This window comes from Bradysia coprophila, chromosome II, assembly GCF_014529535.1.
Source record: "Bradysia coprophila strain Holo2 chromosome II, BU_Bcop_v1, whole genome shotgun sequence".
NCBI classification, from domain to species: Eukaryota; Metazoa; Arthropoda; class Insecta; order Diptera; family Sciaridae; genus Bradysia; species Bradysia coprophila.
The window spans coordinates 12,485,024-12,545,971 of NC_050735.1; the positions used below are offsets into that span (position 1 = coordinate 12,485,024).

The 60,948-nt window shown below is 37.7% G+C and overlaps 13 protein-coding genes across 15 annotated transcripts in view; 8 read left to right on the top strand and 5 right to left on the bottom strand.

Moving 5' to 3' along the window:
* The window catches only part of LOC119073620 (odorant receptor Or1-like), a 7,830-nt gene extending 3,990 nt beyond the window's left edge, over positions 1-3,840 (top strand). The window contains exons 4-9 of the mRNA XM_037179207.1: positions 1,140-1,280; positions 2,700-2,966; positions 3,019-3,118; positions 3,173-3,277; positions 3,448-3,609; positions 3,674-3,840. Of these exons, the coding sequence (XP_037035102.1) occupies positions 1,140-1,280; positions 2,700-2,966; positions 3,019-3,118; positions 3,173-3,277; positions 3,448-3,609; positions 3,674-3,727 (829 nt within the window). The 3' untranslated portion in view covers positions 3,728-3,840. The remainder of the gene's footprint in view (positions 1-1,139; positions 1,281-2,699; positions 2,967-3,018; positions 3,119-3,172; positions 3,278-3,447; positions 3,610-3,673) is intronic.
* Positions 3,841-12,819: 8,979 nt separating this feature from the next.
* Positions 12,820-14,226, top strand: LOC119073646. The gene is made up of 3 exons (XM_037179248.1): positions 12,820-13,146; positions 13,248-13,646; positions 13,722-14,226. The coding sequence occupies exons 1-3, from the start codon at positions 13,006-13,008 to the stop codon at positions 14,160-14,162; spliced, it is 981 nt and encodes a 326-aa protein (XP_037035143.1). The 5' UTR covers positions 12,820-13,005; the 3' UTR covers positions 14,163-14,226.
* Positions 14,227-14,496: 270 nt separating this feature from the next.
* Positions 14,497-15,102, bottom strand: LOC119073664. The gene is made up of 3 exons (XM_037179272.1): positions 14,841-15,102; positions 14,692-14,765; positions 14,497-14,632 (listed from the first exon to the last, which is right to left on the bottom strand). Exons 1-3 carry the CDS (start codon positions 15,002-15,004, stop codon positions 14,580-14,582), a joined length of 291 nt encoding a protein of 96 aa, XP_037035167.1. The 5' UTR covers positions 15,005-15,102; the 3' UTR covers positions 14,497-14,579.
* A 1,934-nt stretch (positions 15,103-17,036) lies between these two features.
* Positions 17,037-19,752, top strand: LOC119073636 (succinate--CoA ligase [ADP-forming] subunit beta, mitochondrial). 2 transcript variants are annotated; one of them, XR_005087055.1, is made up of 6 exons: positions 17,037-17,193; positions 17,569-17,660; positions 17,926-18,241; positions 18,328-18,598; positions 18,670-19,612; positions 19,649-19,752. XR_005087055.1 is itself a non-coding variant. In XM_037179232.1 (5 exons), exons 1-5 carry the CDS (start codon positions 17,131-17,133, stop codon positions 19,269-19,271), a joined length of 1,344 nt encoding a protein of 447 aa, XP_037035127.1. In that variant the 5' UTR covers positions 17,037-17,130; the 3' UTR covers positions 19,272-19,752. The 2 variants fall into 2 exon arrangements, 1 of the variants encoding a protein (XP_037035127.1); XM_037179232.1 differs by having other exon boundaries at positions 18,670-19,752.
* Positions 19,635-28,296, bottom strand: LOC119073627 (beta-catenin-like protein 1). The gene is made up of 4 exons (XM_037179220.1): positions 27,817-28,296; positions 27,065-27,748; positions 22,375-22,941; positions 19,635-19,866 (listed from the first exon to the last, which is right to left on the bottom strand). The coding sequence occupies exons 1-4, from the start codon at positions 28,178-28,180 to the stop codon at positions 19,778-19,780; spliced, it is 1,704 nt and encodes a 567-aa protein (XP_037035115.1). The 5' UTR covers positions 28,181-28,296; the 3' UTR covers positions 19,635-19,777.
* LOC119073656 (pectate lyase A-like) lies at positions 23,877-25,001 on the top strand. The gene is made up of 2 exons (XM_037179260.1): positions 23,877-24,361; positions 24,423-25,001. The coding sequence occupies exons 1-2, from the start codon at positions 23,920-23,922 to the stop codon at positions 24,935-24,937; spliced, it is 957 nt and encodes a 318-aa protein (XP_037035155.1). The 5' UTR covers positions 23,877-23,919; the 3' UTR covers positions 24,938-25,001.
* A 2,187-nt stretch (positions 28,297-30,483) lies between the features above and the next one.
* On the top strand, positions 30,484-33,933 carry LOC119073673 (serine protease snake-like). Its single transcript, XM_037179283.1, has 6 exons — positions 30,484-30,890; positions 32,578-32,784; positions 32,853-33,007; positions 33,064-33,173; positions 33,235-33,672; positions 33,731-33,933. The coding sequence occupies exons 1-6, from the start codon at positions 30,824-30,826 to the stop codon at positions 33,888-33,890; spliced, it is 1,137 nt and encodes a 378-aa protein (XP_037035178.1). The 5' UTR covers positions 30,484-30,823; the 3' UTR covers positions 33,891-33,933.
* A 2,826-nt stretch (positions 33,934-36,759) lies between these two features.
* On the top strand, positions 36,760-46,732 carry LOC119073683 (fatty acyl-CoA reductase wat-like). Of its 2 annotated transcripts, none has more exons than XM_037179294.1 (7): positions 36,760-36,921; positions 37,346-37,788; positions 38,344-38,502; positions 38,553-38,882; positions 45,912-46,089; positions 46,152-46,259; positions 46,434-46,732. In XM_037179294.1, the coding sequence occupies exons 1-7, from the start codon at positions 36,773-36,775 to the stop codon at positions 46,726-46,728; spliced, it is 1,662 nt and encodes a 553-aa protein (XP_037035189.1). In that variant the 5' UTR covers positions 36,760-36,772; the 3' UTR covers positions 46,729-46,732. The 2 variants fall into 2 exon arrangements, with proteins under 2 accessions (XP_037035189.1, XP_037035184.1); XM_037179289.1 differs by lacking the exons at positions 36,760-36,921; positions 37,346-37,788; positions 38,344-38,502; positions 38,553-38,882 and adding exons at positions 43,075-43,253; positions 43,567-44,009; positions 44,354-44,512; positions 44,567-44,899.
* Positions 46,733-47,290: 558 nt separating this feature from the next.
* Positions 47,291-49,588, bottom strand: LOC119073702 (elongation of very long chain fatty acids protein 4-like). Its single transcript, XM_037179307.1, has 5 exons — positions 49,523-49,588; positions 49,267-49,469; positions 48,571-48,793; positions 48,378-48,514; positions 47,291-47,461 (listed from the first exon to the last, which is right to left on the bottom strand). The coding sequence occupies exons 1-5, from the start codon at positions 49,545-49,547 to the stop codon at positions 47,294-47,296; spliced, it is 756 nt and encodes a 251-aa protein (XP_037035202.1). The 5' UTR covers positions 49,548-49,588; the 3' UTR covers positions 47,291-47,293.
* Positions 49,589-54,465: 4,877 nt separating this feature from the next.
* On the top strand, positions 54,466-55,284 carry LOC119073710 (TM2 domain-containing protein CG10795). The gene is made up of 2 exons (XM_037179335.1): positions 54,466-54,842; positions 54,911-55,284. Exons 1-2 carry the CDS (start codon positions 54,577-54,579, stop codon positions 55,185-55,187), a joined length of 543 nt encoding a protein of 180 aa, XP_037035230.1. The 5' UTR covers positions 54,466-54,576; the 3' UTR covers positions 55,188-55,284.
* LOC119073709 (selenocysteine-specific elongation factor) lies at positions 55,253-57,141 on the bottom strand. The gene is made up of 3 exons (XM_037179321.1): positions 56,836-57,141; positions 56,608-56,755; positions 55,253-56,542 (listed from the first exon to the last, which is right to left on the bottom strand). Exons 1-3 carry the CDS (start codon positions 56,978-56,980, stop codon positions 55,276-55,278), a joined length of 1,560 nt encoding a protein of 519 aa, XP_037035216.1. The 5' UTR covers positions 56,981-57,141; the 3' UTR covers positions 55,253-55,275.
* Positions 57,142-58,136: 995 nt separating this feature from the next.
* LOC119073720 (U3 small nucleolar RNA-associated protein 15 homolog) lies at positions 58,137-59,873 on the top strand. Its single transcript, XM_037179346.1, has 2 exons — positions 58,137-58,306; positions 58,379-59,873. The coding sequence occupies exons 1-2, from the start codon at positions 58,217-58,219 to the stop codon at positions 59,852-59,854; spliced, it is 1,566 nt and encodes a 521-aa protein (XP_037035241.1). The 5' UTR covers positions 58,137-58,216; the 3' UTR covers positions 59,855-59,873.
* Positions 59,868-60,617, bottom strand: LOC119073730 (mitochondrial import inner membrane translocase subunit Tim29). The gene has a single exon (XM_037179355.1). The coding sequence runs from the start codon at positions 60,500-60,502 to the stop codon at positions 59,903-59,905; it is 600 nt and encodes a 199-aa protein (XP_037035250.1). The 5' UTR covers positions 60,503-60,617; the 3' UTR covers positions 59,868-59,902.
* Between the last annotated feature and the right edge of the window lie 331 nt (positions 60,618-60,948).

Here is a 60,948-nt window from a genome sequence, read left to right on the forward strand (position 1 = left end):
TTATTTATAATGATGTAAACTGGTTAACACTTTCGAAACATTAGATTGCAGTACGATAAATCTAGAAGGTAAGTTTACATTGAACCAAAAAATGAACAAATCTGACACAATTACAAGTGTTTAAGTATAGCCCACAATTTGCAATCATCGATTAAAAACAAAACAAGATATTGCCAACACAATCTCATACTATGCAGTATATATGACCCTTTTGATTCGTGTTCAATTAGGTAACCGAAAAGCGAATAATCAAACCTAAAATATGGAGCATTTGACATGGCTAAATTTTTGCTCTGCGCAACGAGATAAATATGCAAATATTGAAGTAAAATCAAATTATTTCATCGTGATTTTTAAATAGTGAAATAGGAAACATTGGAGATATTGTTTTGAAATATTTTTTTTATATTTCCAAGGTGACGTGTTTTTTGCTTTTGATAGTTTTGTAATTAATCGTATGTTAAGATGGTTTTCCTAATTACGTAGACTAAAGGAAGTGTTTTGAGGTGAAAGATCTGAGTTTGCCCTCTACAAATTCGTTCCAATCATTAAAATCGGTTCAGTCGTTCAGAACATAATGATCGCTAAAAGTACATCCATTCATGAAATTTAACGAACTTTCGCCCCTCCCCTCTCACCCTTCGAATAAAAAAAATAATAAAAAAGGACAAAATTCCAATATTTGATGTCAGACCTTTAGTCTGGTTATAGTTTGGTAGCCATAAAAATTGTATGAATTTTTTTTTGATCGTTTTAAAAAATTCTTCACCGTACGTGGTCGTAAGGGGTGTCCATTCCATTTCCTTTCGGGCAAATACTATCTTATTGGGTTTTGTATTTATCTACACTGAGATATAGGTAGTTGAAACCGCGTATCTCGGCGAACCTCCAACAGTTCCTCCGCATCCGAAATACATTTAAACCTAAAAGACCCTACATATTTGTCCCGAAAGTAAATTCAATTACTTTTCTAAGGACACCTTACACGAACACATACAAAAGGACCTGACTGGCAGCACTGAGTTAAAGTTATCAAAATACTACACAGTGCTGTCAACCAGATTCGTTTCAAATTATTGATGAGCACCTTTCGTATTCCTAATTTCGGAGTGATATGGCATGTGACTGTTTTTTTACAGACTAATGCAAAAAGGCGCTATATATCCCACAGCACTCAGTTATATACTTCTTCAATCAGCAATTTTGTTTTCATGCGTGATCTACGCATTTTTTCCAATAGGAAAGAGCAATTACGGCAAACCCTTACCGGTCTATGCGTGGTAAGAATTTAGTTTTCATGTAATTTGTTTTCTTTGATAAAAATGTAGATTTTTAGTGCGTAATAGACCCTTACTCTAAGCAACTATGTCTTGAAAAGATGCCTTTACTGTTTTGCACATGTAAATACCGTCACTTTCGTATCTGAGCTGTTCTTGCTGTTATTCACCGTTTCATAGAATTCTCTCGTTTCGTGTGTTATTTCAAATGGCAAATAAGGAGAAATGGAGAATAACAATAATAACAGAAAATTGATGGAGATGGCTTCATGTGTGTTTCCAACGCACTGTCTAGCACCGAAGCTGACTTTGACGTCATTCAAATAGAGGACTGAACCGATCAAAGTTGGCTATTCTTTTTCATACAATGGCTATCAAAAAATTTAAAAAAATAACCAACTGGTGTGTTTTTGGCCTTCTAATTGAGTGATGTCAAAGTCAGCTGACAGTGCTTTGGTGTTTCCCGGCCGCGGCATCACTGGTGGTAAAATCGTATCAGCACGTGCAATGTGTTTGTATGAATGGATCAGCTTGCAAACATTAGAATAGAATAGTCTGTCTTGACAGTTGCATGCGTGAAATACGCTATTATTAACTACTACGACGGGTTTGAAGCTTGAGCTAGACCCCACCATCTACACCAGCTTTGTGCCATCTACGATGTACTAGAGAGAAACTAGTGGTCGAATACCAAGGTAAATTTAGTGTGGATGTAATGTCATTTATAACCGAATCAGGTGTGCGGTGTCACGAAAGTTCGATACAAACGCAATCTCCTCCCTTCGTTAAAAACAAAAAATTGAAAACACATAGTCAACCATTTAAAAAAAAAGATGTTATTGGTTTCGAACTTATATGTGCTACCGCGCGTCTGAATGGCATTACCTCTACACAGAGCCTATTTTTACCAAAATTTCCAAAAAAATTCTAAAAAATTTCCAAAAATTGCGAAAGTTCAAAAGTCGAATATTTTCATAATTTTAAACGGTTTTGGTATTTTCTGAGCTCAACCTTGCGTTTTAGCCGGTTTTCAATGTTTTTGTTTGGTTCTTGACACACTCTTCGAAATATAATGACATCGAGCATGACTAATTTGAGCAAGAATCAAATAAAAACTTTGAGAACCAGCTAACATGCAAGACTAAACTCAGCAAATGCCAAAACCGTTCAAAATTATAAAAATATTCGACTTTTGAACTTTTGGAAATTTTTTAGAAATTTTTTGGAAATTTTGGTAAAAATTTCCAAATAAATTTCCAAAAATAGGCCCTGCCTCCACACTACATTTAACTTATCGAACACCTGTTCTCCTTACAATGTTTTTTAATGTTTGGCCGTGCGAATTTCGTAGTAAATTTCGATGCAAATTTGGTTGACTTTCCTCGTAAGTTTTTCTTCTAATAGTTCCAAATTTTCTTTGAGGTATCCACGTTACTTCAGCGAAGGTAACCCGTACACAGCTGTGTACATCCTACAGGAAATGAGCATTATATGCGCTGGATCGCTTTGGGTTTGTGTCGATACAATCGATTTCGGATTGTTGGCACAACACAATGTAATGTTGAAAATTTTGAGTCGACGTATAGCAGACGTTGGATGGACTGGATCGCAAAACAGAGGACCCGACTACAATGAAAATAATCATCAGCTGCTTTGTGAATGCGTCAAGTATCACGTTGAAATTACGAAGTGAGTTACGATTGGCAGTTAGCATACACGATAATAAATGTTCCCAATTTAGCTACCAGAGTGAAACAAATGAAATCTACGGCTCCATTTTGTTTTCTAAAATTACATTCTCGGTGATAATTGTTTGTTCGTTTGTTTATTCACTTACTTTGGTGGGTATTTAACTCAGAACATTTAGACATTACGTGGACAACATTTCTTTGTAGGAAGGTCACGATTTTGGTAGCTTAGTTTGTCAACTAACTATTTTTGGTGTGATCATCAGCACTCTGTTTGTGTTGTCTTGGATGAGCGAGCAAATTTCTGCTACAGTATGCACACATTGTAGGGATCGTTCATATAAGGTATGTCACTCCGCGAATGAGATGGTTGATAGAAATAAATGCAAATAGTCGTCAATTGTGACCATTGTGACATACTGTATGGACGATGCCTTATACAAAATAACATCGAAACGAAATTAATCTGACATTATTTTCAGTCAGACAATTTGCTGAACAAGGCAGTAGAATGTAACTTTCAATGTATGGATCGTAGAACCACAAAGACCCTGTTTATATTGATGCAAGGATTATCTAGAACTGTTCATATTGAAGTGGGTTCGGTGTTCCAGATTGTGTTGAGTTTGAATATGTTTGTCAATGTATAGGAGAGTATAAGGAAACAATAGGTTTAAAGCGCAACGGACAATTTTCTTGTTCTTTCAGATCATGAATTTTTCCTACAAATGCCTTGCACTACTCAAAACTATAGAAGTTTAAAATTTGATGCAAAAAGGAAAACCAACTATAATTAAATTGAAAGTTCACTAATCTCCTTAAAACTACTCATGTTCGTTTGAAGAGTCTGGCTTTCATCTCATTTTACAATAAAATTTTTGGACTATGGAACTCCTGTTTTTCTACAGTAGCCAGACGTTAGCACTGCTTAATAAGCAGTAAGGCGATCATCTTCGAGGCCGTTTGAAATGCCATTCTCGTTAAAAAATCTGATACAAATGAATGAATGAACGAAACCTTCAACAAAACTTAAGTGACGTTTAGTCTGAAAGTACCGTATCTTCAAGATACGAAAAATTTTAGGAAGAAAATTATAACAAAAAAAAAAGAGGCAGATGATTCGGCATTCTTCCGTTTGAATTCCATTCTTTCAATATATTTCACAATTTTAAAAATTTTCGTATGACGCAATTTTTTTTGTTATAATTTTCTTTCCAAAATTTTTCGTGTAAATTTTTTTTGATTAAATTTTCGCGTGCTTTCCTCAACAGCTACCATTTGTGACGCATATCTTTTTGCGTGTCGAATCTGTAAGCGTGCGTCGCGTCACCTACACCGATATCAGTTCTTTTGTAAGTGGATAACAGGACTTGCGTCACACCTCCACTGTAAGTGGTTTTGGGTATCAGCTCTTTTGTAAGTTGTGATTTTTTAGAATTTGGTCACAGATAATAGACAATCATATTGTGCAGTTTGAACGAAAATTTTCTTCTTACAAAACCGTATAACTTTCTCTTTGATCTGACCTTCCAGCTTTCATTTGACGAAAATCGGAAATTTGACAAAAATAAAAAATTCGAACATTTAACGAAATTTGAAAATTTGTCGAAATTCGAAACTTTGACGAAAATCGAAAATTTTATGAAAATCGTAAATTTGACGAAAATCGTAAATTTGACGAAAATCGTAAATTTAACGAAAATCGAAAATCTGTCGAAATTAAAAAATTTAACGCACCTAAAAGCTCATAGCTCCAAATAAACGACTTTTTATGGAAACCATGAAACACGTGTCGACTAGAATGTGAAACTCTATAAAATTGTCTTTTAAACGAACTTTCTATCTGCCATATTTTCCGAGTAATGGTTGACATAGGTCGCACTTAAAACGCCCATAGCTCCCAAATTTTTGGTGAACACACTGAAACACGTGTAGGGAAAGAAATTATCGATAATTGATTAATCATATCGTTATCGATAATTTAATAATTATCGAAATTCGATAATTATCAAAATTTCGATATTTTGATATTTATCTGAAAATTAATGATATTATACCAATATATCGATAAATATCGGATTTTCGGACCAAAATATCGATGTATCGAATTATCGATATCTTGATAATTATCAAACTATATCAATAATTATAATGATATTTTTTTTGATAATTTTCGATAAAAAAAAGTCGATAATTATCGATAATCGATAATTATCGATAATCATTATCATTATCGCCCATGCCTAAACGCGTGTCGACTGAAATCTGAAACTCTACAAATTTGTCTTTTAAACGAACTTTCTATCTGCCATATTTTCTGAGTTATGGGTCCTATAGTTGAATAGTTTAAAACGCTCATAGCGCCGAAATTATAAGCTTTTATGAAAATTCCATCAAATTATTTTCTTAGAATTACGTCCTTGACATACCCTGAAAATTTCAGCCAAATCCACCGGTAAATTCAGAAGTTTCGTTGTAACAAAGTGACAAAGGGACAAAGGTTGGTAAAATTCATCTATTTCAAAATCAATTTCTTCATACAAATTTCCAAGTTTTGAAATTTAATATCTCGGCCAAATCTTAACCTTATGATGCGTTTGATAGCTCGTTGAACTCGTATGGACGCCCAGATTACGAATAAATTAAGTGGGGGGTAGTAAGAGCGGAGAAGGTAAAGTCAAAAAAGTTGTGTATATCACGGTGAGCTTTAAAAAAATTTTATTCGACCTCTCGTGCACATGGGACATTTCTATGGGAATGTGCTCAAGGGCCTTCCAGGATGACGAAATGACTATTCCCAAAATATTTCGATGGGAAAATTTTTAATTAGATCGATTTTTCGTTTTTTTGGGACCTGTGGGAAGCTTCGAAGACTGTTTGGACCTTACTGGTGACTCGTTTGAACACAAAAATATAGTTGCTGTTTAGCCTGAGATGTAAGCTTTACAGCGATACCAATCATGACATTCATTACTACCAACAAACATCTTGTATGAGGCATAGTCATTCAACTAGATGCCTGCGAATTTCAAAGGCTGTATCACACGTGGATGATTTCTATTTTCTCTCAAAAAGTATGTTTAGTTATTTTACATAATTTAAGGGGTTAATAAAGGTCACATAAAGGCACATCCTGAGCACATTCCCATAAAAATATCCCATGTGCACGAGAGGTCGAATAAAAAATGTTTAAAGCTCACCGCGATATGTTCCTCAGTCATACTGATTTTTTTTTGTCAAATTTAAACTATGCAGACTAGGGTGTAGCGTTTTGCAGTCTTTTTTTATTTTTTTAAGGCCTGCGGATAGGCTTGATGCAGAATGGTCCACTGATCACGAAAATACCAAAAAAATATTTTTAAGTTCGAAGCTCCCATGCGCACCTCTGAAAACAGACTTTTTGGTCACAGAGCCATAGTGAGAGCAGTTCTGCCGCCTGTGTTGAAGTAAATTTGTTAATAGTATATGATAACTACTCGTAGAGACTGTGGCTTCAATTTGGCATACTTTAAAATAAAAAAAAATCGACTCACCGATGAAACATTACAAAAAGGGTTCCCGACCATGACTTTTCCAGAAATTTTTTGGAGTTAAAGCTTTCTAAAATCTGTGACTGTGAAGCAAAATGGTCGTGTCGTAGCTCATTTTAAAGGAAATTTCAAGAGCTTTCAAACGAATATAGACTCGACGTAAAGTTTCACCGGGTTGCAGATTCATTGACCTTCCAATGTGTTGAAAATGGTACGAGAAAAATCTTTCTTTTTTTCACAGAATTTATGCAAAAGCGGTTCCAAATTGTTCTTAGCAATCCATAGATATCATAGAGTGTTTGGCAAATTATAGCAAAAACATATCATTCACTTGCTCAGTCCATTGACTATGTTTTAATTCCAATTCAAATTTTATCAATTTTATCATCAAGTACACATATCCTAATAAGGCTTACATCGCTATTCCTTTGTAGATTTATCATCAAGTACACATATCCTAATAAGGCTTACATCGCTATTCCTTTGTAGATGTAGGGCTACATAAGACTATAAAAGTCATCATCATATAAATGGCTAAAATCAACTTAGTTCCATCAATCATAAATTAACGTGATGGAAAACCGTAACATTTCATCAAAATTCAATCACATAAATCCCTTGCGAGTGACCTTTATTCATTTTTTTTTTAATTCGATTAGACGAAAGTAGCACTTAGAAGCGGTACGACAGTAATCATTCCGTGTATACATAATTATTCGAAGCCATATTTTGCGATGTTCTTCTCATCTTAAAATTCCACAAAATGATATTTTTGCTTTAAGGCTTCAGTTGCTCTTATTTTTCGTTCTTTTCTTTTCTTTTTTTAAAGAAAAACCATCCAAAGACGACGAAACATTGAAATGAATGTTGTGGCATATTTTGAATATAAAGTGGCGGCACTGACTTCCTTGTATGCCTTAGTTAAGTTGGTTGTAAAACACCACCTACTCCAAACAATAAAACCACCTTAATATTTCACAAGATTTACATCGTCTTTTTTAATGTTTTGGGCTTAGGTATATGTGATGGATGCGTTAAGAATAATTTGAAAAACCCTAAAATAAATATACCACCAAATTGAGAAGGTTTATGCGTTCTCTTTTTGCAATGCCTGGATGTGTACGTTCAGCCATTCATTTTATGTAACTTATATTTATTTTAAATGCGACAAAAAAGACTGCTCACAATTATGGCGCAGCCGGTAAAACATCGATCTTTTCTCAAAAATTAAAAACTACAGTAAATAAATATCATCGATCTTCTTCTTCCCTAATGTTCCCAAAATACAAGCAGCGTTACCACGTTGAATTGCGATGGAAATTCTTTGCAGAAGGTATTCTTTTGATTTTACCTCACCCGTTGCCTTTTTCATTAAAGAGCCCAATTTATCAATAAATTTCTTCGTTTCCGGGCCCATGCAACCTAAAGTCTCGAAAGCAAGTGGGGTTAGCAAATAGTTTTGTTTCAAAGAAACGTAATGGTTATGCTTATGTCTCTCTGCTTTTTCAGCAATGGACCGTGCTTTCTTTGATGAATCATTAATATATGATGCAGCCATGGTATCCCGGACGGTAACATCCCACAAGAGTGATCTTCCATGACTCCATGGTATCAAAGTCATACCGTCAGGTCTTTTACCATCATCTCTTGAAATACCTGGAGGCTGTACTATATTTGGAACACCTGCACTAGAGAAAGCATAAGCGAATATGTTATTCATAATATCATGTCTAACGTATTTTCCTTCTGCGCATTTCACACAAGATAAACCATGCAATCCATCTTTTTCGACTGTTTTACCGCAAAGACATTTATGTTCCTCACATATTTGAGTGCCTAATCGAAGACCAACAGCAATTCTAGCAGAATTGTTATCCAGTAGTAATCCTAATTGACTCGATGGGATCACTTGCAACCACTTTGAAGATTCTTTAGTCGATGATGCAAGTAGTCTGGCACGAGTTTTCAGGTCACCATTTTCAAACAATTCATTAAATTGATTTTTGATCTTCGGGATGTCCCAATTCTTTTGTTCCTTTTTAAGAGTATCGTTTTCTGGAACGAATTCTTGAGGAATTTCATTAATTAATTGTACAATCTGTTCATCAATTACTCGTAAATCAAATCTTTGAAGAATCACGCCACACAAATCTGATGAAGAAAAGACTGACGACAAGTAGGCCGGTATTGCTAAATCCTCAACTTTTCTAATACCCATACCTCCGAAAGACAATGGAAGCGACGCTTGATCCCAAGAAAGGCCTTCTACCCTATTATTAGTAATCGACTCCAAAGCTGACCTAAAAACTTCGTCAACAGACCTCAGCTTATCCGGAAGCAAGTAAGCTCTAGAAGCGCGCATCAAATAACTGAACCTACAACTGCTCAAAGATTTCCTAAAAACACACAAAGCAGGATGTACGTCCATCAACTTTAATCGATCACACATCAATTTGATTGATTCAACCTTAGACGAAAACATCCTCTCTAAACCTGTCTCAAACACCGGCGAGCCTAACAACTCAAGGGTAGACTCATCCACCTTCTTAATGCCCGGCAACAAAGCTGATATCTCAGCATACATACGAGCTTCTTCATCATCAGTCGCATTGATAAAGAAAACCTCGCACTTCTTAGCATTAAGCCGCAAACCTGACACCTCACAAAAAGACAAAACTCTCTGAATATCATCTAACACTACAGACAACTCATCACCTATAGTACCGTCATCCAAATACCAACCATTAAACCGAGACAAAAGAGTATGCGTCATCTTCATGATACCTATACAAAAACCTGGCGGACCTAACGGATCTCCCTGCTGAAATCCTCTCTGAGACAATAGAGGATCACCAACAAAGTACAGATTCGACACGAGCCTATACGCTTGTTGCAGCAAAGGAAACAGCTCAGGGCAAACATCCCGCACTTCACCTAACATAAACTTCCTAAACAGCATATTGAACGCATTCTCAAAATCAAGCTTAACAAGAGCCATCGGCCTATCATGATCAGCTTTACAAAACTTACGCACTGAATGAACTAAAGCCTCCGCTCCTCCCTGAATACCGTAACCAAACTGAATTGGTTTCAGCTTCTCAACCAAAGATTCCCTAACCTTAAAATTCGATATCTTTCCCGCCATACGCCTCCAAACAAGACCAACCGCTATTGGTCTTACATCTGCTTCTCCCTTATTGAGGGCAGTCAAAGAAGCACCAAAAAAAATTTTCGCAACATCTTTTTCTACCTTACCCGACCTAATCACATCCACCAAAGAAGAAACAGCTTTAAGCAGACGACTCGCCGAATCGCCACAAGTAAAAGATATAAGATCTTTTAAATGCCTCGGCCGCAACCCACCAACACCTCCTGACGAACTCAAAGGAAAGCTTCTAATAGCCTTAATAACCTCATCTACCGTCGTCAAACCTAAATCAATATCCACTTTCACTTCTTCAAAAATCCCACCCGTATCCTCAGGGTGCTTAGCCCGTAACTTCACTGCCGTCTCAATCGTCTGAGGAGCCACAGACTCGTTAGAGCATAAAACTCTAATCGCACCACTAATATCTCCCTCGCTAACTTTTCTAGTAGCCGCCTTAACAACAACACTCTCTTTATCCACAGATTCCTTGATCCTAAAGGAATTCCCTTTAGTTTCCAAAACATTATTCAACGTATCATTAACATTGACACAATCTTTGAAAACCTTCAGATTAGACCTAATCACATTAACCCCATCAGTTCCCTTAGACTTACTACCCAGAACAATAAACGGAAACGCAATCAACCTCATCCAAGAATCAACGTCATTCTTCATCACTAAATCCTGAATCACCCTAGTTAGTTCCTGACATACAACAGTTCTAACAGACTTTTGTATCACACGTGTCAAAGGAACCGATAACCTACACTGATTAAGCAGCAATCCAAACTCTTGCAAAACCGTCGAAATATCAGTTTTCACAGAAGAGTCAGCACAACCACTTTCACTATCTACAGGGACAGAGCAAACCACATCCTCAACACTAACACGCTTATGCACCCTCATGTGAATGCTCAGACCACGACTATTTTTAGCCAAAAATCCGCACACATCACATGATACTCTATCTACATCATCCTCTTCTAAGTATACCCCAGTACTATCTTTAGGCCTCTCTTTACACTTCCTACCAATACGTCGTCGGCCTAATTTACCATTCCCATCCTCAGTCAAACATAAACCAGACAACTCCTGACACTCGCAGTCTATGCAATACCAACTCTCCTTGTTATTTTTTTCTTCACGCATTAAAGTACATAATTGATGAAAATACTTGTTACATCCCTTGCATAATGTCCAATTTTTCGTGTCTATGTTTTGCGCATTCTTGTCATTTTCTTTAACTGGGCAGAAACAAACATGATCCGGATTGTCAGACATTCCACCAGACGCCTGTCCCATAATGTTGTTTTGTATTTGTAAATTCAAACAATTAAGGCTCAATTTCCATCAATAAATTCAATTTTTTTATAATATTTTGATGGAGCAAGAATTTTTCGTGTCGTTCACTTGCAGAGCCTACGTAATTCATTTTATTATTTTTATTGCTTTTAAGCCAATTTGTAAATAACAGACAAAAAACGGAGTAAAGGAAGTGAACAAATTCGAAGTTTACATTCAAGCGACCGAAGAGTATAAACACTGAAGGTGAAGCAAATTGGCCGTTTGACGTGGATCCCGACTTTGAGGTGAATTTAGTGTAAATCGCTACACATACCATGAATATGCATTGAAAGCATAATAAATTCACCTCCGTCGGGCGTCGGGATCCGTTTTTTCTCTGATCCGCTGAGGGTTTGCATCACCTTCAGTGTTTATATACTCTGCAAGCGACGTGACGGTTATTATTAAAATAATTTAATTTTAAAACCTGCGTGTTGGCTGTAGTACCGACCATAAGCTTTCCACCGAATCGGTACAAGGACAATTACAATTTACTTTGATGTTCCGATAGACTAGTATGATTCAAGTTTCAAGTTGCGACTCGACTTGAAATTGTAGATTTTAAATTATTGATGCATCTAACGGATCTTCCCATTACCTGTCTTTGACAGTATTGGGAAAACATTTTCTCATATTTCCTTCACTTTTCACAAATTTTCCTTAAAGCCGGAGCATTATAATTTGACCGATTCTACTCATTTAATTCATTTTTAAATAATTGTATGTTTTCGAAGAAATCATTTCGAAAACATTACAGTATAAAAGCTTAGCAGCGTGCATTTGAACGGATTACCCGCAGGTATACCGCGAGTAAACAGCTCTAATGCGCATATGTAAGCTTTTATACTGTAATGTTTTCGAAATGATTTCTTCGAAAACTACAATTATTTATAAATGAATAGAATCGATCAAATTATAATGTTTCGACTTTAATTTTCCCAAAAAAATATTTTTTCGAAAAAATCTGGAAAATTAAGAAAAGTCAAGAATAACTTGAAATTTGTTTCAGGACTTCTCCTGATTTTTTCGATTTCATAAGGTCGGGAAAATTCGAAAAAATCAATAAATCACGTCGATAATAACAATGCTGTATACTTTGGGGATGTCACGCAGATCGCCATTTTATTAGATACGCGGGAACACTTTCCATACAAACAAATTCACCAAAATTGAATTTATATGGCGTGATGAATTTTTTGTATGAAACGTGTGTCGTGTGTAACCCGCGTATCTACGTGACCTCCCCAAAGTATACAGCCTTGGATAATAACTGATAATATCGCTTCGAGTCAAGTGAAGTTGAGTGCAGAGCTTTCGCACGGCCTGCCGACAATAGTATTTTTGGGAGAACCGGTATTTGACTCGTACTAGTACATCACAGATGACACTAGGTGAGTCGTGAGTCACTCTTACCACTGAGACAGTAAAATAATACGTAATGAAAGAGACAAACCCTTCGTGGGTTGTTAGGTGGGCGCAATTTTTCGTTTTATGAGCGACGTCTCATATATTTGGACATAAAACTCGCATTTGTGAATCTAAGACGGGGTTGTCCATTAATCTTATCCAATAAAATTATGAATTTATGAGAACAAGGGTTGATCCGATCACTTGTTCGTATTAGGTCAACGGACCGTGAGGTTAATAATGTTGCGAATTTTCTCTCATCAGAGCAACGGTTCTGATTCTGAAGAATTTAAAATTTCGAAGCCTTACACTGTTCAGTTTAATAGCAACCAGACTGATGATTCCCGCATCTCCGTCGCTAAATTATACGAAACGAATAAACGAAAATTGGACTTACTTCTTCACTTATATTGATTGCCACTTGCTCGTTTCGTTGTATAAGCGTTGTGTGAGAAGGTTGTTACTGGATTCTCATCAAGCATAATTTTGTTAATCTTTAAGTAATTTAACCGACGGCTGATATGATTACAGCGAACAGTTTTGTGTTGCTAGTGGTGGCGTATAGTCACGTATAAGTAACCAGTTGGTGTGTTTTTGATGTAATAATTAAAATGATTTCGTATGAAGAGGCGACATCGTTTTTAGAAAATGTTTTAGAACTACCCAAAACATGGAAAAAGACATTCGACGACGACAAAATCGCATTTCTACGGATGTATGTGAAACATCACGTAACTAGAGTACCGTTTCAGGTAATTCTTATAGATTTTCACAGAATTACCTTGACTCACATATCAACAATCTTACCGCAAATCATAAGGTTCGGATAAATTCCTTTGTGATCTTTCCATAGAATATTACAATGGCGATAGTCAGCCCAGAGGAACGTCACCGACCAACAGTAGAAGAGTTAATTAGTCAAGGGCTGACGGGAATCGGTGGATGCTGTTTAAATCTCAATTTCTTCACCACCATTTTGATGCAGGCTCTAGGCCTAGATGCATTCGCTGTTCAAGGAACGCATTTCATGGCACCGGTTGATGGGACGCACTGTATGTGCATGGTTCGGCTGAATGAGAACGAATTGTTTATGGTGGAAGTGGGAGCTGGCTATCCATTTTTGGACGTAATACCAATGCAAAATCTTCCGTTTCGATTCACGGCTGGTGGATATGTGAACGAATTTCGGCAGATTTCGGATGGCAAAATTGGACGTTTTCAAATTGGTGGTGGATTGTTCGGAGGAGATTATGTAGGCTCGTCGTGCAGATATTTAATCCGAACGTTTATAGTCCTTCCGGTCTGATTAAACATTTTGGTCTTTCAGATCGGAAAAACCGAATCATTGCGAACATCTTGGGATTTGATTCCAAGGAATTATGAAGATTTTGACCATGCAATGGACATGACCTTTACGTCGGTCCCGCATTCGAGCCTGCTGAAAACTAACTACTTTTGCCGCTACTTCTTTCCCGGTGAATACGAAAAACTGTATCCTGATGTTGCTACCCCAGCAGATAGTGAAAGGCAACCGAACGAACCAAACTCTGCGGACACTCCAACCAATTACGTGTTCATCTTTAAGCGTCGCATCATTATCGGCGATGAGTACTCACGGAAATATGTTCGCCATTTCGAATCATACGATGAAATGGTACCGGAAATCGCAAAATGTTTTCCCAAATTGAAGCTGCACGACATTAAACAAGTGCTGGAAATGTTTGCAACAATCGAAATTGTTCCCTCTCCGTACGATCACATTTTGTAGTGAGGGTGCTACTGGTTAATTGCCATTGTAACCACAATACAATCGAAGAAATCAAGAAATCACAGCAAATAACGTGACGACTTTGATTTGCCTTTCTACTGTAAACTGTAACCCTCAAGAACTGATGGGATAACGTATACCGGATATGTACCTCCATGGACCTGTAACTATTCTACAACCAACTCTTGAGGGTTCGTCTGCTCATAATTCTAAATAAATCCCTTCGAAGAGACTTAGTCGGAAAAGCGAACGAGAGATTGACTATTTCCACAAAACTCTAAATTTGACTCAATCGACCAGCAAAACAGTCAAGACTTTAATGATAATGCAAGCGTTTACCTTCTGAATTTTCTAATTTTTCTTCAAAGTAAAATCAATTCAACAAAACTAGTAGCATGACAAAGGACCATCCGGTGCTCACTTCAGTGCCGATGGTTGTGGACATCTATATTTGGCCATTTCAATTTCGGCTTAGGAAAATTATTTTAATTTAGAATTTTGATTGGTGTAACAATGATTCGTCATTTACCTTCGGCGTAGCTTGTTTTGTCGTAGCAAAAGTATTCCGGAACTTTATAATCAGCTGTCGCCGAAGCGCCCGGCCTAAGGATTGTACAAATCACAATTTAGGATGTTATGTCTAGAGCGACCCCGAATTATTGATCAAGAGATTCATACCCGACTGGTTCCCTATTCGATTTAACACATCTTTCGCTCAGTCCAGCTACGTTCAACGACGGTTGACTGGGACCCTTGTTTGCTGTAGTTGGAGCTCCGGATTTTGCATTGCTGAACGCCCGAATGGCCAGTGAATTCAATCGAATTACGGGTCTTACATTCATTTTGCACGATCAGAATTTACAATCTTTTGATTCTGAAGACTAGAAATATTGTTACGCAAAGAGATAACTGTCGGTGTGTGTGTGTGCGATACACCAGCTGTTTTGACATTCCTTTCAGATTTTTCGTTTAAATTTTACGAATCGTATAATAATGTGAAGGTGAATAGGAGCGGGAACATTTTGAAAGCGAAAACAAAACGTCAAATTCAGGCCATGCAAAACCAAGGTTCTGAAAGAACAGGTTAAGACACTTTCGAGTAGATCACGAAGGCGATGTGATCAAAATTTTCCTGTAGCGCCAGCTAGGTTTGGAAAATTTTATATGACGATTTCAACTTAACAAAAAAAAATTGTTATCAAGTTGACTTTTCAAACAATATACATGTCTGAATTGTCAAGATTTGTGTTTCACCCGCCTTCGTAAGTGTCTTAACCTGTTCTTTCAGAACCTTGTGCAAAACTGCCTCCACCATCTTGTATAACAAACTCAGCAATAGAGCGGAGGTACAGAATGATTCACATCCACGCCGGGTTGTTCCAACACGTTACTGCACAACGGAATGCCACTGACACCGACTACAAACGACGCCACCTTTGTATACTATTACCCAAGGCTATAGACTGCTGGGCAGGTCACGCAGACCACCATAGGCTTAAAACTCTCCTTGTTATTTACTGGATTTTTTAGATTAAAAGTCGTTACTTAGGTACTTGTGTCCCGTTTGATAGACTTTCATTGAATGCGTTTTCCTTAGATCAAATGTCCATTTTTATAGGCCATAACTTAGCTTTCTTAAGATTATTTTCATTCATTTGGTCAACTTCATAGATTCGAGTGATTGAACATGGTGAATGACACTCAGAAACTCTCTAAAAGCAAAGAGTCAAATGCGATACAATGTTTCTCAAGGATCAGTTAGGCTTCAACTTTGGTTAACGGGAACTAATATGAAAGTTCCAATACAAACATTGGATGATTAATGGAAAGGGAATTGCATGTGTCATGTAATGAGACCTCCATCAATTATCAAGAATCCACGCCATTAGTCGTATAAATTTATACGTCAGAGAGAGCTTTTTTCTCCTTTGTCTATTTTGCGATTTAATATGGAAATGAAAACTAAAATTGAGATATCTTTGCAGTTTTAAGTGGTTTTTCATATTTTTTTGGACCAAAATGTTTTAAAATGTGTTTGGAATCGACTGGCATTAACAGATTGTGTGAAAATATTTTTTTCTATTTTATTATTTTGTCAATCGATTCCAAACACACTTTAAAACATTTCGGTCCAAAAAAATATGAAAAACCACTTAAAACCAGGGCCTACTTTTTGGAAACTAATTTCTTGAATTTCTCGAAATTTCTCAAATTTCTTGAATTTTCTCGAATTCGAGAAATTCGAGAAACTTCAAGAAACTTGAAAAATTAGTTTCTTGAAATTTCTTGAATTTCTCGAAGTTTCTCGAATTTCTTGAATTTTCTGGAATTTCTTGAAATTTCTTGAATTCGAGAAATTCAAGAAACTTTGAGAAATTCAAGAAATATTTTCTCTAAAAGTTTCTAAAAAGTAGGCCCTGCTTAAAACAGCAAAGATATCTCAAATTTAGTTTTCATTTCCATACTAAATCGCAAAATAGAAAAACTGACAGATCGTAACAAAGGAGAAAAAGGTTCTCTCCAAAGCACCTAGCAGGGTAATAGAGGATTTTACACGTCAAATAGAGTAGTTTTCGGAACGTCAAATAAGGGACCTAATACACTGTATAAAAATGAACTCAAATGAACACTGACATAAATTGAAAAAAAAAAAAAAATCGCAACAAATCAGCGCTACTGTCTGGTTAACTTTACTCTGTCGTGCTTCGCAGTAAATGTTTTTAAACAGGAAAACTTCCACATTTCCTGTGTTTAACCGAAATTTCAGCGGGAAATTTTTGAAATCATTAAAGTTCACACGTAGTGGATTGAGTATGTAACGATAGCGAATGGTATAATGGGTATAATCGAAATGACAATACAAACGTCAAAAAAGTGGGCAAAATAGAGAGTGTTGGCAACACTCCCGTCAAAATTCATTTTTCTGATCTAAACGTCATTCAACCATCAGTTGTAAAAAAAAGACGAAATGGCGTCAATGTTTCGTTCTGCTGTTCTGGCCGAGGGATTAATCAGAAAATCATCACCACGGGTGAGCTAATTGAAATCTTTTCGTGACCAGTGCTGCGAAATTGCATTGAAATGACCGAAAAACCTCCAACTTTTCCATGGGATCGTTGACGTAACAATTCACTTTTTTTTTCGCCGAATTCGCGAGACTCGATTTCTCAATGTCAGGTGTCAAGAAAAAAAAAATCTCTTTTTTCGACTCTGCTCCAAATTGACAATTACGCAACACAACACAGATTTGGGTTATTTTTAAATTGTTTTATTGACACGGTTACAATTTACACTACTTTCTGATGTTGGTGATCGTTGATTACCACTAAATTGATTTGTTATTTGTGTGACGCGATTTTTAGTTGTTGTATCGCGAAATGATTGAAATGAATATTTTCAATTGCAGATTTTGGCAGCAGCCGTTCCAAGCCGTAATCTCAATGTACAGGAGCACATTTCGTACACATTATTGAACAGTGCTGATATCCCGACACCAAAGTGAGTTCATCGTTCCAATATTATTTACAGTTTCTACGAGTAGAATGCTTTATCATCATGTAATCGATGAGTCATGTCATTGCGCAGGGATATTGAACTTGATTTTATTCAATCACAGACAGGGGAAACAAAGATTTGTAAATTGCTAGTTCATCAGTCGGCACGATATTACGCAATTCTTTGTGCGTTATATCCCTGGCGGTCGTTATAACCTTGACAGCTACGTTGTTAACAGCTCTGATGTCAATCTTTGTATGATCAACAGGTTTGGTGTGGCTACCAGCGGGGCTGAAGCTAAACGCATCGCTGATGATTTGAAGACGGACAATATTGTATTAAAGGCTCAAGTATTAGCTGGTGGACGAGGTAAAGGTGCCTTCAAAAATGGCCTCAAAGGCGGCGTTCGATTGGTGTACTCGTCAGAGGAGGCCGAAAACATTGCCGGCAAAATGATCAATCAAGTATTGGTGACCAAGCAAACGGGAGCTGCTGGTCGAATGTGCAATAAGGTTATGGTCGCTGAGCGAAAGTTTCCCCGGCGAGAATTCTATTTTGCTGTGATGATGGAGCGTGCGTTTAATGTAAGTTGGTGCATATAGTACCGACTGTCGAGTCACTTAACGACGGACTGAGCGGATAAAGTTAATCGGAACGAATTTATCCTCAGGGACCGGTATTGATTGCATCGTCACAAGGTGGTGTTAACATTGAAGAAGTGGCTGTAGAAAATCCAGATGCCATTTTATACGAACCGATTGACATTGCTGAAGGACTGAAACCGGAACAAGCGCGAAAAATCGCCGAAAAAGTCGGTCTCGGCAATGTTGCCGATCAAATCAGCAAAACCCTCATCAACATGTACGATCTGTTCATCAAGAAGGATGCCACTCTCATCGAAATCAATCCATATGCCGAAGACGCTTTCGATACATCCAAATGTGAGTCGTGTGACACAAATCAGAACGTCATTGACCGAATGTGACTGTTGAACTTGAACTTCTATTTTCAGATTTTGCTCTCGATGCCAAATTCCGTTTCGATGACACGGCCGAGTTCCGTCAAAAGGAATTGTTTGAAATGCGCGACTACAGCCAAGAGGATCCGAAAGAGGTGGCCGCTGCCAAATTCGATCTGAACTACATTGCACTGGACGGTCGCATCGGTTGTTTGGTCAATGGGGCTGGTTTGGCAATGGCAACGATGGACATCATCAAATTGCACGGTGGCGATCCAGCCAATTTCTTGGACGTCGGTGGCGGTGCCACAACCGAAGCGATCAAAGAGGCGTTCAAAATCATTACGGCCGATCCGAAAGTGCACTCAATTTTGGTGAACATTTTCGGTGGTATTATGCGATGCGATGTCATCGCTGAGGGTATCATTGCCGCCACGAAGGAACTCAATCTGAAAACGCCAATCGTCGTACGTTTATTGGGCACAAAGGTCGAAGAGGCCAAGCAAATCATCAAGGACTCCAAATTGCGTATTTTACCCAGAGACGATCTGGATGAGGCTGCCAATTTGGCAGTTTATCTGGCCGATATTGTTCATTTGGCACGTGAGGCGAAATTGGATGTCAATTTTGAAATTCCAGAATATCATCATGATTAAGATGGGCTGCCCCCGCTGTCCCGTTTACCTCATACTTTCTAATTTATTTTTCCTTCGCAATTTTTTTTTTTCGAAACTCAGTTGGAGCATTAATGTATCGTTCCTATAAATCTAATTTGTTTGATGTACCGATGCGCATGTAATTTATTCAAGAAAAGAATTCCCCTTACCTGCCCGTGTCCAAATGCCCAGTTTCATTCTCATCCTTAAACCACCCCCTAGAATGTAGATAGACCGTTTGACTCTTCCATATGATCGATTTACGACCGAGCCATCGATGAAGACACCATACGCTTTCTTAAATGCACCGTTGCTGATAAACAGCTACCATTGTCATCGATGTCTATTGTTGTCTTTTTTTTAAAAGAGCCGTGCAGTGCAGACATTCACAACATATTGTTAGAATAAAACGATTTTTTTTGAAATTATTGATGTTATTACAAAAAAACGAATCAAACGATGAAATACACGTTGAAACGAAGCGACGGTGAGTTTATAATTTTGCTTCAGAAACGGTCGACCAATTGTAGTATGTGCGCATTTTCCTGGTCTCTCCAATCATTGTCACCAGCTTCGCCAAGGTTACCAGCATACTCTGAGAAAATTAAAAATATTTTCAACGATTTGAAACAACATCGAAACTTAGACCAGTACCACAAATAAGTGACTTTGAGTCTGTCATAAAGCTACGGTTCTTTGGCAAATCTTTTTCCCAAATTCTTCAGAATTTTTCTGTATTTTTTCCAAAAATATTTCTTGCGAAAATAAGGAAGAAAATGTTTTCCTAAAAATCTGCCGTTATTTGCATTATGGACTTAGTGAAAATTTAAACAAAAGAATTATTCCGTTATGCAAATTACGGCAGAAATGGATAAACACCACTGACACAGCAAAAATAGTTCGGTAATCAAAGGATCTCAAAGCAGAATCATAATTGTAAAACTAGTTAAATAACAATGATCTTTCGACTGATACCAAAACAAAACACGGCGAGCTTGAATGAATTTAAATGAAGTTGTCGTGCGTATTGGGTTTCTCCCCTTCTCGAACGCACCAAGAGAAGTTTACGCACCTAAGGCTCATGTCATTGTCAAGATAAGTGCATTGGTTTCTCTTTAAATTCTGTTGAAGAACCATCTCAGGATGTAATGTCAACGATCAGAACGAAAAACGTCTAGCCATCTAGCGACAGCATCATGGCAACAAAAAGTACGTCAGGTACTAAAGAAAGTTATATTACCTTTTAAATGACTGACACTAAACTTATGGCAGAAATGGTCACTGCTACAGTTTGCCATATTGAGGGATACTTCTGAACCCAAAACTGCTTTCAAATAAATTCTTCGAAGCTTGTGTGGCTGGTGTGAGGTGAGGTGATCAAAAACCGAAAACTTGCACTTTTCTAACCAAAATCCAGTTACACGAGCCGTACAGAAGGTTCTCGTTAGAAAGGTAATTGCATGTACTTTCGGGGCAAATAGGGTCTTATTGGGTTTAAAATTCATCCACACTGAGATATGTACAGTTGAAGTTTTCAACCGAAAAAAGACTGAAAACCTACGCTTTTCTTACAGAAGTTTCTCGAAGTACACGAAACGTGCATGGTCGTATGGGGTGTCATTAGAAAGGTAATTGCATGTACTTTCACGGAAAGTAGAACTTACAGAAGTCTGGTTGCATGTGCGATTCAATATAAGAACATAAACATTTCCACTTCTCATAATTCGTCGTAGATGATTCCAGTCTTTTTTCGGTTGAAAACTTCAACTGCACATATCTCAGTGTGGATGAATTTTAAACCCAATAAGACCCTATTAGCCCCGAAAGTACATGCAATTACCTTTCCAATGACATCCCACACAAGTACGGCTTGTGTAACTGGAGAAATTTTTGTAAGAAAAGTGCAAGTTTTGCGTTTTTGACCTCTTACCAGCCACACAAGCTTCGAAGAATTTTTTTAAAGTGATTTTGGCTTCTGGGATTGAATACCTTATTAGGCACATATAAAAAATTTAAATAGAAAATGCGTCCGATTTCGGTATTCTGTTTTTCCCTCAGACGATAAACACCACTGACACAGCAAAAATAGTTCGGTAATCAAAGGATCTAAGACTCATGTCATTGTCAAGCTCAGTGCATTAGTTTCTCTTTAAATTCTGTTAAAGGACCATCTCAGGAAATTTCTTCAACACTAAAGGCGAGAACAAAACAGTTTCTGAAAAATCGTTGAAAAATGTGTGGAATTACAGTCCACAGTTACCAATTTACATTCTAATGATATACCATTACTGCGCTATTGGTAATTATATTTCACCAAAGTTACCAATAGTGCAGTATTTCTATACCATTAGAATGTAAGTTGGTAACTGTGGACTGTAATTCCACGCATTTTTCAACGATTTTTCTTGTATATGCTATTTTTCAGTCATTTTTAACAATTTTTCAGGAACTGTGTACTCAGCTGAGCTGAAAGACCATTTTTCAACCATTTTTCAGAAACAATCTACTCGCCTTAACATCTTTAGTTGTCTTTACTCTGGGCAGAGGTGCTTACAAGTACAAAATTGCGTCCAAAAATTTGGTTTTACGGAGATTTTTCAAAAATCGCTGGTTTTTTGTTCTGATTGTTGATATTATATCCTGCGATGGTTCTCAAACAGAATTTGTAGAGAAATACAACATACAAGACAACTTTACTTACTTACTTTAAATTCGTTCAAGCTGGCCGTGAAAGGTTATTGGAGCCGGATGAAAAATGAATTTGAGAAATACAATTTTTATGTAAAGGCCCTACAAAGTACAGATCAAATTTTCGGATTTTCAACTTATCTGGCACGACAGGCCTTTCAAAAAAAACGAAAATCCATTCGTCATTTGGTACCAATACCGTCATTTCCACTCCCAATTTTTTGTGTGTGTGTCGGGTAGTGTCATAATATATGGCAGATGTTTCTAACCGTGGTTTTTTATGGTAACAAACGGATTCGACCTTGCTTCGTCAGTCAAACTAGCAATCGTGGTAAGGATTTATCAATATTGTGTTGGATAAGCTCCGTAAAGGCAACCTAAAGTTTCATGCTAAAAGATCAAATTCACTACTAACCTCTCATCACATGTCGTATGGTTTTGATGGATCCGCCTCTCATGTTCAGTATTTGCAAAACTCTCTGTTTGATTGTCTCGGATGTCGAACAAATTTCCAAAATAATGTAGTCGATCAATTGTAGCGTAAACAATCCGGACGCCAATCGTTTCAAGTAATTGTCTTCGGTCTCCTCCTCTTCGGTCATCTCCGGATCCCGTTGCTGTGCCTCCAACTCATCGTCAACGGCGTCCACTTTCTCCAAATACTTTAAATGCAACTCAATCAACCGATCCACTTTCTCGTAATCGTTTTCCGCAAATTTGGCCAACATTCGTTGTCGCTGCGCACCTTTGCAATTACGTAACATGCTGGCCACGATCGATACGACATGCTCCTCATGTTCGTCGGAGCTGAGCAATCGTTTCTTGTTGCGTTTCGGCGTTTTCATGAACAGCGGGAATATCGTGCGCAGACCCAGTATGTCGACGAATTTGTTGCAATTGTCTCTTCCATCAATGCCGGACATTGCATGGTCGAGAACTTTTAGTGAACCGTTGCGGGACAGTTTCTTTTCGCGTAGCATTACTGAAATTATTGGGAGAAGAAAATTCAATTCAATTCATCGATTCGAAGTGACTGCCAAAATTCTACGATAAAATCTGATGAAACGAAAGACAATTAGTGAGTGAGCATTGTATGCTGTAGAAGATAAAAACGAATCAATCACGTTCTTGGTAAATGACGGAAGGCTGATACTAACAATAGGTATGGTTGTTTTGTGTGATGGTCTGTGGTTTTCCGTCCGTGTTAGAAATTACCACTTTTACGTTACTGAGTTGAATTCACAGGAACTCACTTCTATGACATAAAATTCATCTGCGTCATCCACAAAAGGTCACGCTTAACAGCTCAGTAGCGGTTGAGTTTCTAGTGTTCGAGTTAATTCAAAGCTCAACCACAGACAGATTGGAACCGATAGAACCGATTTGTAAACAAAGCAAATCTAACTGAATCGGTTCAAGTGAAGTGGATTGTTGAGCTTTAGTAACGGCTTACCGGCCAAACATGGTTAGGAGAATCAGTTTTTGACTGCTTCTAGTCTCACATCAAGTACATCATAGATGACACTAGCTTACCAAAGTTGCCGTAAAATACTTCGGAAACGGAAGTGTCCCACAGAGTCATACAATAAGCAGCGAAACTAGAGTAGTAATGATCTAGTACCAAACCCTTCGTGGCTTGTAAAGGCGTAGATTAATTATTATTAGTTTATAATTCACTCATAGATGGTCGATTAACCGATTTTTGTGCCATTTTCACATTTTTCTTTGGCTGTGCATTCACAATATCTTTCAAACGTTGCATTGTTTATCGTTTAGGGAATGCCCTCTTATAGATGTGATACATAATGTGAGCTGACAGCTCAAACTATATGGTGAATCGTATTGTCTGGCGTTTCATCTTATCAATCAACTTAAAACAGATAATGACAAGAAATCAATATAAAGGCAAGAGCAACAATAACATCGCCAGCATTCCTGCTGAAAACTCTTGCTTGATAAAATGGCATTAAAAGTGTTGTTGCTGTTGACCGTAACGATTTTGCTATTCCAATCGGTTCGCTCTCAAATTGGTTTTGCTACGTTAAATGGAGGTACGAATGGCGGAGCAGGTGGCCCTACAGTAACTGTGTCTACGGAAGCTGACTTACTAGCTGCTGTACAGGGAAATGACAGACGCATCATACGGATAACAGCTAATATTCGAGTCGCTGGCCGTGTTCGTGTTGGATCGAATAAGTCCATTTTGGGAGCTACTGCCAATGCAGGAATAACCAATGGCGGTTTATTTATAGTCGACGCAGAGAATGTTATTGTCAGAGGTCTCTTCTTATCGTTTCCCGTTGATCCATTCGATTGTATCGAAATACAGAGATCGTCTCGAGTTTGGGTCGATCACAACGAACTGTTTTCCAATAGGAATAATGGCAGAGACTTTTATGACGGTTCGACGGATTGTCTAATTGTTTCGCATTTCAGCGGAGTAAAATTTTCCTTGTGTTTCAGGTCTTTTCGACATCAATCACGGATCCGATCTGATCACAGCCTCATGGAATCATTTCCACACTCACTACAAAGTCAGTCTGATTGGTAATTCCGATGACAATGGATCGGTGGACAGTGGTCGATTACGTGTATCCTTCCATCATAATCGGTTCCGCAATCTTAACTCGCGCGTTCCATCACTTCGTTTCGGTACCGCTCACCTTTGGAACAATCTGTTCGAAGACATCGATTCGTCAACAATAAACAGCCGAATGGGAGCCCAAGTTCTCGTCGAAAATAATATTTTCATCAACGTACGTCGCACGATCATCACCAATTTGGACAGTCGAGAAGATGGATTTGCCAATGAACGGAATAACGATTGGGGAGTGGCGCATACGTTACGGGGTCCGTTTATCACACGAACCGGAACGTTCACAAGTGCACCGTACTCCTATCAACTTGATAATGGATTGGGTGCGAATGGAAACATTGCTACGATTGTACGTAATGGGGCAGGTAAACGAAATTTCTGAGTGATGAACGAGACTGTCAATGAGATTTTCGTGGAATGAAGTGGCGAGTATTGTGTAAACCTTTCCTGTTGTTTTGATGTGACCGTTAAGCATAAGAACTATGAACATTTATTCAATAAACAAGGATTTGAACGGGTATGGGAAGTGTTAAGCTATTTAACAATTCAGGGTTACGTGACGAGACCAAGTTATTTGAATTAAATTTCGCGTTGTTTTTCGTAAATTTTTCTAAGCTCTATATCTAGAAGCTATAGCAGATAGATCGTAATCACAGAAAGGCAATGCAAATATTCGGCGAATCATCATAACACACTTATCATCATGAGCTCTTTTAAACAGACAATTTCACAATACAATTTGTAAAGTAAGTAATCAGATTTTCGCCTAATCTATACACGCAATAGATATCGTGTATTCATTGACGCCGCGCTGTGATTGCGTGCTCATTTTCGTATACGCTTGTTTAAGTGAAAATCGAAATGTTCGTCATCGACTGTATATACAGTGCTTTGGACTCATCCCTTAATAACTGAGCCACTCTCAGACTTAGCCATCTATTGCAGACTAGTGCCTCCAATATCGTCTCTTTCTAGTGCCTTTTATTCAATAAGCCAATTGCGCCTTTTGGAAGCCAGGGCGGCACTTTGACCATTAGTCAGGTAGAAGAAATGAATGAGAAGAGAGTGGGCGTCCGATCACAGACTGTAGGTTTAACGATAAGATAATACAGCAGTTTTGGACTCTGTGTAACATGTCGTTGAATCAGTAACATTTACACTACTGACTTGTATTAGTACATGGATCTCGAGCAACTCGTGTCATGACGTAAGTCTAAAATTATTATGTCGAAAGTTTGAAGTGTCGTTCGATGCACTATCATGTATGAGTACGACAACGCAGAAAAATGACGTCAATCAATTTTCAAATCGTAATAAGTGTTTCCACTTAAGCAAAGACTCTCTACAAGTCATAAATACTACACAGATGACTCAGTTTCAGATTGCCATAGTAATCCAATGGTTTCGATATTGTGAAACAACATACGAGTATATATGAGTATCTTCTGGCATGTACGTGGTTCATGTTCTCGATTAAAAATTAACGAAAAATGCTATGAGCATGGTGAGACAATTTGATGATGTCCAATGTTCCCTCGCGGAGTAGGATCAGACGATGATAATGCTGAAGCCATTTTGTTCGTAAAAGGTTTCAGTTGAATAAAGTTAATCTCAACCAAATTCGCGTCACAGCTATACCAGTACCAGTACATGCAACTTCACTGTCGTCACTGTTACTGTCACAGCAGTGCTCATGTAAACGGATTATAACATAAGTACGAATTATTGCGGTGTCCGAGCTGCAGGCGACTAAGTTACTGTTAAGAGTCATACGCGCGATTTGTAGTGGTAAAACCGTATAAACACGTTTAAGACAGTGAGGTTGTATGAATGGACCAGCTGGTAGAACAGCTGAACAAATTCCATCACGAATTTGTTTGGGGTCTTCACCGTTAACTGTAGGAGAAGCAATGACTCAATTGACTGTTGTTGAGTTACCGTAAGAAACTCCAAAATACATAACATGAGTATCTCACGTGACGCAACCAATATGCTCAAACTGCGATCATATTTTGACTACATAATGTGGTTCATATCACACTGTCGGTGGTCAGTTGTAGTGACAAAGAACTGTGAGTGAGGTCGTGTAAGTTCTGATGTGAATTTCGAGCGCTCTATAGCTCAATTTTAGTGGCTCTCTTACCACATTTATTAAAATTCAAGAGAGGTTTACTACCGAAGAAAAGCGTTTGTGGCGAGCACACAAACACCAAGGAATAAAATACTGAAGAGAAGAGCTGAGAGTGTCGCAGTCTAAAACGTTACATCTAACCGTGCGTCGAAAACCGTACGTTTCCTAATTCAAGCACTTCTTTCGATCCTGCCATCAAATAAAATACCAAAATCCCTGTCATACAATTGTCCTACAATAGTTTTCCCCTCTCCACAAGAGAAACCACTTTAAATTACTCAGAACAGCACATACAGAACGAACGAGATTACAATTTTGAGACATTTACCGACGTAGAATTTTGGAAGTAAAGTTATAGTTCAAAGTCATACTACTTACGTTGCATCAATTGAAGTCCCTCTCCGCGCAAAAACCGTTCTCGATTCTCTTTGGACATCAAAGCCGAACACAAGCAATTGAACAAATTCTCCATAAATTCCTGCTCTTCCGACGTGGCCGGATCGTGTCGCTTGTAAATGGCCAATTGTTGCAACAGCACATCGATCCCATCCAAAGTGCCCAACAGTAGCCGATTCTCGTTGGTGCTTTGAATCAGAATCGACAGTATTTCACTGCAATACAATTTGTTGCCATCGAATGGCATCTTAACTTTCAGTCTCTTCAGAATCCACTGCAGCAATCCCTGTTCGGCAATCTCTTTACACATTTCGGGCCGAATTTCGGTCAAATTTTCGAATATCGACAATGTGTTGTGCACACCATCCGATTCTTCTTTGACGGTCTCGTCGAGTCGATCTAAATTTTGAATCAATAGCGCGCCGGCCTGTTGCTTGACAAGGGCGTCTATGAGCACATCGGCTCCCTCCAGACTTTCGTGTAGAATGTCGACGTCGGATAGTTCTTGCAGCAAGTCGATAATAGCAACGCTGATGTCGGTGTTTTGATGGGCCAGTAATTCCAACAGACTGGGAATAGCATGTAAATCGACGAGAACGGGATATAAATCTGGAACTGTTGCCACTACTTTCAGTTCCTGAATCATGCTGTGAAGATCAATTTCGCCTAAGTGAAAAACAAAAGATCAATATGCTGACTGTTCGGCTGCCTTTCAGCCAATTGTTGTCACTTACTTTCCATAAACTTCTCCGGATTGTCTGGAAATTTGATTCGCATCTCCTGGTTCCGTAAATTTCGCTTCTCGAACAGTAGCAGCATCTTCTTCAGTCCATTTTCGTCCATAATATTGTCCACGGCATCGTCACCGCCCTGATCGACATACTGTAATATCTTCAATCGTTCCTCTTCCGTTATTTGCGGCTCTTTTGTTGATTTGATGGCCCGTGTCATTGAATCGACTTTATCCTGTGCCAAGCGTCTCATTTTCTTCGCTCGCTCCAACGCTTCGTCCGGTCGATCTTCATCGTCCGAATCATTTTCGTTTGGGCGTTTTGGTGTTTGTTCTGGTTTATAGGAGAGTAGCTCTGCAACATCCATGTTAACTGTCTAATTGTTTATGGATGGTATGGTAAACGATTGTAATGCTCAAAAATCGCTTTCGCACGTTTTTTGTTGACAAAAAATTATTTGTTTTGACATTTCATTGATTGACGGACTGAGCTGAGCCGACGAATTTTCGAGCATGTAACAAAAAGTGTGTGAATTGAATGACATTTTAGGATCGACTGCGATGATGCAGCTGTAGAGTTATTTTATAGACCAGTTAACTCATATAAACAGACAAATGCTATACAGCGTTAAAAGAGCGTAAAAGAGAAAAAAATGACCAGTTACTTAACTGGTCTCGATTGGTGATACGTCAAAATGTGTATGGAAAAGTCCAGTTAACTTGGAAGAAACCATTAAATTTAACTGAGCTCGATGGGTGAACACTCTTTTTGATATTCTCTTTTAACGCTCTATAGAATGTTCTTGGAGAGCGAAAATCAGTTAAATTAAACTGATCTGTGGGTCAGCTGTCAAAACTCATGAATGATGAATAAAAAACATTGAGAAACCGTCCAGTTTCAATTTGTATGCAATTCCTTTCATTTTAATGCGTGATCCAGACACACAGATTGGTTAAAATTAAACTGTTAAATCCGTATAAACATTCATCACCAGTTTTATTTGTATCAGTGAACCAGCTGAATCAAACTAAGGCTGCAATTTGATCGCCCTTAACTGTAAAATAAAGATCTTTTTGAGAATTTTCAACGAATTTGAGGAATTTCCTATGAGTGCAAAGGGATTTTCTATATTTATCTGCTCCTAGCTAACTATAAAAAATCGGAAATTGTGTGTTAATCCGTTAACATGGGAAATGTCATGTCGATTAACCTATACAGACTTAAATATGCATCTTAAACTTTTCTATTTAACACGCTTTACATAATGTGGTAATTTGTCAACCATAATCAACGGTCAAGAATCAGTTTCCCCTGAAAGTTTAGGTCAGGTCCGCGTCCAGCAATTTTAGAAAGAAAGGCTGACCTGTTATAAACACTTTATTTAGAACTTTCAGGTTTCAGGTCAGGTTTTACGTGATTAATTCAGGTTTCAGGTCAGGTCAAAATTGATTGATTGAAAACAGGTTCAGATATTGTCAGGTCAAGTTTAGGTGAACCTAAAATGCTCGTATGGGATGCAACTGTCAGTGATACACTTGCTCCTACATATCTTCATTCATCTTCGTTAAAGACAGGCAGTATGGCAAATAGAGCAGCGACGGAAAAAAGAAATGATTATAAAAAGTTACCTGCGAGACATTGAGACCATGGTGTGAAGAAGCTGTTAAATTCATCGATAAATTTAGAAAACTGATTCACGCAGCTACAGGGGAAAAAAGGTCGAAGCAATACTTGAAACAGCTGATGAGGCCATTCAAAGAACCAACGCTGCAAGAGTAATGGGGACATTTGACAGAACAGCAAAGTTGGATGAAATTTTCTATATTATTTCTAATGATGTATAAAATGGTATTAATTGTTTGATTTAAAAAAAATCATTTAAATTTACGATCTCAAGTTTAGTTTTTTGAATTAATCAAAAATTATAAAATTTGCGCTGTGGATCTAGCTACTAGTGTGACTAGTGGGGGATTTAAAAAGATAAGGCTTAAAAATCGAAATATCAGCCAATATTAACCGATTATCAATCGATAAAAGATTGGATATTTAAATAATCGATATTTCATCGAACAGGCCTTCCCATCAGTGAAAAGCGAGTTTCTTCGAATACATATATTAATTTCTGCAACTGCGCTACGAAAACTGATCTTTTTTTGAAAAGGATTTTCATGTATGCTTTTCGTCACTAGTGGTGAAATGGATTTACTTTTCACCACTACTTTTGAACATCTGAACCATTAACCGTAATTAAAAATTCTGTCCTGACCAGATTTCGAACCACCGCCACCAAAACCCAATGCTTATCGAGCAACGCCTCTAACCATTCGGCTATTGAGATATATAATACATAAATGCATTCTACTTGATCGTTCATACAATATTTCGTTCATGCAGTAGAATGTATGTTGAAGGTAGAGTTATGTTTTGCATTTCTAAAGTTCATTTTTCGCAGCTTGTTGCAGAAAACGTTGTATGCAACAACGTTGCGAAAGTGGTAGTTTTTGTCACACGATGTGGTTATCAAACATCATATCTAGTGACAAAAACTATCACTTTTCGCAACTAGTTGCATAAATAACTAGTTCACTTCCTCACATCGACATAGAAAAGAGTGCGTATTATTGGCACGCACCAAGGTAAATAAAATTTGCAACTTTCCAAGAACATCAAATCTCATCACTCAATACATGCGACCAGACACACGACAAATCAAAACACGTAAATAAACAAGTTTTAATTATCGGCAACTAATTGTATACACCGACTGGGGGATACCGTCTTTTTGTTCGACGCTAGTCATAATTAAATGAATAAATTACTTATTGGAGAAGTGAATTTTTTTTCAAATTTTAGTTGAAAACGATCAACGTTTTAGTTACGTTTTCGGCTTTACGTTCGTCGCATGTGATCTAAACTATTGTGATGTATTCCGAACAATAGAATAGTAAAGATTTCAAAAATTTTAGTTTTGTTTTTGTGTAAACTCTTGACGACTTATAATTGGTAAATTATGAAAGGAATATTTATTTTGTTGTGTGTTTTGTGTGCGGTTTGGGTTGATGGTCAGTCAGCAGAAGGTAAATGCATCATCTTCTTTTATCGTTTATTAATAGATACAATAAATACATTTTGTGGTCGCATTAGAGGTAGACCATTGTTAAAATTCTTGTCTTACAACTGTCTGAAATCTCTGTATTAATGCTTAAAGTCTCTGTTAATGCTTCAGCATTGTGACGACTTGCATTTTTGTTGTGTACCGTTATGACAAATGTCAGGCTTCTAAAACAAGCTATCCAACATAGTACACCACACAATATTTTTTCCAACGCAGGCGTGAAAATAGTCTTTTTCTCCCCTCCGCTGAAACTTCGTGAGGCCTCTGTTGTGAAAAACGTTGTGTTTACATCGGAAAAAATGTTGGAAATTGCATTTTCTCGGGTGACTTGTGACCAGAGCGTAGCGAAATGCAGTTTCCAACTTTTCTTCCCTAGTCGAACAAATAACTATTACGGTTTTACTGCGACAATGTATTGCACTTTCCACTGGCATTTAAGCACTTGTAGTAAACTTCAATTCGTAGAGCAAGTAAAGTGCAACATTAACACGAATCGACTTCAGCGCAGACTAGCAGACAAAGCACCTAGCAGGGTAATAGAGGTTTTTACACGTCAAATCGAGTAGTATTTTGATACCAATCATACCATTAGCAGCCTTAATGGTAATTTTGCAATGACATTAAGAAAGAAAAGGAATGGAAATATTCGCATACTTCGATTAAAGTACTATTGTTTCTATTACCCTGCTAGGTGCTTTGGTAAGGCAAACATTGCCTTCACTTTATTTACATTCACATATTGAGATTGAGAGTCTAATAAATCTTTTGAAATGAGACTGGGGTTTACCACTACTAAACCGGTTGGACGACCTTCAGATTGCAGTATTTTAACATTGTCAGACGTGAGATGTAGGAAATTGTTTAAAACGTGAAATACTTTAGAATCTTTTAAAGCAAAATGTGCATGTGACGACGTTACCACTTCAGAAGTATATTTAGACATCCAGTTCATAACTTATCACAATTTCAACATTTTCAGGTTGATATAATTGTAGAACATTGGACCATGCAGGTAACAATTAGGAGTGATCTTCTAACCCAAATTCAATATGCAACAATTTTAAACTTTAGGAATTTTCATAGAATTAGATAGGGCTTGGTGTCCTGAGCCTTAGTACGAAACACTACCTCTATTGCAGGGCGTTTAGGCTTTGGTTCGATCTGCGACACAATTAAAAACGCCTCTCGATGTTTCACATTAACATGCAGCTCAAAGGTCGGGTCTCATCAGCCATCGTGCCGGGTACTGATAGAATTTCCACAAGAGCAAATCTAGTAAATCATAATTTAAATGAAATGTCCATTCGTCACTAACCTTGCCGACTCGTAGCGGGTCGGTGGTGACCACACAAGCTAAACAGACTTGCTTGTATTTTTAATCTTTTTTCGATGCATGATTTCTTTCGTCATTCAATGAACAATCTGTTAATGATTCATCTAGTCATCCCAAGTCCTAAGTGACGGTGGCACCATATTTCAAAAACAGCTCTGTGGTTTTTTCTAAATGAAGTCTTCGTGAAGAAGTACATACCGAATCATCTCAAAAAAACGAGAAGTTGTTGCTTCGAATTAGTTTTTTAGATCAAAACGTGTTACTAAGCATAGGTCAAGCGAAAGATTCATTTAGCGAACGGGTTTTAAATTCACAGGTGAAAGATGTACCACTCGATCTGGTCAGTCTGGTATTTGCTCAAAAATTTCTGCATGCATTCCTGTTCAGAATGACATACGCCGACGAGTTACAAACCATGTCGTATGCGGATATGACGGATTTGTGCAGATCGTTTGCTGTCCGAGCGCAGAGCCGGTGACTGTACCAACAAGGCAACCGATTTCGACACGCATCAGTGCCAGAAGTATATAGATTGAACTTTCAGCTAATTGTGCATCCGAATCGATTTTAACCAAATTTCTAATCGTGCAGAATGTGACGAGTACAACGAATTTTCATTCAATAAGATTTACGTATCAAATACATTCGGACCGCCAGTGGAAAAGAAAGTGTCGAACTGTGCATTCACAGCAGTGCCGTTAATTGTGGGCGGCACAGAAGCCAAAATTCGAGAATTCCCTCACATGGTAAGGTGGAAGGAAATAATTTATTTTGAAAATTTACTCACGAATTTCGATCTTAGGCCTTGATTGGATTTGAAGATGGGACCAGCATTCATTGGGACTGCGGTGGTACACTGATCAGCGAGCAGTACGTTCTGAGTGCGGCTCATTGCTTCGACACACGAGACTAGTGAGTTTAAAGTTAGAGTAGCTGGACATAACGACTCTTCAATTTTCACAAATAATTTCAGTGGCCCAGCCAAGTACGTTCGATTAGGCGAGTACGACCAAAATCGCGTTGACGATGGCACAGCGATCGATCTCCGTATAATTCAGAGTATTCCACATCCCGAATACCGATATCCAATACAGTACAATGACATCGGCTTATTCAAGCTGGAACGAAGAGTTGAACTAAGTGGCGCAATTCGACCGGCATGTTTACCGCAAGTTTCGGCTGTTCCCACTAAAACTGCTATTGCATCTGGATGGGGAACAGTCACCTGGAGAGGCAAGCAGAGTAATGTGCTGCTGAAGGTAGTTCTGGACATGTTTTCGCAGACGGAATGCAACAGCACTTATAGAACCGACATCAATCGAAAACTGAACAGAGGTATAATGGAAGAGAGTCAAGTCTGTGCTGGTTCTCATACCGAAGAAAAGGACAGTTGTCAGGGCGATTCTGGCGGGTAAGTTGACGGATATTTTGATGAAGATTGTGTTTACAATTTGTTGTGTCACATACAGACCACTTCAAATTTATCACTCGACTCACTCATGCAGCTACACTGTCGTTGGTGTCACGTCGTTCGGAAAGGCTTGCGGCACGATTGGAACTCCTGGTGTTTATACTAGAGTTTTTGCCTATTTGAATTGGATTGAAAAAATTGTTTGGCCAAATCAGTAAACGGAATAAACGACATGACTCTTCGGATGTGTGAACCCTAAAAAATTTCATTTTTTACAATAATTGGGCCAGTGAATAAGAGCAAAAAAATTTTGTTTTTTTTGTTTTCCACTCTATGAACTGAACGAAATCGTAATAAAACGAAAATGGTTTCGACACAGCACTGCTCCTAGCATGAACATTAGAAAATACTCGGTAAGATAGATGACTTGACACTTGTCAAGTCAGTGTTAATGCTAGGACGAGTGCTGTGGTTTCGAGCAAGTAAAGTAGTAATATTATAATGCTTCCACCAAACTACACAGCTCCTACTGATCATTATTTGTACACAGACGTGTGATATAGATATTTATGCAGCTCAGCATCATAACATGAAAAATTGTCTGGTGGCCAATACACCTGAATTATGAAGAAGTTATGTATTTTGATGCATGACATTACAACAGTATTTGGGTTGACGGTCATCCATCCATCTACTCACTAAATAAACAATGATGACTGAGTAATAGTTATTTGTGCAACACCGCATCATGTTCGAAACCTATGAACCTTATATAGATGGCTCTGTTGCATAAATCGTTGTTTGTTGCTCGTAAGATTTTTTTTGAACTAGTCTCATATCAGAAACAGGCAACAAAAATAGTTCATTTAATTGCGAAAAAATCAAATAGCTGTTTGACCTGACCCCATAAATAATTGGTAGTCCTACGCGCACGGAATTTCGAAAACCGAAGCTTTAATGAATTTTTCATGTATTTTTATATGGACAAATCAGAGCTGAAAATCTAGTTCTTCATTTTTGTTTAGAAAAATATTTAATCTACAAATAGTCACCAGAGTCGACAGAATGAGAAGCTAAACAAATAACTAAGCCACTTATTCGAGTATTTATTTAATCAATCAATATAAACCCATCGCGATGATTACCATCGCCGTAATGAAGTGATGTTTATATTAAAAATCATCAGAAGATTTGTTCATTTATCGTATGGATATAAACATCCAAAAAACAAAATTTAGACAGATAGTCTCGCATCAAATGTCGACATCAAGATTATGCGGCCAATCAATTGCGTTTGGTGTAACCTCAATGAAGTCTGTTAATGGCACTCGAAGATTTGTGTTTTCCCGTATCTGAATACAAGTTTACAGCGTTGACAGTATGCAGCCTTGACATTGACAGTTACAGCCTAGACATTGACAGTTACAGCCTAGACATTGACAGTTACAGCCTAGACATTGACAGTTACAGCCTAGACATTGACAGTTACAGCCTAGACATTGACAGTTACAGCCTAGACATTGACCAGAGTATACAACCTTGACTTGACAGTATGTCGGCAGGAAAAATTCTTCAGACTTCATGTTTTATTACACCAATCAATAGACAACGCCCCTTATTTTACCGTTTTTCGAAAAATTCGATTGTACAGGTTTTAAATCACTTTGTGCCACCGAGAATTGAAATACGACGGATTTCAATATCGATAACTAGATTGAAATGTCCAAAATTACAACACCCGTTTTCATGGCTTATTACAACACTCAAACCAGTGTTGAAATGAAATTCGTATGAGTTATTACAGCATTCGTTTAAAAAAAAATGCAAAGCAACGTGATCGATCAAATTCGAAGAGTGATTGTTTACAATGAAAATTCTGAATTTTTGTGCATTTGTCTATTTCAATTCTCGGTTGGCACAAAGCATGATGTGTTACACGTATTGTAATGTTGATTTTTTCAGCACACGACCCAATTGACAACTTGGGTCTAGTGCTGAAAAAATCAACATTACAATACGTGTAACACAACATACTATTACGTTTTCCATATAAATGCCAATTACAACAACAATTTGTATGAAAAAATTTAGATTCCACCTCAAGGTCACGAGTTTCAAACCTTACCTTGATAATTTCTAATTTTTCGTTTTTTGTAAAAATGGAAAAGATTTTTTGAGTACTTTTTGAAAATGCAATAAAAATTATACCCCGCGTTGTCTATTATATTCACAAACTTTTGGTTAACACAGAGACATTAATAACCTCTGACAAGTCATATAGCTCGACTTACTTTCTTACACCTACTTGTGTAAGTCTGTTAAATACCACTTAAAAAATAAAAAATCAATGTGACCTGACCCCTTTTAATAGTTTGTAATCATTGGTAACTTAGAACGAAACGTTAATTGATTTCGTTGGAGAGCCCAATCACAATAAATAAATATGGAGAAGCTTTCGGCTGGATAAACACTCAACCATTATAAATATAAATTATTTTATCACCATAAAGCGATACCATGTCATCAAAAGAACCACTTTTGCTTGAAGTGCGTTGGTTCTGTTTATTCGTATTTCATTATCAAGTGATAATGAAATACGAATAAACAGAATCAACGCACTTCAAGCAAAAGTGGTACTCTAAATAGGGTACTGAAACTTGACAGTACAAAATTACTAAATACAAAATTTTACACTGTAAAAAGAGTGGGGATAAAATTTCAAACAAAATAGTACTCTATTTGGCAGCTGTCATTAATAGCACTTTTGCTTGAAGTGCATTGACAGAACCCAAAACCGCAGTGTCGGAAAAGGGCAGACCACAGTGAGCTCATCTCACGGTTACAAATCCTAGTGTTATTTGTTGTAATGCCAGTAAATACAACTATGGAGTTTAATAAACTCATAAAAGTAGTTCTTCATTTTTGTTAAGCAAAATACTTAATCCAAAAAATGGAAATCACATGCAATGTCGATTAAATTCGCAATTTAACTCGGAATTAATTAAATTGAGTTGGTCATACATGTACTTCTGATACTGTATATAGTTTGGTGCGTGGCTTAGACTGTTTTCAGTAAGTGTACGAAAATTCGTTGGAAAGCATGTCGACACTATCGGCTGTAGATTTTACCGGTAAAACTATAGATGTAGGGGAACATTCACCGATGAATCGGTTCTATTGCGACAAAATGGTTTTTGTGACAGGCGGAACTGGCTTTTTGGGTATTTTGTTCATTGAGAAATTGTTACGGTAATAGATTTCGAGAGACTTATGGCAGAGTCTATTGTAAGGAAATTAAATTTCCAAAAATTCTCAAATTTTTCCATCACTTTTCGTCATTTCATCTAAAAACACAACAGATTACATCGTAAATGTTGTTTTTACTGCCTTTTTAGTTGTTTTTCATGTCTTTGAGCTTAACTGATTACTTCGGAATGAGATCTAACAGAAAACAAAATTTGGAAATTTTAAGAATTTTTGTGAAATTTTGGAAATTTTTGGAAATTTTTGGAAATTAAATTCCTTAAAATAGGCCCTGACTTATGGTAGACATGATTTTAGTGTAGGAGACGATTATGCGTCGCTAAAAAAAACGAATCTTCATCTTGTCTAGCATAAATATCTTTGACAATCGTAACACATTCTCACAAGGTTTTAAATTTATAAACTGCAGATGTAAAGCGAAGACGGTCTATGTGTTGGTGAGACCGAAAAAGAATAAATCGTCCGCCGAACGGATACATGAAACATTCACTGGCGCAATCTTCGGAATCTTGAAGCAAATAGATCCAAACTATTTGTCGAGAATTAAGCCGATCGAGGGTGACACGAGTAAAGCCGATCTAGGAATATCAGACGACGACCGCAAGGAGATCATTTCGAATGTTGAAATTGTTATACATGCGGCGGCTGACGTTCGATTCGACAAACCACTGCAAGAATTGTGTTTCACCAATGTGCGAGGAACGAGGGCTTTTACACAACTGGCCGAACAAATGAAGAATTTGATTGTGTTTGCTTACATATCGACGGCATTTTCTCAGTATTATCGGGAAAAAATTGAGGAGAAATTTTATCCTCCGCCCTGCGATCCGGATGAAATGATTCGTATCGCTGGTATGAAAAAAGTTTGAAATTTTTCGCAGTGAGGGAATTTTCGGTCTTGTATTTTTGCGGCCGTTCACAAATTACGTAACGCAAAGCGGTATGTAATATATGAACGGCTCATAAAACTACCTGAGCACTGGAATAGAATAGAAAAAATTAACGGTCAGAAAGTGAAAGTGCTAACAGGCCCGGACTGGCCATACGGTGAATTCGGGGGATTCCCGATGGGCCTTTTGGATTTTTTTATGAGAATTTTTAATTTGTGGGCCTTTTTAAATTGAGTTGCATGGATCCCCCGATGGGCTTTTTCGAGCCAGTCCGGTACTGTAGCTAATCTACTCAAACTTATTCCATTCTACATATTCTAAATCTACAGAAACATTCCAAAAACTCCACCGGCCAATTTTACTAATTGTCCTCCCGAGCGCAATAAGTAGCATTCGATTACTGTATCATGCAGTTATTAGCTGTTATCTATTCTGGTGCTTAGTAGTCTTCGATTTGACCCAGGCAAATTCCTCAACCCCATTGAAGAGGAATTAAAAAAAGAAGAAATTTTTTCAGAGCACTTCGAACAACACCAAACCGAAGAACTGAATTTTTTAACCGATAAATTTCTAAAACCCTGGGCGAATACATACGTCTTCACCAAAGCTTTGTCCGAAGAGGTGGTTCGACGCGTTGGACATAAATTTCCGATAATTGTCGTACGACCGTCTATTAGTGAGTTTTCGATTTATTATCATCCACATTTGACATCGTTATTTTTGTAGTTATTTCCACATACGAAGATCCGGTACCCGGATGGACGAACAACATTTATGGAGTGAATGGAGTTACCATGGGCGTAGGGCTGGGTTTCATAAAAGTAGCTATGAGCAATAAACATTTTAGGAATATTGAAGTGGTCTGCGCTGACTTCGTTACGAATGGCACGTTGGCGGCAATGTGGAACAAAGTAAATGCAACGAACAATGCAAATAAAATGGAGAATGTTTCGTTTGACAGTGAAAATACGTTGACCGGAGCAGCCACAAATCTAAGCAAATTTGACTTATCAAATTCGGTTGTGCACATAACGTCGCAGGATCTAGTTACTTGCGGTTTGTTTAGTTTTTAAATTTTACTGTCTGATGATACAGTAAATGCAATCGATGAAGGAGCTTCGTATTTTCAAAATCTTAAAACTCATTGAGAGTTGTTAACCGTCTTTTTCACCTCTTCTCATAGCACAGCTGGCTTCTAGCATTCACATTCTTATGTCAGTCGTTAAAAATCCTTCATGCATGAGTTTACACTTGAATGTGTTGTGAACTCACACGAATAATGTATGACTACTTTCTGCACGAAAGAAATGCAAAGTCTATTGTCAGAAGAGTATTCTGATACCATCAGCTTCCCAATATTTTCTATGTTAACGCTAGAAGCAGTGCTATGGTCAAAGGTTTTAAATTTACCGTAGGAATACTTTTGCTCAAGAATCTGTTACTCTTCAAATTGGCATAGCTGCCGAATATTCTAGAAACCTATCGAAAGCTTCAGGCCTCTATGGAAATTGATTGAAGACTGTCACTTTCACGATTTTCACGAAGCAGTTGCCGCTGGTTTTAAAAAACTGCAATCAGCTCCCATAGTCCAATTCATTCAATTTGCGTTCGTATTGATATCCGCATTACGATTATGTTTTAGGTCAATTCCAGGAAAAAATGATTACTTGGAATGGACGGTGTCCTTTAGTACACGCACTTTCCGCTCCATCTATTACATTCGCCACAGGAATGACGTTCTTTTTAATGACAATCCTGTGTCACCTAATTCCAGCCATTGTATGGGATGCATTTCTTCGGATGACTAACAACAAAATTCGGTATAAACGCAAACTGTTCGACAAACACTTTTTGTTATGTTTGCAGCACGAATTTTACTTTTCGCACTTTTGCAGGCTCTTACCGTTGTATAGAAAGTATCAGGATTTGGTGAAGAGAACTGCTTATTTTTCTAATCATTTGTGGCAGTTTGATCACCAAAATATGAAACGGATAATTGAGAAGTAATTTAATTTTACATGCAAAGCCGAAAGCCGTGCTTCTCATATTTAAAGCCATATGTGCTTATTAATTTGCTCGCTACAATCTGCAGAAATGAAAATTTGACCGTAAAAGACTCAACAGAAGCTTTGGTGAGTGTACGGATATATGCAATATTATGTCGAGTTATCGTCGTTTACCAGTACGCCGTCTATTAACATTCAACAAGCAACACGGAATTAGTACATTTTGTCACTAGTGATGAAAAGTTGAATTTTTCGGTACTAGTCGTAAGCTTGTTCTGTGTTTTACGGTACAAAAAAGTCGTTTCTACATTGTGATGAACGTTTAAGATTTTACGACACGTCGTAAGCTGGTCATACAAAGCCTTGCCTCGTTAGGAAAAACTTACGACTATTCTGGAAAAAAATCAAATTTTCATAACTTAGTACAAAATACACTGCTGTCGCTTACCTATACGCGAAGAGTTAATAAATAACTAGAAAGAACGGTGATGCCGTGGTGCTACTAAAAACTAACGTAATGCCATAAATAGAGGTTCATTTACTGCGGCTATATTATAATACCGCTTCGTTTTCACAATATACATTATCCTCACTGCTGTTAAACGCACCGTATTCAATGCCCAAATATGTCATTTGAAGTTGTTAACCGTTTTCTTTAGTATGTCCGAAGAAGATCAACGATATTTCAACTGTGACATCTTTAAATTCAAAACGTTGGAATATACGCAAGCTTATCAGATAGGATTGAAGACATACCTAGCAAAGGATCCCCTAGACGCCGACCAGATCAATGCAGCTAAACGGAGATATAGAATTCTAGGTATTGTTTCATACGTAACGTCGACCTTTTACTATAGCGCCTTGGGTTGTATTTTGTACATGTTCTTGCATGTAACTGGCGTTACGTATTATATAAAACTTATGACAAGCTTTCTTTTGTTAAAATTTTGAACGATGACGAATTTAATGTTGTGTCAAAGGAATAACACTAACGAATAAAAAATTGGATGATTTGATTGAAAACTTTGTTTTTCTTTTCTTTTGATTAAATTAGGAAGGCCGGTCCAGTTATTTATGACATTGATTGCAAAGTACGTTATTAGGCTCTAGATGTGTAATTATGACACGAGACCGCAGCCTAATAAAGTTCTTTGCAGCTAGATTCATACAACGTTTTATGCATTAAAGTTCGTAGTTTTCGAACATTATGATGATGAGTTGTATAAAATAGTTTTTATGCTACAAGAACTGTAATAAATATTATGCACGTATGACAAGGCGGTCGAGGCTTGCCGAGACGGCTTGTCATACGTGCATATTCTTTTTTATCGCATAAGCGAAAACGAGACAACAAGATATGCGAATGACACTTTGACAATTTACAGAAGTATAATGTTTGTTTATATATCCTAGGTGAATAATTTTTTCGGGGAATCACACCGCGTATGCGATAAAGATCATTTCATTTTCGAGAAGTGGTAAATGGTTTTTCTCATTAATTATAATAGGTCAAAAATTCTCGAGAGTTGATGCAAATCCTTGTGTGTTCACTTCCAAAATATCGCTATTTGTGGTGACTAGTGTCGCACGTTCCACCTGAACACATAAAAATTTGCTTTTTGTGTCTTTATTGCTTAGAGTAATTATACCAGAGAGGAAATTTGTACGACGAAATGTGGTCCCAACATCAGTTTGTATAAGATACACATTTCGTATAATTTTACACCAACACATGTATGCTTTGACGTTTTTCGCTATTGATATTTCAATTTGCCCTCTTAATTAAGAGGGCAAACACACATACCAATAAACATTTCGTATTTTATGTTGGGACCACATATTTTACGTAATTTTGTTCGCAATTTCCTCTCTAGGTATAATTACTCTTAGCTTTATTGACCTCGGCTACGCATCAAAAAAAACTCACACGAAAACTCTACTTTTCATATTTTTTTATTCCTGTCATGTCATTTAAAATACTATTGTACACAAACGTCATTATTTCTACAAATGGTCGTACATGTGAATAATAGAGTAATACTAATATTGTACGCCTTAAGTGCGGTCGAAATACAGAAGATAATTTTAGTTGGACTTCAGTAACACGTGTCATTTATCGCACTAGTGCGATATGACCCTTTGCAAAACCTTTATCGCACTAGTGCGATAAAATACGTTCGTACGACATTGCACACAGGCGGCGTAAGTTACGAATATCATCACTGAATTGCATAAATAGAAACGATGTTTTGGTATAGACGAAAATGATCCAATGGTAATTTCAATGTACATAAAACCGATTAAAATTTAATTGACTCAAATGCGCTGAGGAATTAATATTCGATTTAATTAAAAACGTTAGTCATGATGCTTTGATTTATTCAGATTTTTGAAAAGCTGAATAAATCAAAGCATTATGACCCTTCCACTGTCTGAGTAATTGCGATTTTGGTAAATTAATTCATATAAACTGACTAAGAGCTTAGTCAAACTAAATTATTTAGAAGCTTTCCTCTGCATAAATAAGCGTAGCTAATTAATAAACATGCAAACGAATTCTTTTATCACCATAAAACGGTATTATGTGAATGTACCTAAAACCCGATAAATACGGAAAAAAACAGAACTCAAAATAGTTTGAGAAGAGAATCTCACCTAAATTTTTCACTTCATTTATCGCTCAGTTATCGATTAGTCCACAACGCATTTCTAATATGCTGCAGATAATTTACATACAGTTAGAGGCAGTAAAATTTCAGCATGAATTTGCTTCATCTGTTTTGCAGCTGATTCACACAAACAATCAAAACTGTTTATACTGTTGTAGCTGAAAAGGATTTTGATATCCGCGAAACGCCCAAATAAAGATTCTTATTTCAGCTAAGCAACCAAATGTTGATTCAACCACGGCAGAGTAAAATAAACCAGGCAGGAGCGGTTCATTTTCGAAACGTCAAATAAGGGACCTAATACATGGGATGAAAATGAACTCAAATGAACACTTGACATAAATTGAAAAAATTTATTCGCAAAATATCAAGGGCTACTTGATTATTCAGGTCCCTGGTCAAACAAGCGCTCCTGCCTGGTTAACTTTACTCTGTCGTGATTCAACCAGTAGAAACCTCGTGCAACGTCGATTTTATTCTTAATAGAACCCGGAATTTAAAATTAAATCATTTTGTGATAGACATGCTCCAAATACTATAAAATTTGACGGGTATATAGGTTTTCAGTTAGTGTCTCAAACATTTTTGGCAAGCATGTCGACGCCTACGATATCGGCTCTAGATTTCTCCGGTAAAAATATGGTTGACGAAGAGAAACACTCGCCAATTATGCGATTTTATCGAGAGAAAACGGTTTTTGTGACCGGCGCTACTGGTTTTCTTGGCATTTTGTTCATTGAGAAATTGTTACGGTAAATAGATTTCGAGACATTATATGGGGATTATCCAAAGATTTCTATTGTTTGCATGAATATAGCTTATGCCACTCCAATGTAGTAGGAGACAATTATGTATTGATATGCAACGAACTTCAAGAATGAGTGGTACTCAAAATAGAGGACTGAAACTAGACAGTGTATCGAACAATTTTTTGAACTGTAAAAAACATTTGGAGCACTTTTGCTTGAAGTGCGTTGATTGATGAAAAAACGAGTCTTCGTCATGTCTAGCGTAGAAGTCTTTGTCAATCCTAATACATTTTTACAAGTAATTTATAAACTACAGATGTAAAGCGAAGACGGTCTATGTGTTGGTACGACCGAAAAAGAATAATTCGCCGGCCGAACGGATACAACAAACATTTACTGGCGCAATCTTTGCAATCTTGAAGCAAATAGATCCAGACTATTTGTCGAGAATTAAGCTGATCGAGGGTGACACGAGTAAAGCCGATCTAGGAATATCAGACGACGACCGTGAGGAGATCATTTCGATTGTTGAAATTGTTATACATGCGGCGGCTGACGTTCGATTCGACAAACCACTGCAAGAATTGTGTTTCACTAACGTACGAGGAACGAGGGCTTTAACACAACTGGCCGAACAAATAAAGAATTTGATTGTATTTGCTTACATATCAACGGCATTTTCTCAGTATTATCGGGAAAAAATTGAGGAGAAATTTTATCCTCCGCCCTGTGATCCGGATGAAATGATTCGTATCGCTGGTATGGAAAAAGTTTGAAATTTCACAGTTTTGCAGCCGTTCACAAATTACGCAACGCAACGTAACAATCGTTACGTAATATAATGAACGGCTCATTAAATTACCTAAGCACTTAAATGGAAAACGTTACCGGTCCGAAAGTTATAACCTACTCAGTAATATAATAATCTTCTGAAAGATCATTCCACTTCGTAAGATTATTTCCACTCGTGATAATGAGTGGCATTCGATTACTGCTTCATGCAGACATCAGTTGATATCTGTTCTGGTGCTTGGTAGTCTATGATACTTTGACAAATTCCTCAACACATTGAAGAGGAATTGAAAATAAAGAAATTTTTCCAGAGTATTTCGAAGAACATCAAACTGAAGAACTGAATTTTTTAAGCGATAAAGTTCTCGAGCCCTGGGCGAATACGTACGTCTTCACTAAAGCTTTGTCGGAAGAGGTAGTTCGTCGCGTAGCACACAAATTTCCGACAATTGTAATACGACCTTCAACGAGTGAGTGTTCGATTTATTATCATTTATGAACATTTGACATCATTACTTTCGCAGTTATTTCTACATACGAAGATCCGATACCCGGATGGACCAACAACATTTATGGATTAAATGGAATTACCGTGGGAATAGGGTTGGGTTTCATAAAAGTTGCTATGGGAAATGAACATTCGACATATATTGAAGTGGTTTGCGCGGACTTCGTTACGAATGGCACTTTAGCGGCAATGTATAACAAAGTAAATGGAACGGAGAATGTATCAAATAAGGTGGAGAATTTTATGTTTGACGGGAAAGATGTGTCATCAGCAAAAGCCGAAAGTCTGAGCAAATTTGACTTATCAAATACGGTCGTGCACATAACGTCTCAGGATCTAGTTACTTGTGGTTTGTTTAATTTTTACATGTCTGAGAATGTAGATTTTACACGCTTCATGATACGAAAACAGACGAAATCACGCGCCGAAAGTTATCGGAAGCCATAGTTTTTTAGTTCTCTCTGCGCAGACCTTGTTAACAGGTCTAGGGATATAGATGATGTTTTCCTTGCATGCGACCTGTTTTGAATTGATGTATACGAAGGCGAAGCTAACTCTCTCACTTAATTTTGCTCTTTTTGTTTTTCCTGTTTTTCGTATCATAAAGCGTATAAAATTATGTTTATCATATGGAGAGAAACCACGAAATTACAGTATACGTGTGAATTCGTATCCTACGAGAATTATTTTAATGCAATTACCTTTCTAAGGACTTCCCACACGACCATGTACGTTTCGTGTACCTCGAGAAATGTCTGTAAAAAAAGTGTAAGTTGTCAGTCTTTTTTCGGTTGAAAACTTCAACTGTACATATCTCAGTGTGGATGAATTTTAAACCCAATAAGACCCTATTTGCCCCGAAAGTACATGCAATTACCTTTTTAATGACACCCCACACGACTCTGTACGGCTCGTGTAATTGGAGAAATTTTTGGAAGAAAAGTGCAAGTTTTCGGTTTTTGATGACCTCTTTCCAGCCACACAAGCTTCGAAGAATTTTGGCTTCTGGGGTCGAATACCTTACTGAGGATGTATAAAAAATGCCAATAGAAAATGCGTCTGATTTCGGGCTTTTTTCAGAAGAATCCCTCTCTGGAGGACGCATATGGCTGCCGAATATTCTAGAAAAGTTGTGTCTGTCGGAAGTTTCATCTCCTGTGACTCTTGGAAGTCTAAAGTAAATTATGAGAACCATCACAATCGAGAATAAAGGGACAGTAGTACCGATTGCACAAAGCAATCGCTGCTGCTATAGGTTGGGGTTCTTGTTGAACTACTCCAACCCGTTGACATTCCTAGCATTTTATTCTTTCAATTTTTATTCGGCTCGGATTAACATTTGCATTACAATTTCGTTTTAGGCCAAATGCAGGAAAGAATGTTACATTGGCATGGCCAGTGTCCTTTAGTGGGAGCTCTTTCGGCTTCATCTGTTTCATACGCCACAGGAATTAAGTTTATTTTTATGACAATCCTGTGTCACCTAATCCCAGCCATTGTATGGGATGCATTTTTCCGATTGACTAACAACAAAATTCGGTATGAAATCGTGTGACGAAATATTCTCGTTTTAGTGGCATCAAAAGTTTTTACTTTTATAGACTCTTACCGCTGTATCGAAAGTACCACGACTTGGTGGAGAGAACTGCCTATTTTTCTAATCATTTCTGGCAATTTGATCACCAAAATATGAAACGGATCATTGACAAGTAATTTTATTTTACATGGTTACCAAAGCACCTTTGATGGTTACACATGCTTCGGAAGCTGTGCTTGTCAGCGCATATTTAACCAAAAAATGAATTGTCGATTTTTAAGTGTTTTTGCTATGGCCGTTGTAATGTTCACCTATGTCAATTGAATTTGTTACTTATTTTCTCTAGTATGGCCGATGCCGATCAACGATATTTCAACTGTGATGTTTTTAAATTTAAAACGTTGGAATATGCGCGTACTTATCAGTTGGGATTGAGAACATACATAGTAAAGGAACCAATAGACGCCGCCCAGATCGATGTAGCTAAACGTAGATACAGGATTCTACGCGGTATCTATTACATAACATCAACCTTTTACTACGGCTTCTTGGGATGCTTATTGTACATGCTCTTGCATTTAACCGGTGTTGCGTCCTACATACAACTTATATTTGCGCTAAGCGTAAACACGAACGCATAATAAAAATGGGATTAAGTGTAAATTTGTTTTTCTTTTAGTTGTAGTTGTGTAAGTTGGCACCCGTCGGTCTAACCAAGCTCTTATATGAGGAGGTTACGCCGTTCACCATGTATAAAATCCCATTAGAACTGTCAAGTTACAAATTCTTAAAGTTAGGCAAGGCATGAGAATGTATACACCTAGTGCCTCGATTCTCATGCGTTCGTAACTCTAAATCATAGAGTAGAGTAGACTACCTAGAGGAATTATGACTCGAACGTCATTGAACAATTATATCACACACACCACTAAAACGAAAACGTCAATTTTAGTATTCTTTTGACATTTTGAGTCACTTTACTTTTGACATTAAGAGGCCCTTTTACTGTCTGTACACGAAGCTGTCACATACACATGAAAATATATGATTTTTCACTTTAATTTGTCAGTTTGTTCTATTCAGAGGACCCTAGAAATATTTATTATTTGACAGTTACGTATATAAAATCTCATTCGAACTGTCAATTACGAACGTAGGAGAATTAAGGTCCAGTACATAGTCTCTTCAAACAAACTCTTTTCATTTTTATCTTTTTATTTTCTCCAATAGGTAATTGTCTATATAAAATTTACCAAACAAAAATATCATTATGAGAGACTGTGAATATCCCAACAAGACTAACGGTATGTTCATGTAGCAGTGTTTAATGTATAACGGCAATAGAGCTTGTAACAGCATTATTACAAATTGAATCTGAAAATGGAAATTCAAGGAAAGTTCTTATTATAATTAAGGTTTTATCAAGTGTATGAAAAGCTATGTAGACAATTATTTTCGCATTTTATAGCTAGCATATGAGTCCATTGGTATAGGTCGGCTGATTCCATCTGTCAAAGTGACGTTTTAAACGTCAAATTCTTGTTCACTAACAGAATATAGTGTTATGATCGGAGTGAAACGACCGAATACAAGTTAGATAATATGCCTTGGGGTACTTGTCAAAGTATTTGCTTCTCTTTTAACATTTTACGATAAGAACGAGAGAACCGAAGACCAGTTTATTATAACTTGCCTTGGGGTACTTGTCAAAATATTTCTTTCTCTTTCATCATTACACTCTATTAAAGAAAAATCAACGAAATTACGACCAATGAAAGTCTAGAACTTTATACTTTCATTGATTACGACCACTTTGCAGATTATTTTACAGCATGTAAATATTTTTCATATGCAGAATGAGCACCAGCTGAATATCACCAGCTCGATTTGCTAACACATACTTATTGTATGATAAACAATCAAAACACATTCTTAACAATAATGTGTTTACTTCATTCATACGCATATATGTTATGTGCGCGTAGATGACGTTAACGTAGAAATGCACTGTGTGTAGGTTGTCTTTGAATTGTATACAATACAAAGTGTTTTTGTTTGTACACCAGCTGGTGATATTCAGCTGGTGCTCATTCTGCATATGAGAAACTTTTAGCAATTGTATGTCTGACGTTTCAAACGTCACTTTGACAGATGTAATAGATCGACTTTTGATCCTCTCCACACATTACCCACACATTTTATAACTGGGTAAGACCCATTGCTCATATGGCTAATGTTAAAGCATTGTAACTTAGTGAGGTGGTAAGCTTAAAGGCAAAAGATGACTTACCAACTGTACTTGTGTTACGAATTTCTTCAACCTGATATATTTGCTGTTTGGATTGTATGCACTCAGGAAGTAGTACATGTACATCACGAAATGAACGCAGCTGTTAACATTTATATAATAGATAGCTTGGCCGGAGGCTGTAAATTTTTCTGAATAATTCCAAAAGATCACCCAAAAAAATCGCTTAGTTTACCCTTTAAATTAACGGATGCAAAGTAAGACAGGGACAGGATCATTACGTGATGGTATACATGCAGGAAAGAGATTTGATTGTTCTTCTTCTTTAGCGCGAAAAATCCAGTTTCAATCAGATCGATAATTTTCAGCAATAGGTACCAATACACAGTGTAAAGCAGCTTTTCGTTTGGTATTGGGCAAGAAAATTGAACGTTGTGCGCAAACATTTCTGGAATACCCTAACAAAATTGCTGTAATTTATTCGAAGAAATTCATTCAGAAAATATAGTCTGAATTACACTCTGAGGGGTGAAACGGTGTCGCACAATAGTTATTTTTGGAACAAATTGCGAAAATAGGATTGTTATTGCCAATAGATGTGAAATTTTGAAACGAGCGAAGCGAGTATGACAAAACTAACCTAATTTCGCATCGTGTTGCATAAAACTTTTTATGCAACAACTTGTGAAAAGTGAACTATTTGTTGCAAACTTGACTCCTGATTTTCTACTTAGTAAACCAGGGACACCAGAGACCCAAAATAAAGCACAAGAAAACGTTCACTTTTCACAACGGCATTGCATAAAATGATAATTTCAACGCTGAGCATGGACAAATGCCACCACTATGTAAGCGATTTTAAACCACATATACAAAAGCGCGACATCATTTCACATCCCGATGCGTATTACATATTTAAATTATTTCTTACCGAATACACAACGTAAAAGTTCAAAACTATTTGCAAGACATTGTAAACAAGAACTACATTTTTTAACACAAACGGTTTTTTGTCCCTCATGTAATTCGGTATGAAGATGAAAACCATGAACAAATACAAAAGAGTGATGCCTGCGATTGGATATGGTGTCCTGAGCAAAAATCTCTCGTCCACAAATTTCTTGCTTATCAATTCTGTAAAAAAAACGATATTTACCATTGACGACAAAAAATAACGAGAAAGTTACCATATTTCCTAAAGGTCTCCTCCATGGTGTTACAACTACGAATACTTAAAACAAGAATAAAATCTAAAAATCATTTTTAAAGGAAATGCTGTCGCTTTTATAGTAATTAAAGTGACATTAAAATTCAACACAATTTTTTATTACAATTTTTATTAGGCAACATTGTCCGTCTATAAGATCGATGCTATAAAGCAAACGACAGCTTTCTCACTCATAAATTACTACGAAGCTAGAAACTGCCTATTTTCATAGGGACCAAGAGTCAAGAGTGGTGTTGGAAATACAACAAAATGTACAAAAGAGCATTCAGATAAAATTTCCTTGGGCACTGGGAAGGCTTAATGAGGCTCCACTCCACAGCTACATATTTGTGAGCGACGCAATTTTTGGGAACGAGTTAGGACCAAGGATCTGAAAGAACAGGTTAGGACCAACGTTCTGAGATAACAGGATAGCACCAACTCTCCGAAAGAATCAATGATAGTAAAACCAGGTATGGTCTGTCCATACAAACCGGAGGAAATAGCGATTTCATATAATAAAAACTCACCTTTCATTGAAAGGTGAGTTTGTTTATATGAAATCTCTATTTCCTATGCTTCATACAAATTTTGACATTAGACCATACCTATAGAGTTTACTTTCATTTGAAAGAATATGTGAGGACCAAGGTTCTGAAAGAAAATGCTAGAACCAAGGTTCTGAAAGAACAGATTAGTATCTAGCTTCTGAAAGAACATGTTAAGACCAATGCTCTGCAATAACAGGTTAGGACCAAGTTTCTCAAAGAACAGGCTAAGACAAAGTTTCATAAACCTGGTCGGCTCCACAGTCAAAATTTGGTGCTACCACCTTCGTGATCAGTTGTAAGCCCCGTACGAAGTACGAAGGGGCTTATAGGATTACGATGCCGTGAGTAATTGATGGAATTCGAAGCAGACGGTAAGGGCAAAGTGTTTGCCTAGGTTCATAGATACCGAATCCACAATAAAAATTTTGTCTGTCCTTCTGTCCATCTGTCGCGTCGATATCTTGAGTAAATCAAATCCGATTTCAAAATTTTTTTTTCCCTGAAAGATAGTCAAAATAGTGAGGCTAAGTTCGAAGATGGGCGATTTTGGGTCGACCCTTCAGGAGCTGGGGCCCAATAAGTGCCTAACTGTTTTTCGACGATATCTCCAGACATTTAAGCACTACACTTGTAAGTGATACGTCAAATGAAAGGTATTTACAATACCGATCGACAAAAAAAAGTTTATGAAAATTGGATGACCGACTCGTGAGTTAGACCCCTTGGTGTGAACTAGGTACAGGGCGGCAAGCCGTTTTTGCTTGTAGGTTGGCCAAATTCGAACGTGTTTAGATGGATTTTGCTTTATTAGATAGGTATTGACCGTACCAATCAGGGAAAAAAAAAACGTTTATGAAATTCGATTCACCGGAGCGTGAGCTAGGTCTCTTGGAGTGAGCTTATATGTGGCTACTCGGCCGTACAGTGAAGGTGGTGTTTTTTGTTAATATCTCGAGTAAACTTTGACCGAATTAAATTTTTTTTTTTGTTTGAAAGGTACTAACGAATGTAAAGCAGCCGTAATACTTTCCACCTCCTAACAAAATGGCCGTCGGCCGCCATTTTGGATTTTTGTAAAATCAATATAAATCGGTGAAAATGATACTTACTTAATTTTAGGTCAATTCGAAATTTGTGTTACATTTGAAAGGAACGTCGTACGGGGCTTCGTAATTGAGCTATGCGCAATTTTTAAGACGTACACATTTCATAAGAATTTTACTTTACCGACGTTTACGGGCGCAGTAGGCTTACGGTAAGAGTAGGGCGACGGACGAACTAGGGTCACGTACGCAATAGATGTACGGGTTTGTACGGGGCTCAGTCGCAACAAACGCTCCGACTGTTCTGACGGCTCGTGTTAAATATGGAATATGGGAAATTTTTAATTCGGGCGATTTTTTTTGCCACTATTATATCGTCGTTGTTCTGATTTACCGTGCAAATGGATTTCATTTTGTAATTACAATAAAATGATAATTTTATTTACTGAATATGTAGTTTACATTAAGAAATAAATTGTATAACGAGCAGAAAATGACATACAACTGCATTTCAATTAAAATTTGTGTTTGTCTGTTGTTGATACTTGATGTAATTAACAATGTAAGGATAAATTAGTCTATAACCTAAGGAAGATTGCGATTATCACTTATAATTAAATAAATTGATGTCAAACTAGAAAATTATAAGCGAACATCGCAATCTCTCTTATAAATATAAATCATTTACTGAACCAAGAACGAGAGCAGAATTTTGAAGACGACGTAGTAGTCAAAGGCGCCACTTTTTTCAATACTTCATACTTGTGAAATAATTTCATTTCAGTAAATCCGTGGAGAGCGGATTGGCTCGTGGTAACGTAAGGCAAATTCTGTATAGGATTTTTTCTCAATGTGTTGCATGAAAGTAATGTTCCCAAGAAGAATGACCTAACCACGGCAGAGTAAAAGTAAAAGCCTGGGTTACTTTTACTCTGCCGTGACCTAACCCATTCACAAATCTAAAGTTTAACTTTAGGCGCAATCAGCACCAGACGAAAAATCCTAAAGGCTTGCTAACCTATAGGCGTGGTTCGGAATTTACGTGAGGCATGTGGTTCACACTCACCAAACCGACACCGGCCCGCGTGATGTTTCATCGCTTACATCCAGTAGTGGCTAATAAAGGCTAGAAATTATAAATAGCCATAAATGTGATAGCAGTGAAGTTGACGAAGTTGGTTCATAAAAGAGCACTGATATGTAGTATGTAGTAACTTTATGGCGAAATGTATTAAAACTGTGTACCATGTAGAACCTAGACGTTGAAGGACCCATAAGGAATGATCAGTTTATTTATTTATTATGCCAACTCAACAGCCTATGACGACAGCCAATAACAGAATCAACCATTACAAAATACAAAATAAATCAGTAGAAAAAAATCGATTAACAAGTCTAGAAATAACATTAGAAATCAACCAATTACATCACATATTTATACTTAACTTTAGCCTTGAATTAGTTAAACGGCGTATTGAAAATGTCTAAGGTATTGAAGAGATCATTATGATTACACTGCATGCTGACGATGGGTGAGTTACTCTAAATGTTATACGTATATATCGCCAGATAAAAAGTCGAAGCTTCCTGCCTAGTTGAACGAACTGAATTGTACAAAACAACGTTCGAATCCAACGAAGCCGATTAACCACTTTGTAGATAAAAATGTCATCAGCAATAAGACGCCTGGATTCAAGCAATGGGAGTTTGAAGACGTTGTGGATAGTCGACATTGAACCAGTTAAATTTGCGGTATAGCATACGTGTAAATTTCCGTTGAACCCTCTCGATTGAAAGTAGTTTAGTGCAAAAATACGGTTTAATAATTTGGGTGTTGAATGGCATCCACAACATCCTGAGCTAGTGTTGTGACTAGGATTCTAAATTCTAAAATTCTATTGCTATTTTGCTCAGAAATAAATACTAAATAAAGTTGGAAAATATCAGTTCTAGGAAATCCTGGCTTGTATCTGGACATCCAGAAAAAGGCGTTAAGCCCGTGCTGCATTCTAAAAGTACTGACTTAAGCTTTCTAAGGAACCTTCATATATTGAAATCAGTTTCGAATTGACGGTGTGAGGTGAACTCAAAGTTTAGGAATTTTCCATGTCATTTCTTGTCGACACCATTACATTTTACAGGAAAAAAAAATTGTTCCACGAAATGTTGGTATAGATCTCTTCGGTTGACGACTGGCAGTGCGATCGCATGCCAAAAATTGTGTGCAAACTAAACACAGCCAACTTCGCAAAGAGAGGAAGTTTTTGAAAAAGTAAAATTAGGAAAACAGGTAACATAGAAAATGCTAATGGAAAATTGAATTAAACACTTGCAGTAACCGTGAAATGTTTATATTTGAAGTCAAGGAAAATAAAAGCGTTGAATAGCTCGAAAAAATGTCTTGCATTTGCAGGAATTTAATAGTACATTGAATGACAAGGGGCGATTGAGGCCCTTGCCTTCGGTGCGGGCATCAACTCTCGCACACGGTTGAATTTTTTTACTTTTGGCCCGAGTCGTTCATACTATTTTTTTTGATACCAACATTGAAAATTGATACGTATCGCAAACATCGCAACAAAATGTTGAAATAAAAAGGCATTTAGCCAGAAAATGCGGGGGTCCAGGGGGCGGCGGCCGCCTGGTATATGAAAAATTTAATAATTTAGCCATCACAACAATAACACACACAAAAATTAAGATATAACTAACAAATCATTCAGTAACAAAAAGTATCAACTTTGTATGCTAATTTCAATAAGAACACTGGCGCACAGTGTTTTACAATTTTGATCAAAGTATTCTGCATAATATGAGCGGATTTTGTTGACAACTCGACTCATTTCTCTCATTTTCTGTGACGTCAGTCACTTTCGCTGTTCGTTCAGTTGCGTTCGCTCTTCGTTAAGTACTTTCTCCCCGTGGGATGCATTTTTTTACTTTCGCCCCTCATATGCGGGGCGAAAGTATCATTTTTCAATGTTGGTATCAAAAAAAAGAATTTTTGAATAAAGTTGTCCCGTTCGGTAGATATTTGACTTTAAATTTTTTCATATAAACCGGTTTTCCTACCGGAAAAGCGATTTTCCATTTTCCAGAAAAAAAATTGTTTCACATAAATAAAAAATTTGAAAAATTAAAGCGATCGAAGTCACACAAGTGCCTGGACTGGACTAGTGATAGAATTCAGAAAATTTTTACTTTTCACCAGAGTGAAGTTATTTCACAAGAAGATACATAGAGATGCAAAGAATGAAGTACTGAAAAAAATTGTGGCGCCTCTACAGGCCAACGGACGTTTTATCTATATAGTGAATGACAGCGTTTCCGATGTCAAAATATGTCAAATATTGAACAATAAAAATAAAAAAAAGAACGACAGCCATCCGTGTTGATCGAATTAGTTGGTTTATGTTTGTTCCAATAAGGATGTCAGAATTATGCTTACGTTGATTTATTTCGGACTTTTTCTGATAACAATTTCGATTCCGACATCCAGTGAAATCGAGCTAAATTGCAATGAACTTCGTGTGGGTCAGTTTCTCTGTCCTGATCCGAATACCAATCACATAGACGCCAAAACACAACAGCCCATAAACTGCAATGAAAAAAACACGGCAAAAGTTTGGTGCATTGCTGCCGATGGCATTGTCTGCAGTCAAACAAAGAATTCCAGCTTCTTAGGGGAAATTCCGTGTCAATGGACGTAAGTACACGATGGATGGTAATTCAATTCGTTCGATAAAAAGAAACCCCTCAACTCTTTGTCCACAGAAATGGATACTATTTCGACACGGCGCTTTTGTTGTCAGTGTTTCTGGGCATGTTTGGCATCGACAGATTCTACCTCGGATATTATGGCATCGGTTTGATGAAATTTTGTACGCTGGGCTTCATGTTCATCGGTCAGTTAATCGATGTGGTTTTGATTGCTACCCAAGCGGTCGGACCAGCCGATGGATCCGCATACATAATACCATATTTTGGACCGGGCATTTCTGTGATACGAAGTGATAATTTGACTTACCGACGGCCACAGCCGGACTGGTGATTTCTTTAGTATTGAAATTGTCGCCCCCAAAGACGATTCCGATCGAATCGAACAATAAACGCATGCACGGCAATAAAACTCCGGTAATTTATTGAAAGATTTTGGTTTCAGTTCGGAACAGAAATTTTTTGAATTTCAACATCACTTTCACGTCGACTTTTTCATCTTTCCATTGTTGGATAGTCTCTGCGGTTAGGTGATCATTTAGCCGTACTTTGACCTTAGTCGTCGTTCCAAATGTACTGTCTATCACACCACATTGCCCGCTACTAAGACACACCTTTAATCCGACAAATATTTGACGATTGCTGTTCCGCTTGAACATTTGATCCACAACAATTTCCTGCGAATTGACGACGCGTTGAATGCGGCCCTCCTTCGTTTTTTCCTTAAATATGTTCAGACTGCTGGCAAACGAATCTGCTGTTGTGAATGCATCACTCGGTGCATTCAATCGACCCCAAAATGCCAATCGACAGTTGGTGGACTGAAGGTCCATATCCAGTTTGGACGCCACAATTAAGAAGTCGGTTACTACAATAGTCGGCTTTTGGAATTCCAGCAAGGCAAAGATGGCCTCAGATTTGCCACTATCTTCACATTGATCATCTAGAACGGGCAAATATTCGTATTGTCGATGACAATCGAAATCGTCAGACGGCGCTCCGCCTTGGAAAAGCAGCACTGAGGCCATTACGGTTGAATGTCCGATGCTGATATGGAATTTCGATTTTGATCCAATTGCACCCTTGAAATATTTGATTTTATTGAGCTTGATGACGGCGGCCGTCGAATAGTTTACGAAACGCGGTGCAGAAATCAGTCCACGCTCCAATAGTTTTGAATCAAATTGTGTGATTGCGATGCCTATGCGGTCGCCCTGTTGAGCTTCATTCATTTGTTGCCGGAACATTTGGATGGATTTGACTTTTTTGATTTGCTGAATAGACGGAATTTCTACATCGTCTCCGATTTTGATTCGGCCCTGGAGAACCGTTCCGGTACAGATCGTTCCTTGTCCTCTAATCGAAAAGCAATGATCGACAGCAAATAGGAATGGTAGCATTGGATTTCTCGGAGGTACGTATGCGCTCTGGAGACACGCATTCATAAGTTCGGTGATATTGAAGTTACTCTGTGCTGATACAGGAATAATTGGCGAGTCTTTGAATGGTGTATCGACCAGAATCTGTGATATTTTCTTGGTCATCTTTTCAATCATTTTGCCCCGTTTGTCAACGTCCAAAAGGTCAGTTTTATTCAACGCAACAATCATGCGGTCACAAGTCAATCCACCGATTACCAAACATTCGGCAGTTTGTGTTTGAATTCCCTTAGTGATGTCAACGACCAGGCTATCAAAATCGAAATCGAAAAGACATTAAGCAAACGAAGCTATGCCTACGATGATATGACTTACACAAACATGTCCATGATCTGTGAACCTCCAATGACCGTTCGAATAAGCTTTGCATGTCCCGGACAATCGATGAACGTGAATTGGAGCTGACTGCATTTTGAATGTTCCGACAAATGTGTTGGTAGATCGCATTGATATGCACTGAATCCTATACAAGTAGAGAAGATCGGTACAAACTGTGGGAATTGAACTCTCAACTCTGAACAATATAAACCAGAAAGGTCATACCGAGATCCAACGTTATGCCTCTTTCCTGGGACTGCGGATTTTTATCGAAACAGGCCGTACTGGCAGTGTCACTCAAGCATTTTGCCAGACTTGTTTTACCAGAATCGACGTGGCCCAAAATTCCAACGTTTAAGTTGAGTATCATTTTCGCTCTTCGTTTTATGGTAAGTACATTTCAACCAATAATAAGGACGTACTACACAGAATAGAATTATGAATGAAAACACACTGGCATTGTATCCAATTCACAATTGATAGTATGTAGATGGAACGGCCGTTTGTTTTTCAAGAGAATGTTATGAAGGGAGAGGACGGAGAGGACATGGAAAAGTGCAATAGACTGTTCTGATGAGAGAGAAGGAAATATAATACAGACCACCGATTTTAACTTGCCTTGCGTTTATATGAAAATCGATCTTTGTGGATGAAATAGTGTTCGTTCGGCCAGTGGAAATTCGTGTTAACAGTTACTTAGAACAAACATATGTTGAAAAATGCAACGACAAGTCCCGCAATGCAAATTATAATTAACTGGTCTTCGGACTTCTCGCTCTGATCATAACTGTCTATGACAAGGTTTATGTCATTTCCGAAACCAGCTGTCATAAATAGACCTAGACCTAGACCTTAGAGCACTATTTGATCAGTTGAATTTAAGTGGTCTTGGGGTCAAACTGAGTCTAGCTCTCAACTAATTTTTTCATTCATACATTTTTGACATCTGATCATTGAATTTTTTCATATTAATTTTGTCACCATTCCGTTTTGTCTCCGTTTACGTAAACCACGCCCCTATCCTATTGTTAAAAACGATCTGTCAAGTAAACGGAGGCAAAACGGAATGCTTTTTTGACTACGATTGCAGCTTTAAGTGTCCACTCCACTCAACAAAAAGTACTGCGTGAGAGAGCAAGCTGTCAAATAAACAAAGAAAAAATTGAAAAAATTCAATTTTGTCTCTCACACGGAGTACGTTTTTGGTAAGAGGAAATTAAGCATTAAAGATCTTCAAGTATGGTTTCCACTCAACAAAAAGTACTATGTGAGAGAGCGAGCTGTCAGTGTCAATGTGTGAATCTCTCTCCTGTAACTACATTTTCATCAGATTCGCTCAAGCTTTCTCAAGTGAGACAAAAAGGATTGCTTGATTGGCTTGCTTATTATCTGTTGCTCTCTGTGCTCAGAGTTCCTTGATGCAACACGGGAATTAATTTAAAATTGTTGTCATTGAGCCGTGTTCCACAAACGAAATTGTGTTATTGTGAACTAGCCCACATTGCCTGTCAAAGTATCATCATTTGACAATGTCATTCAACAAAATACAAACAACACGTGCTACCGACTACCGAGATCTCATTTGTCCCAATAAAATCGGTTAACAATGACTTCATTCAGATCGATAAACACTACCAAGTTTATCCAAAGCAAACAAGACAGAACCAACGACTTTTCATATTGGAAACAACTGAGTGTGAGTACGCAAAATGATTCAAGAAAATCAAGTTTCGACATTCACCAATGAAAATCCTATCTTGTTCTGCAGCAACCGGTCCTGATTAAAGAGAACAGTAACATTGATTACATCGACTTCAGTCCAATTCAACCGCACAATTTTGCGGTTACGTGTTCAGTGCGAATTCAAATCTACAATCCTATAACGAAGGACCTCACCTCAACCTTATCGAAATTTCAAAAAAGTGCCCACGGTGCAACATTCGGCAAAAATGGCCAGTTGTTGGTGTGCGGGGACGAAGAAGGTTATGTTAAGCTATTCGAAACGTCCAGCAAACGAAGCCTGAGATCATTCAAAAAGCACACGGCCGCAGTACATCGCACATTCTTTACCGCAGACAAGCTGCACATTGCCAGCTTTTCGGACGACAAAACCGTACGTCTATGGGATATATCGAACGAGTCCTGTGTAACAACATTTGAGGATGCACACACTGGATATATCCGAGCCGGTTGCGTTAGTCCAGTGTCGCCAGACATTTTACTATCCGGAGGATATGATAATGTGGTGAAAATGTACGACACTAGAACGAATTCGGCAGTTTTTGAGGTCGATCATGGTTCGGCCGTTCATTCCGTCATGTTCCTGCCGACTGGTGGAATTTTTGTTAGTTCTGGCGCTTCACACGTTAAAGTATGGGACGCGTTCGCTGGTGGTAGACTGATAGCGATGATGTCCACACACAACAGAGACATAAAGTGTCTGCAATTGGCATGCAACGGTCGACGCCTGTTGTCCGGCGGAATGGATAGAAAAGTGAAAATCTACGACATGACAACTTATCGTACCGTTCACAGTTTAGATTTCCCGAATGGCATTACCAGTATGGCCGTTGCACCCGATGACGAAACGCTCGTCGTCGGAATGATTGATGGCATTGTGTCCGTACAGCGCATGGACAGTGATAGGAAGGTGAAGACACTTGAAAAGTCAAAAGTACAGAAAATGGTTTCGAAAACTGACCAAAGTATCGAGGATTACCGACCGGTAGCTGAAGCTAAACATAACAAAATGCTAAGAAAATTCGAATATTCGAAGGCACTGAAGGCCGTATTTACGACGGAATGTACCAATAAAACACCTCACATTACTGTCGGTCTATTGAGCGAATTGATGCGTCGACAAGGTGTGGAACGGGCGCTGAGGGGTCAACCGAACGAGTTTCTGATCAAATTTATCTCGTTCCTGATACGTTACATCGGCGATCGCCGCTTTATTCGAGTGCTGATCGATGTATCGGACACTTTGTTGGACGCGTATGAAGATGAATTCTCGTCACTGAGTGGGGATGTTGCAAAGAAATTCATGGAATTGAACAAGACACTGCGAAGGGAAGAAAATCTGCTGATGGATTGTTTGGAATTACGTGGCGCATTCGGATTGTTGTTTTCGGGGGCGAGTGTGGCCGACCAGTCGTCAGATATTATTGAATATGGACGCGAGCTGAATAAGTTGAAACCATCCAATACGGTTGAAGAGGACTTTGTAGTGAGAATTGATGAATAAAAACTCGATTGTCACCTTAGCACGCACTTCTTGTTCACTAATTTTCGTCTAAAAATTTACATCGTAATCAGTCATCTTCCTGCTCAGATTCCACCACTTGTTCATGAAGCCAACGTCAATCACCCTTTCGTGAAAGGTCAGGTACTGTGCGTCAGTGTACTCGCACACTGCCTTATATAATGACGCGTCCCGGTCGTAATTGTCCAACCACAGAAACGAAATGAATCCCAGACTCAAGTATCGCACGATGCCTTGATTGTAGCATTTCTCAACGAATTTTATGTAGTCCGTGGACGTTTCTTTCAAACAGGAATCATGCACCATTACACAATCGGCATTGTAGTTTCGCAACTGAATGCGAAAATCTTCTTCGCTCGGATTATTCTTCATGCAGTAATACAGCGTGCCGCCGGTCGTACAATAAATTGAAGCGAGAATTGGTTTCTCTCTCGATTGTTTGATGACATTGACGAAAACATCCTTGTAATCGATTCCCAAATGTTGCCAGTATCTTGCCCATTTTTCGTAAATGGTTCCCTTGTATTTTTCCGGGAAAACTAGTTTGTTCGATATGCTCGTTTCAATGGCATTTATCCGGGTTTTGATCGCTTGGGTCAGTTGACGAATTCCGAATAGTCTTGCAAACATTTAGGTATTTTGCTTTGGTTTAATTTCGATTTAAATGTGTAACACAAATTGTAATAAGCAAGAAGTTAATTGGTTAAATTTTGACATCTCAGTACACTGTCACGATCAACATGAGCTATTTTCTGCTCTGTCAATAGAATAGTAGGGGTAATCCACCAATGAATGATACTCTATAGGTATAGTCCGTATAGTCTGATGTGAATATTTGAATGGAGCGGAGGAAATAGCGATTTTATATAAAGAAACTTACCTCTCAATGATTTTCATTGAAAGGTGAGTTTGTTTATATGAAATCGTTATTTCCTCCGGTTTGTGTGGACCATACCTGGTTTTTACATTCATTGTAATCCACCACCAAGTTAAGGTTAATTCAACGCACTTCAATTAGAATGTTTCGGTTTTTTAAGTTGAATTCACAGGTATGGCCGATTCTTCAATATCTGCCG

Coding starts and splice junctions, on each gene's coding strand:
- LOC119073683 (XM_037179289.1), top strand. CDS start 43,096: ATGTCGACGCCTACGATATCGGCTCTAGATTTCTCCGGTAAAAATATG. Junction 43,254..43,566: donor TTCATTGAGAAATTGTTACG/GTAAATAGATTT, acceptor TATAAACTACAG/ATGTAAAGCGAAGACGGTCT. Junction 46,090..46,151: donor TTGACTAACAACAAAATTCG/GTATGAAATCGT, acceptor TTACTTTTATAG/ACTCTTACCGCTGTATCGAA.
- LOC119073730 (XM_037179355.1), bottom strand. CDS start 60,502: ATGTTTGCAAGACTATTCGGAATTCGTCAACTGACCCAAGCGATCAAA.
- LOC119073656 (XM_037179260.1), top strand. CDS start 23,920: ATGGCATTAAAAGTGTTGTTGCTGTTGACCGTAACGATTTTGCTATTC. Junction 24,362..24,422: donor TGGCAGAGACTTTTATGACG/GTTCGACGGATT, acceptor CTTGTGTTTCAG/GTCTTTTCGACATCAATCAC.
- LOC119073720 (XM_037179346.1), top strand. CDS start 58,217: ATGACTTCATTCAGATCGATAAACACTACCAAGTTTATCCAAAGCAAA. Junction 58,307..58,378: donor CATATTGGAAACAACTGAGT/GTGAGTACGCAA, acceptor CTTGTTCTGCAG/CAACCGGTCCTGATTAAAGA.
- LOC119073664 (XM_037179272.1), bottom strand. CDS start 15,004: ATGAATGTAAGACCCGTAATTCGATTGAATTCACTGGCCATTCGGGCG. Junction 14,766..14,840: donor TCGAATAGGGAACCAGTCGG/GTATGAATCTCT, acceptor TACAATCCTTAG/GCCGGGCGCTTCGGCGACAG. Junction 14,633..14,691: donor CAAAACAAGCTACGCCGAAG/GTAAATGACGAA, acceptor AATTTTCCTAAG/CCGAAATTGAAATGGCCAAA.
- LOC119073709 (XM_037179321.1), bottom strand. CDS start 56,980: ATGATACTCAACTTAAACGTTGGAATTTTGGGCCACGTCGATTCTGGT. Junction 56,756..56,835: donor AGGCATAACGTTGGATCTCG/GTATGACCTTTC, acceptor CTACTTGTATAG/GATTCAGTGCATATCAATGC. Junction 56,543..56,607: donor CAGATCATGGACATGTTTGT/GTAAGTCATATC, acceptor CGATTTTGATAG/CCTGGTCGTTGACATCACTA.
- LOC119073627 (XM_037179220.1), bottom strand. CDS start 28,180: ATGGATGTTGCAGAGCTACTCTCCTATAAACCAGAACAAACACCAAAA. Junction 27,749..27,816: donor TCCGGAGAAGTTTATGGAAA/GTAAGTGACAAC, acceptor TTTTTCACTTAG/GCGAAATTGATCTTCACAGC. Junction 19,867..22,374: donor CATACGACATGTGATGAGAG/GTTAGTAGTGAA, acceptor TAATTTTCTCAG/AGTATGCTGGTAACCTTGGC.
- LOC119073646 (XM_037179248.1), top strand. CDS start 13,006: ATGATTTCGTATGAAGAGGCGACATCGTTTTTAGAAAATGTTTTAGAA. Junction 13,147..13,247: donor TAACTAGAGTACCGTTTCAG/GTAATTCTTATA, acceptor ATCTTTCCATAG/AATATTACAATGGCGATAGT. Junction 13,647..13,721: donor GATTGTTCGGAGGAGATTAT/GTAGGCTCGTCG, acceptor TTGGTCTTTCAG/ATCGGAAAAACCGAATCATT.
- LOC119073702 (XM_037179307.1), bottom strand. CDS start 49,547: ATGGAGGAGACCTTTAGGAAATATG. Junction 48,794..49,266: donor ACTTTTACGTTGTGTATTCG/GTAAGAAATAAT, acceptor CAATTTTGTTAG/GGTATTCCAGAAATGTTTGC. Junction 47,462..48,377: donor TCGTAACACAAGTACAGTTG/GTAAGTCATCTT, acceptor TTCCATTTTCAG/ATTCAATTTGTAATAATGCT.
- LOC119073673 (XM_037179283.1), top strand. CDS start 30,824: ATGAAAGGAATATTTATTTTGTTGTGTGTTTTGTGTGCGGTTTGGGTT. Junction 33,008..33,063: donor TTCGAGAATTCCCTCACATG/GTAAGGTGGAAG, acceptor TTTCGATCTTAG/GCCTTGATTGGATTTGAAGA. Junction 33,673..33,730: donor TGTCAGGGCGATTCTGGCGG/GTAAGTTGACGG, acceptor TGTCACATACAG/ACCACTTCAAATTTATCACT.
- LOC119073710 (XM_037179335.1), top strand. CDS start 54,577: ATGCTTACGTTGATTTATTTCGGACTTTTTCTGATAACAATTTCGATT. Junction 54,843..54,910: donor GAAATTCCGTGTCAATGGAC/GTAAGTACACGA, acceptor CTTTGTCCACAG/AAATGGATACTATTTCGACA.
- LOC119073636 (XM_037179232.1), top strand. CDS start 17,131: ATGGCGTCAATGTTTCGTTCTGCTGTTCTGGCCGAGGGATTAATCAGA. Junction 18,242..18,327: donor TGATGGAGCGTGCGTTTAAT/GTAAGTTGGTGC, acceptor ATTTATCCTCAG/GGACCGGTATTGATTGCATC. Junction 18,599..18,669: donor CGCTTTCGATACATCCAAAT/GTGAGTCGTGTG, acceptor TTCTATTTTCAG/ATTTTGCTCTCGATGCCAAA.